We start from the raw sequence: 72,089 nt of genomic DNA, 5'->3' as shown, positions 1-72,089 counted from the left end.
TTTCGTCGTTCCATTCGTCTCCAAGATCAGATAATAATAAATCACCATACCTATTTTTTCCAATACCGGGAATTCAATGGGGGATTTTCCAAAAATATTAGGCTTATATTAAATAGATGACAAACACCGCGAGTACCTGCTCCCGAACCATTACTACTTGTTATTACTTACCTGGTCAGTTACAAAACGTAATAACTTCGTAATTTCTGGAAATTGTCAGGGTAGGCGCTCAAGGTATAGTACTTTCGAATGAGCATTTAAAAAATAGATTTTTTTACTTACTCGAGTGTATGTACAGGGTGGTTCAAATTCGATGTCCGAATAGGCTAACTCGGAAACTATAAGAGTTAGACAAAAAGTAGCTTACATGTCATGATCTCGTTTTTCGAGAAACTGCTAATGCCGAAAACCTCATAACGCTATCGTCTTTTGTTTTTCCCCTAGAGGCCAAAATTGGAAATATCGTAAAACCAGCAAGTGCAATTATCTTCGTTATTATTATAGGTGGAGTATTATAACTAAGACATTATATGGACACTTTTTTATAGAGAATTGGATGACGTAGTCAAAAAAATTTTTTCGGTTTTAGATTTTGAGATATTATCACAATTTTCGTTTTTTTAAATGGAAACAACCACTGATTATTCGCTTATTAAATTCGTTATTTTTTTCTGATTACAAAAATATAGGGTTCGACAGGTCTATTTCTTATTGTTTTAGAATAAAGCCAAAAATAAACATTTTTTATAAAATTTCCATCTAGTATCATCGGCGAAATTAAATTTACAGTTTCCTGTAAATTACGGGGCGGTAGGTAAAATCTAAAAAGTTAACAATTAAATAAGAAGATAACTTCTGGTATTTAAAAACAAATAATTATGTTTATTACACCAACTGTTAATACGGAAATATTTAATGACTTGCATTGCTTCACACTATTTTATTAGCAACTTGATAAATTATTAAGTGGCCGATTTTAGAAATTGTAGGTTTACTACATACCTACATTTCTTAATACTTTATGAATAACTTTTAAAAATTTTCACATCTATAAGATTGACATTATTTAATATATTATTTGTTTTTGTTAGATCAAATAGTATTTATAAATATTTTATTAACGCAAAAAAATAGTAATTTAACAACAAATACTAATAATTTTATTTTCCAAACATTATTAAAACAATGCTACAAAAAATGCTCAAATTGACCTCCTCTTTTTTCGATGCAAATTTCACAACGCTTTCTAACACTGTTTATTGCGTTAAATATACTTATATTTGGAATAGAATTGAGACAATGCTCAAAATTTATCTTTAATTCTCTTATATTTCCATTATCCATTAAATATAACTGGTTTTTGATGTAGCCCCAGAGAAAAAAATCCAGTGGCGTCAAATCCGGTGATCTTGGTGGCCACCGATGGTTTCCGCTGGAACCAATCCAGTTGTCTTCAAAATTAATATTTAAAAAATCAGTTATACGCCTAGCAGTATGCGCAGGAGCGCCATCATGTTGAAAATATAGTTTTTCCGCATCACGTAAAGGTAAACCATCAACATATCTTTCAATGTGGTTTGTTAATATGTTTAAATACCGTTCCGCATTTAAATTTTCTTGGTATATTTGATATGCCAAAACTTCATTATTTAGCAATGCTACCCATACGTTAAAACCAAAGCGACCTTGAGTACGCCTTTCAATGGTATTTTGGGGATTAACGTTCGACCATATATGTTGGTTATTTCTGTTAAATATCCCCGCACTGCTAATGTGTGCTTCATCGGTCCAGATAATTGCTCTACTGAAAACTGGGTTTTCATTAGGTTTTGGTCTAGGCTTTTTAAAAGAACCGAATGTTTTTAAATTTTTTTCTAAACGACTAAATATTTTCGCATTTGGCTGCCTTCTTTCCGGGTATCTATTAAAATACAACTCTGCAGCCAATTCACTACTTTTATTTTGTAATATGTAACATTCTAACATGTCAAACTTTTCAAAGTTTTCGTAATTCATCTTTAAAACAGGATTTTTAAAGTGACACTTTTTGAATACAAACAAATGTTGCTATGTTTATTTGAATTCAAAAGAAAAATATATGAGCGCCATCTATCAATAATTTATTAAGTCATTTAATAATAATATTAAATATTAATAAAAAATGTGAAATAATGCAATCTATTCCAACTTTTGTGTAAAACATATATAAATTAAATAGTTCAACAAATTTATTTGTTTCAAACATCAGAAATTTGTTTTCTTAATTTTTAGTTATAGTACCATAATTTACAGGAAACTGTAAATTTAATTTCGTCGATGACACTAGATGGAAATTTAAAAAAAAAGTTTATTTTTGGCTTTATTCTAAAACAATAAGAAATAGACCTGTCGAACCCTATATTTTTGTAATCAGAAAAAAATAACGAATTTAATAAGCGAATAATCAGTGGTTGTTTCCATTTAAAAAAACGAAAATTGTGATGATATCTCAAAATCTAAAACCGAAAAATTTTTTTTGACTACGTCATCCAATTCTCTGTAAAAAAGTGTCCATATAATGTCTTAGTTATAATACTCCACCTATAATAATAACGAAGATAATTGCACTTGCTGGTTTTACGATATTTCCAATTTTGGCCTCTAGGGGAAAAACAAAAGACGATAGCGCTATGAGGTTTTCGGCATTAGCAGTTTCTCGAAAAACGAGATCATGACATGTAAGCTACTTTTTGTCTAACTCTTATAGTTTCCGAGTTAGCCTATTCGGACATCGAATTTGAACCACCCTGTACACCCTCATGGGATATTTGATTTTTTTTATGTATAATGATTTTTCAAGTTTGATCGGAAAAATTGCCCCTCTTTCGAAAACAATTATTTTAATAAAATGACATTACTAAATTTAATAATAAATTGATTTTTATTAAATTGAAAAATTTAAATATTCAAATATAATTGTCGAATTATATCTCAGGGTCAAAAGCAGGTTCTGGCAACATTATCCAGACAAACACTTGCAGAGTTTAAGGTGAAATGTTGTCGATAAAATTAACAGAATTTACTGAATATTAGGAACAAATTTCTAGGTTAGTTAATACGAAGTAATATTTGTCAACTCGGATATTGTTATGGTTTCAAACTCGTGAAATATTAAATTAATTAGGGAAATTGTAATCCTAACCTCAAAATTTTATAGTGAACTTATCAAGAAAACTTTTCGTATGAAGGTATGAAGAGTTTTTTAAAGTTTGAATCAACAAAACAATAAATTATAAAAAAAACAACTTAGCCAATTTGTTTTTATGAAAACTTTGGAGGTCAAACTCTGGATAATATTTACTTCGTGACAGGAACTGTTGGATTCCGAATTGGGAACCAATTTTTCTCTTCACCAGAAGAATGATTTATACCAGGAACGGATTCAATTGAGGACTCTGCTGCAAGAAAGAGGTATCTGGAATTTGTAAAATTTTACAGGAGACAATGAAATACGAATAAGAATGTTGTTAAGGGGGGACCGTACCTTGAGCGCTCTAAAAACAAGCAAAGTTTACGAATATTTTTCTCCCCCAAATATGAACGAAACTAAAACAATTTTTTTTGTACGTTGTAGAGCTATATTTAAACTATAAAAAAAGTAATTTTTTAATCATAAAATAATGGAATTACAATTAATAATCAGTGATTAAGCGGGGCATTGCGACGTTGTTACTCTTCGCTGGTAGACACCGCCGGGCAAAATTGAAACAAGATTAAACAATATAAGTTAAAGTGCCTTAATCTGTAGGCTTATAGGTACAAAGTAGCGTAGGATTTTTTTGAAATTCGAAAAATTCAGAAAATGACGGCATTACGAAAAAATTATTTCATTTTTTGCTATAAAAAGTTGATTTAAATTGAGCGCCAAAAATCGGGTAATCAAAATATCAAAAAAATCCTACGCTACCTTGTAGATACACTATTGTTACGTATAACAAAAAAAAAAAGTAAATTGGATGATTAGATTTAGCGATTTGGTGTCTACCAGGTGAAAAAATGTTGTTTTGAAAAAAACGACTTTAAAGTTTAAAGTTATGTTTAAAGTCGTATAATTGATAAATAATGATTAAATTCTTTACCATTTAATTAATCAGCTATCCCAGCACCATACAACTCTCCTTGGACTTCATGGAAGCTGTCTTCGTTAGCTTTTTTGGCTGCCAATAGCTTCTGTCGCGCTTCCTTAGTGCTGGCGTAATTTTTTATTTCAGCCTTTTCTCGTCCAAACTTTTGCACAGGTTGAAGCAGTTTGTCCCAATAACAAAATTCATGCATTGCATCATTAGAAGAATACTGTCGTATCCATCGTTAAACATACTGGTAGCTGTATTAGCAGCAAAATCAATCGTATGCTTACCACAGAACTTCGTCTTCGAAGCGATTGACCAAATGAGCGCGTTTAAACTTTCATTGCAGTTCTGGGTAAAGCCTCCTTCGCATCTTTTCAGCAAATCTTCGGCAGTAAGGTCAACATAAATTGGTTGAATTGCGTCTTGCACATTTTGAGGTAAAGGGTTTGGATGTTTGTAATTATTTAGTTCATTTTTCTCTTGCGCCTGTAACCAAGAACACCAAGACGAATCACAAAGATGATGTTGTGGATGTTCGTTCGTGGAAATTTTATGATAAAATGTAGCCCAAGTAGCGTCTTTCATTTTTTCCCAGCTGTTTGTGTTTCGTCTAATGGCCAATCCATAATAAATTGTCAACTCATTTATCAATTTGTCCGTCAATTTCCCTTTGCCCCCAAGACCTTTAGTTTTCTTTTTTAAATTTCGCAAACGGGTTCCCATTCGTTTTTGAATGTGACCAATGCAATCTTTTTTCATGACTGTAGCATTCTCATACGGATGACAATCTAATATAGCTTTAAAGGTCTTGCTATCACCGTCACCAATATAATTGTGATATTGTACGTCATATTTTTCCTCGGATCGTTGAAACATCTCTTGAATCGCACTAACCTCCATTTTTCCTGCCGAGCCTTCGGGATTGCTTTGACATCTGTCCATGTGATCTTCCTTCCAAAGCGCATACTTTGGGGTCGCAGAAACCTTTTCTCACGTTTCACACTGTTTGCAATATGATGATTTACTAGTATATCCACCACTTTTCCGGTATAGTATCCGATTAACGTTGATAGCCCAAAAAGTGATGAAAATCCACGTCGATGCCATGTCCCGTCTCCAGAAACTGTTAAACCACCTTTTTCTGTTGCCTCTTTTTCAAGTTTCACTGCGTTTTGCATGGATTTCTCTGCAATGGATTCAGCTACCACAAAAATGTGGGTGCTAATGTCATTATAGAATTTTTCAGTAAAACTCCTTTGTAAATCCATCAATCCGCAACATTTTTCTAACGCAGCATAACCCATTCCTAATAATCGAAATACAAATGTGATTCTGCGATTGATTTCATATGCCTTTGAATTTATTAACGGGCAGGAATCTATACCAGATGGCTCACAAGACTTGCATTTCACAATCAACTTAAATCCAAGACCTCGAATACTGCCTTCCAAAAATGTAACTTCACCGTCACATTTTTTACACTTCACTAAGTCACTGAGTGCATTAAAAACCGAAACAAAATTAATCAATCGGTATCCGAAACTCGCGTTTACTGCAATGTCAATTTTTTCATTCATTTTTAGTTTCTTTGCCGATTTACTCGTGCTCGCGGTCTCCTGTTCCATTTCATGTCGATTCAGCGGACGAGATTTACGTTTCATGCTAATCGGCCGCGGTTTATTATCTCTGTTGCCTTTTGAATCACGGCAGATTCTTCGAGGAGACATTTCGTACACAATTAATTATATAAACAACGAATTTAAAACGAAAAAACGCACGTGGATATTTCAACCATGTGACGGTTACTGTAACCATCAACCATGTTACAACACTGATGACAACGCCTACTTTTTATTTTATTTCCTTCTAAATAGGATAAAAAAGTACCCTACAAATATTTGGTTACCTACATTAAGAATCATAAGAAAGGAATTAGTTCCGCTCAAAGTCGGTTTAATGCTCTTTCTACATGCCTCGAACTGCCCGTCGATATCTCGCTGTAACATTGTAACGCGTTCGAATTTCATAAAACGGTTTCGGGGCAATATTCTAGACACTTTAACCTATCGAAAAATGCAATAAATTTTTTTTCCATTTTTTTAAAGTTTCAGAGTAGGGTCCCTCCTTAAGAAACAGAACTTAAGAAAATGTTGTAAGAGTGTTGTGCGGTAGTAATGGGTTGTTTTTGTGTAATGGGGGTTAAACAAACTTTGCAGGTTCGATTAATAGAGTAAAAACAAAGTTGCACATACCTCTTTGTTGCTAGTAGTGTCACAACAGAACTAAAAATAAACTCTGACAAAACTATTTTGGTTATATCTTAAGGATAACCGAATAGACTTACTCTTAAGTGGAAAATTCACCGTCATCGGTGACATCTGTTTCATGACCACCTGATGTTTGGTCTAAGACTAGAGAAGTGTAGTAGGCAATATCTGCTTTAGGGACGTATTTCTCAGCAAGTAGCATCACGTTTTCATATTTTAGATGTTTAAGAGCTAAAGGTTGAGCATATAATAAATCTTTTTGTGGAACAGGACACTCATTGGGGCGTTTCTGAATAACAAAATCATAGAATAAGAGAAAGCTACCTGTCAAACTGCAACTTATTTGTGTTTTGTGTTCAGCAGAATACTCGAAGACCTTATACTGGGAAATTTTAAATTTGTGCTTTTCTTTGCTGTATATAGTCTTTTTGAAAAATGTGTCAAGTGCAGCAACAAAATTAAAAATCATATTTTGTGTGACAGGAACCACAATAAATTTTTTTGGGCTACTATTTTTATAATGCTTAATGTATTCTGAGGGTAAAAAAATCCTCTCTATTTTACGAACATGTTTCTCAACTACTCCAAAACATCTGTCGCATGGCAGAAAACTGTGTCCAGGTTCTGGAAACCTGTGCACAATTTTCTCAAAGCGATCGTTTCTCACCAGAGTATACAAATATTGCATTAAACTCTTATTTTTGTTTTGAGCCCCACAGTTGTCTGAAAATATATACAAGGTCTTCACATCTTTATCTAAAGTATTTTCCAAATAATGGTCCAGAAAACTAATGGTCTCATTAGGAGTTTTTTTGCCAGTTACCTCATCGTACATGTAAAAATAGGCTTTGCCATGTTTTGAAGAATAAATACAAAAGTTATACATCCATATCTGCCTCAAGTAAAAGGCATCGCCTGCAGGCAGTTTTGGTAAAGGGGCATTTTGTTCATGATCAAAACAAAGAGTCTCAATGCTTGGATCATTTTTAGCCAACTTAGCCTTTTCTTGAAGGTCACCAAAAAATACTTTTGCTTTTGTTTGGTGAACATTTCTTTCCGTTCCTAGTGCTTTAATTTCTTCCTGGGAGAGATTATCTTTTCCCTTTAGCTGGTTCTCAATTCGGTTATATACTTGGCAAGTGTCTGACCTGGGATGTCCAAAAGTCATATTAAAGTTACTCTTGAAATAACGGAAGTAAAAATCATATGGGACTTTTGGTTTCTGGGCACTTTTATCATTGGTGAACCAGTATTTGTATACATCTTGTTCATATCTTTCTAAGTAAAGTTCATACATCTTTTTGATGTTGAGCTCAGGGGATAAGTAATGTTTCTTTATATTCTTAGATCTACTGTAATGGGACGTACAACGCGGAAAACTTTTAATGTGATTATGTACTTGCTGTGTGATTTCCGGGGAGATGCTGTTTGGCCTGTTGTGGTGTTTACCACGCATATCAGGGGGTGCTGTGGTTGCAGTATTAACGGCAATGTGTGAAGAAAGGCGCTCGACTCTCTTAGTTCAAATACCATGTATGGTGCAAAACCCCTTCTTGCACACTCTGTGTCGGAAAGAACCCAATCGAACCTGAAATAAAACACTCAGATCTAGAAATAATCCTATTCCTCATTTAGGTTCTATATACTGTTTCATTGTTGAACACACAATAAATATAGTTGAAAAAAAATAAAAATTCTTACCGTGAATTCACTAGCACTTTTTTTGCGTTTGCCCTCACTTTTTTTCAGATTTATCGGTTTTCGTATAATTAAGCCAGTAAGATAAATATCTTGTTTGTACTTGTCTCCCAACTCATTAAAGTTTTGTAGTATTGTGGCAGGCTGCTCCTCCGAAACTTTTTCAAAATACTTATATTTACAATGACAGTCATTTCCCGTGGTTCTTTTAGGGTTCAGTTTATTCCTTGAACTCATGTGTTCTTTTCCCTACGCCAGTAATCGTTTTCGAAGATTTCTGCTCCAGTTATACTCATTTCTTGTTTTTCGTTTTTTTACAACAGGGTCCTCATTTCTATCGCTGTTTTCACTTTCACTTGCAGAGGGCTCGTAATTAACGCTAGATCCTCCACTAAATGGTTCACTTTCACATTGTAAATCACTTAAATCGCTCATTGTTTATCAAAACTCTTCATACGTGTTCCCAAATATTTGTAGGTTAGGTGTAACTGTCTTTTTGATTAATACACGTCACCGGGGCGTTTGGTGCAACATCGATGTATCTGCTGCCCGTATACCCTTGTTGCGCCAAATAAAAGTAGGGGTATCTGTAAACTACTTCCTCCACTTAAAAATAAGCCCAAGTGAAACATCTATGTTGCACCAACCGATGGAGAGCTTCCACTTCCACAAGATAAGGTACGTAACTCATTTTGCCCACAAAAGTCAGATACCTCCTTGTTGCAGCAAACTCCTCAATTGTTGTCTTCGAAAATATTGGGCAGGAACGGATTCAATTGTTTTCTTCGATGATTGGACAGAAACGGATTTTTCAAATACGGGACCAAATTAGTTTTTTCGATAGGAACAGGATCGATTGTTTTCTTCAGTGGTTGGACAGGAAGGAATATTTTTTTTACACTCGTTAAAAGTTGATTTAATTTATTTTTTTGGAGAGCAAATAAAAATGCGTGCGTCTCTTCAGACAACAGAAACCACCATTCTTGTTGATAAATTCCGTTTTTCGAATGTTAAATTTTTAAATAACGTTTCCTGATTGGTTAAATTCATCGGTTTGAAATTTGTAATTTAGCAAAGATTAAGGCTGGATTTAGTGCTCGACCGACAATCTGCGCTGATGAGTCGGTCCTGACGAAACGCGCTCAGCGTCAGCTCGCTGTTTGTTCAGTGCTTCGCTACTTGACGAACGGAAGCAGCCAATGACAGTCCCAATAAAAATGAACGCGTTAAGGAATTGTATCATACTCGGATATTATATTCGAAAACGAAGTCGAAATAAAAATAGAAGACGGTATCATGTTCACCCAATAATTGCACAAAGACTGTTACAAGGAGAATTTAGCACGTTATATTCGAAACTACGAGAGCACGAGGACAAATTTTTCGACTACTTTAGAATGTCTATCAGATGTTTTGATGAATTAGTAGCAAAACTTGAAGAAAATATAAAACGTCAAAATATGTTTAGAGCTCCAGTATCACCAACGGAAAGAGTGGCCGTCACTTTAAGGTACGTATTGTATAAAGTTTCATATATATATATACACACAAATAACTTTTTTTTAAGTAGTGTTTATTTAAATATACAGAAGCATAAAAAAGTTATTTAAGGTTAAGATAATCTGATAAATCAGAATTTGAATTGACGCTTACGATTTGCATGTTGGAGTGTTCGTCTACTCTTATTTCGTGAGATTCACCTCCATCTGCAAAGATAGTTGCTTGTGATGCTGGTGATGTTAAAATGATAGAGGAAGTGGAAGATTCAGGGCGACCATAAGAATCAGTAGATGATCCAGGGTGACCATAACCAACATTTAAAGTAGAGTTATTAGTTATTTCCATTGCGATTTTAATTACTGCTGAGCGGAAATGTAATTTTTGCTGTATGGTAAAATTTTTAGTAATTGGCAAAAGAGAGGCAAAAAATGCCATATCGTCATTTTGCAACATGGCTGTGTTGTCCTTAAACATCTTTACCATTTCCCTCTCAAATTCGTCGTTTTCCGCATTATTTTTATTCCTTTTTAGACGGTTTCTCTTAGTTCCTGGGAAGTTGGGTGGAATAACAGAAGTGATTTGGGAAGTCCCCTCTGTACTAGAACTTATTGAATTTTGAGTATTACTTGCTGTACTCATTGTCGGTAGAGCCGTTGTGATAACATCATTGTCTTCTATGGTTTCGCTTCTTGGTGTCACATTAGTTATTGTGGATTGACTTTTTTGAAGTGAATCTTCGATGCCCACCGCATGATGTTTATCAAGAAATTCCATCAGGTCGAAGTATATATATTTTTTCAGCTTTCCACATCCTGCCCCAGACCTGGTGTTTTTTAATGTATTCCTGCATCTAACATACGCGTCACGTGCAGTTTTCCACCGTTGTTGTATGCTTCTGTCTACAAGAAAATAAAATGATTAGTGTGTATTTTGGTTTTAGGTTTCTTGCGACTGGACAAACATTCGCAGATCTTCATTTTAGTTACCGGCTTGGTATAGCAACCATCAGTGGTATTGTAAAAGAAGTATGTGCAAATATATGGAACGTACTTCAGGAAGAATGTCTTTCGATCCCTAGGTCAGAAGACGGATGGCTCACAATAGCAGCCGGCTTCGAACATAAGGCAAACTTCCCTAACTGTGTTGGATGTATTGATGGAAAGCATGTTAGAATTATTCGTCCCGAACATAGTGGAAGCTTGTTCGCTAATTACAAAAAACATTATTCTATTGTTTTATTGGCGATGTGCGATGCTGACTATCGCTTTACATAGATAAATGTAGGTTCATGTGGAACTGATTCCGATTCTTCAATATTCAAGAATACTACGTTGTATACCAAACTGCACAACGCCGAAATAATTTTACCACCTCCAACACCATTGCCTAACACAACCGCACCAGCACCATATATGATTATTGGTGATGGTGCGTTCGGTATATCGAATAAAATTTTGAGACCTTACGTACGTAGTAATATGACATATAAAAAGAAAGTATTTAACTATAGGTTAAGTCGTGCAAGAAGATATATCAAATCTACTTTTGGAATAATGACAAATAAATTTAGAATATTCCACAGACCTATGAACACTTCCGTGCCGAATACAATAAAAATAGTCAAAGCTTGTTGCGTTTTGCACAATTTCGTAAGAGAGCGAGATGGTTACAGAGAAGAGGATACGTATACCATTGATGGTTTGCAAGACCTTAATATCAATAGAAATTGCGTTACCAGGTCAGGTGATTCATTGAGGGATAAATTCGCCAACTATTTCACTTCCCCCAATGGTGCAGTGCCATGGCAAGACAATTGTATATTTTAATTACAAATTAAATAATAAAATGTTATAAAATTAGTTTTATTCAGTGAACGTATCATCTTTTTTATTTACCTATATCTTTTTTGGCACCATCCGATAGATCGCCCCAGTTAGGAAATAAAGTTTGACATACTTCGAGCCATCCTTTTAACCTAGCATCACGGTCTTTATATAAATTATGAGATAAGTCCCATAACTGTGGTTGAAGGCGCACTTCAGTAATTAATCGTTCAGTATCAATATTCATATTGTTGATGTGACTGTACATGCGCTGATGAATCAGTCAAGTAATGAATTGCATCATATACTTTACCGCCCGTCAGCTGACCGGCGTACGCCGGGCGGACGCGTTCGACCGACGGTCTTCGTCAGCACTGCGTAGCGGTACGCACGCTGTTGTTCATCAGCGCAGCAGTGAATGCCGGTGGACACGCAATGGTAAAAATTTTATCCTGCTTTCAGCGCCTCTGCTGGTGTGACATGTGAACTAATAAGGAGCGCGGCAAATCGGCGAGTTTAAATAAATTTAAAATCCAACTGCTGTAATAGCTTCTTGATAAAAAAAATATATGAAAATAATACAAGTGCGTAAAATATTTAAAAATATTTATTTAAGATAAAATAAGTGGTATAATTAAAGCATACTTAACACTATTGCAATAACTATTAAAATATATCAAAATAAAAATAATAATAAAATTAATAATACAAATCTGCAATAAAATATAATATTTTATCTTGAAAATTTATTAACAGAGCGTAAATAAAAAGGGTATATATAGCTATATTAATAAAAAAGTGCTTGACATTTAGGATGTCATGATTCAACAAGAAGTTGAAAGTAATAACCAGAGCCCGGACAGTTTAGGAAAAGTGCGCCCCTCTACACAAAACGAATTCCATGACAACGACGTAAGTACGTTGTTGTCACTTTTGACACCTTTTAAGTTACTCTTCAAAATTGAATTTCGAAGAGCGATGAGGGTACCTTAGCGAAGAACTTGCAGTGCAACATTAATTAATGAATTAATAAAAATAATATAAAAATACGCACTGAATTATTCATTTTTGGTTTTATTAAATTTATAATTAATAAATTAATTATAAATTATAATTTATTTTGTGACATAAGGTATGACGTATCCGACAGCTTCGCACACTTCGATTGAATATAGAGACTGGAGTGGGAGGCGTTTTAGGATAATTTTCCTAAACTGTCCGGGCTCTGGTAATAACAGAACATAATAATAACAGAGCAGTAATAGAAAGCGTTTAACATTTAGGATGTCATGTTGCCCCTTTTTTCAGAAACAAGGTTAAAGCTATAAGAAGGCTTATTTATAACAGAGTGTAAATAAAAAGCGTATATATAGCATTAATAAAAAAGTGCTTGACATTTAGGATGTCATGATCAGTCAACAAGAAGTTGAAAGTAATAACAGAACATAATAATAACAGAGCAGTAATAGAAAGCGTTTAGCATTTAGGATGTCATGTTGCCCCTTTTTTCAGAAACAAGGTTAAAGCTATAAGAAGGCTTATTTATAACAGAGCGTAAATAAAAAGCGTATATACAGCATTAATAAAAAAGTGCTTGACATTTAGGATGTCATGATCAGTCAACAAGAAGTTGAAAGTAATAACAGAACATAATAATAACAGAGCATTAATAAAAAGCGTTTAACATTTAGGATGTCATGTTGCCCATTTTTTCAGAAACAAGGTTAAAGCTATAAGAAGACTTATTTATAACAGACCGTAAATAAAAAGCGTATATAATAGCACTAATAAAAAGGCGCTTGACATTTAGGTTGTCATGATACAACTATCATCAACAAGAAGTTGAAAGTAGTAACAGAACATAATAATTAATTAAGTTTATTGCTACAAAATCAGCATTACATTCCACAAACAATTAAATTTTAACAATACTACAATTACATATATCACATTACAATACAATACATTTTATTTCCTATCCCACCCCTCCCCATCTCCTCCCCGCATCTCCCTACGCTGCCTTGTCGCCACCACCTCCCTCATCCATTCTCTTCCCTCTGCCCTCTCCCCCAGCACCTGCTTCCAGCCGATCACCTCCTCTCTTAGCTCGTCACACTCCCTCAGTAGGTGCTCCAACGACTCCCACTCCCCCCCACATAGCCTACAACCCCTCTCATCATCTCTCATCCAATACCTATTCGCTCTCTCCTCATTGCCGCATCTGAATCTTGCCACCATCCTCTTCCCCTCCTCATCCCCCTCCACCGACAGGTACTTCGGCAATCCCTCCGTTATTATTTCCTCGTACTTAGGGTTGTACCTGCTCTCCCTTATCTGCCCCCTTCTTTCTTGCCTCTGTACATCTCTATCCCTGCTCTCCAGCTCTTGCCACATCTCAATCCCTTCCCTCCTTCTATCATCTACCGCTTTCACTGAGTACCCCACCCTTCTGAAATATTCCTCCCTTCCTCGTTGCCCGTAACCCCCTTTCCCTGCCTTAATCTCTTTCCAGCACTCCCCCAAAATTTTACATTGAGACCTCCCTTCAACCCTCTCCTCAAAACGTACCGCCCTTTTACCCGCCTCCACTCTTAACTTATCAACCTTCACCTCTTCTCTGACTATGTACTCCGGCGTCTCTTTTGCCAACCCCAAAACCCATCTCCAATACCTAGCCTGTACGCCTTCCAACAGCCCTTGCTCTTTCCACCCCCAAAGCTCCGCCCCGTACATCATAACACTTCTAATCAAGCACTCGAATATCATCTTCCTTTTTCCTATATCCCTTCCAAATAATCTCTCTCCCCACCCCCAGACCTGCCCCATCACCTTATTCGCCTTCTTGGCCATTGTCCTCACATGCGCGCCTTCCTTGTTGTCCTCTCTAAATCTGTACCCCAAATATGAGTACTCCCTCACCTCCTCTATCTCCTTCCCTTCCCACCTCCAATCTTCGCTCTTCCTTCTACCCCCTTTACAGAACTTCATAACCTTTGTCTTTCCTACATTCACCTCCAGAGCCTTCCCCCTAAAGTAACTCTCCAAACTCCGCATCATCGCCTTCATCTCCTTCGCCTCTCTCGCCACTACCACCAAATCGTCCGCGTAAGCCAGTGAATGCACCTTCCTCCTCCCTACAACCACACCTCCCATCTGCCCACCGGTCAATCTGTCTTCCATGTCTGCGGTATACAAGGCAAACAGAGCGGGACTAAGTGGACATCCCTGCCTCAAACCCCTCGTTGTCCAGAACCTATCCGTTAACTCGTCCCCCACCTTTACCCTAGCTATCGTCTCTGCGTATATCTCCCTCACCCTGTTTATTGTCCCATCAGTAATCCCTCTCCTCCTCATCTCCTCCCATAACTTCCCTCTATTCACCTTATCAAAAGCTGCCTTTAGATCTATGAATAGGGCGTAAAGCTTCCCTCCCTTCCCTTCCAGCTCTTTATCCACCAAGTGCTTCAATATGTACACGTTATCTATCGCGCCCCTTCCCTTTCTAAATCCTGCCTGTCCGTTCGGTAAGATCCCTTTCTCTTCCATCTCTTCCTCCAACCTCTGCAGCAGCGCCTTCGCATATATCTTGTACGCCGAGTCCATTAAGCTAATTCCCCTATAACTTTCCACTACTCCCTTCACTCCCTTCTTGTACAAGGGGCTTATTATCGCCGTCCTCCATCCAATCGGAAACCCTTCCCCTTCCCAAACTTTGTTCAGCGCTTCCAACAACTTTCCCCTCACTTCTCCCGTTGCCTCCAGCCATGCCTCATTCTGGACACCGTCCTCCCCTGGAGCCTTCCCCCTCTTTAGTCCCCCCAACGCCGCCTCCATTTGTTCCCCGGCCATCTCCTCTCCTCTCCGTCCCCTGTATCTACCTCCTCTACCCGCCTCTCTTCTTCCCCCTCCAGCAGACCCTTGAAGTAATCTCTCCACTCCGTCATTTGTATTTCACTGGTAATTTCCTCTCGTACCTTCCTTATTTTGTTTATATATTTCCAAACTTCACCCTCTTGTCTCACCCTTCTAATCTCTTCCGCCTCCCTCTCCCTCAATTCTTTCTTTTTTCTTTTGCATATCTCTTTATATCCCCTCAATGCTTCCCTATATTCTTCCACCCCCGCCAGAACAACAGAACATAATAACAGAGCATTAATAACAAGCGTTTAACGTTTAGGATGTCATGTTGCCCCTTTTTCAGAAACAAGTCTAAAGTAATCAGACTTAGTTATAACAGAGCGTAAATAAGAAGCGTATATATACGTATATAGGTGTCACGTTAAAAAATTGACTACGATGACGTTTTAATAAAATTTTCGACTGTCTCATGAACGATATTTGAGGAATTCCGTAACTTTTTGTTACATAGGGTTACGAAATGGCGGAGGACTAGGAATGTCAGGTGTTTATGGATATTGTGAGATATATCAGGATGTAAAGGACAAATATGCTGAAGAGAATCACCATAGGATATCTGGGAAAGAATATTGGGATGACGGATAATGTTAGGAATGTTATGAAAAATATTATCCTTCATAACGGAAATAAGGTTGATGAAACGGGATGAAGGGTATTTCAAATAAAAATTGACATCTCTCGCGTCATCCTGTAATACTATTAATTCATGAACATCGGTAATGTCATCAGAACAAAAGAACTGATTACAATGCTGACATTCATAATTTATTAGCTTTTTAATAAAGTACCCTGCAACATAAGCTGACTTGTTAAGGTCAGCTTATGTTACTAACGATACGGTACTCTTAGTGTTGGTAGATGATTTCGTAGTGGTAACTGAAGAAAATTGATAGGAAGAAGATGAAGAAGTGGGATTGATAGGATCACTGGGAGTAGAGTTGGAAAGAAGAATATTATAAGAAAGAAGGAAGTCTTCGCCATCATCTTCACAATTCGTCCCAATGCCACAAGGACCAGTATTATTTAAAATTACTGTTTTGTAAGCATCGACGAACTGCGAAGGTGTAGGCTTTGTGTTACCACCACATAATCCTCTAGCAACACTAAAGAGATTCTCTAAAGGATCTTGATTTAAAGATCTCAAAGTGAGATGCTTGAAATCCTTACCCCTTAAAGAATACCATAAGTACCTTACATTACTAATTGTTGCTAACAGTAGTTTGATTGTTGCAGGATTTCCTACACACTTACCACTGGACAAAAATTTGATTTGTCAATTGTAAATACAGAATTCAGCGAGTCAAATAGGTCGTTCATAAACTTTACAAATATCGCTGTTCCCGTAGCATCCATAACGGCTGCTTTCGACAGAATGTGAAGGAGGGAAGCAGTGGAGTTACTGAAAACTTGCGCTGCAAGCTTTACTTTCATCTTCTGCCGATTGGTGGGGTTTACGTGAACATACGTAAACTTGGTAGCTTTGAATATGCCACTATCCCAATCCAACTCGTACAGCCGATGAATGTCACTCCACTTAGCCGTTTTCCCTTCGAATACAATATCTTTGGCCATCATATTATTCCTCATGCTTTTCAGCATATGAGGGACATCAAAAAAATGAATAATTTGATGACCATCAATATTATATACGAATTGATCACCCTCCTTACCACATTCTGCTGAAAGGCTACGCAAGGCAGCTACATTCCAGGAGCCACCATCGCATACAGATGCTACGATGCGAAAATCCGTATGTTTATGAACGGTTCGTATAACTTCTTTGATCAGTGATTTGAGTATATACTGATTCGCAGCCTTATGGGTAAAATAGAAAGCAACAGGTTGCTTCCATTTTCTCGCCAGACCACGAATCATAAATACCAAAACATGATCTGAAAGTTTTTGACCCCTTTCTGTTCCCACCTCTACAAACCCTTCAACATGCCAACTATTTTCAGTTACCTTCAAACATAAGTGTGCAGAAACGGTCACGGAGAGCCATTTTACTTGAAACACTCTTCAGATAGGTAAATAAATTTAGGTTGATTCCGCTGGTTAGTTGGAAAGTTGCAAGGGATCGTCTTAATGTTCTTGTAGACGGTAGGGAAAGGATCTTTTGCAGGTATCGGTAGGAGCGGGGACCGTGTTTGAAAATGGAGAGGAATAGGGCTTTCTCTTCTAAGGTATAACGGCGGTTTTTTTTGGATACATGGAAATTTCGAAGGAGGGAAAGAATAAAAACACGGAGAGGTTTAGGTAGGGTATGTATTTGTTGGATATTGGTTAAGCTAGATGGGGAAAAGGGATTTGGATAAACTTTTTGGGATTGAGACAAGTACTGGATACGCTTCTTCCGATAACGTAAAATGGTTTCAGCGTTCTTTAACCTGGCCAACAGCTTCCGCTCCTTCGGAGTAACTTGTGATGTTCGACCTGAAAATGACATTAATACGAAATTGTATTTAATTACTATGTTGTACTTAATTAAATATTTACCTTTGCACCTCCTCAACTTAGGAGTCTCAAATTTAGAAGACATGCAGGGAATGGATGTACCGGATGGAGTATTGGCAGGAGAATCGGGATTGTCTTCTAAATTTGCACGTCGAGGGATTTGGTGTGCAGTTAACTTCTTCCGGTCTGACGTCTGAAACTGATTGCCGTTGAAATGGCGCTCACAAACGCGCAGCCTTCTCCCATGTAATTGAGCATATGACAACTCCATGAGATCTGGCCTGCTCATTCTTTCCAACCATTGCCGCCGCAGATCTTCTGATCTTGGAAAGCAGAAGAGTTGTCGATCTCTGGGCGGCAATGAATTTGTCGGACACTGTTTGTCCACACAACTCTGTAGATTAGGATTTATTAGACATTTAAAATATAAATTTCTAAAATAATAAGCATTAAATAATACTTTTAGAACTTGTTAAGAACTTAACATCAAGATTTTTTTAGTTATTTAATTTACTTTACTTATTTAAATATAATTATTACTATGTGAGGATAACAACATAAAAAAAGTTATTATTAATTACTTATGTTGAATCTGGTTGAATTGTATGATTCTGGTCATGATTTATAAATTACAAGTTTAAGAATTTTATCAATTTATCGGGAACATAATTATTTATTTAATAGTTATTTGCTAATAAAAAAATTAATAAGATTTTAACTTTTCATTTATTTACAATCAAATAATATTTATTGTAACCCCATATTCTCTGGAGTAAATGAAGTGGCCTAACCAGTTCAAAATATTTTATTTATATAAGAATTAATTACTCGAATTAGCTAAAAGCATAATCACATAAATCAATCATAAATCAATAAATCATAATCGCTAAAATCACATAAATTAAATATCCACTAATCTTTCTAAGTTAATTTTTATTATATTATGACCTTGTGACGGGATTATAATTATATATTTGCTAGGATAATCTTATACTTACTGCGATTGCAGGCATAATTATTCACAGATTAAGTATCACTATTATAAAACACACTAACGAGATATACAAACGTAGTTTCACTTGAGCTAAAACGAAGTGAAGCGAACGCGTCAAGCAAGAACTATGACTAATTATTAGTCACTAATACCGCCATAACAGCTTGATTAGATAGGTTATAGGGAAATTAGGGCACGGATGATTTAACTGCACTCTGTTAAACATTAAATATAATTGACTACCTACTTTGGGAGTATTTACCAAATTTAAAATGTTTTCAAAAAATATCTTTTCTAAGGAGTATATATATGTGTATAAAATTTTCGTGTGGTGTCCTTAAAGCTCCAAATGGGTTGATGTCGTCTTTTTGATATGCTTTTAAGTGTACATATATATTACTAAGGTCTACTTCATATTTTTTATCTGCAAACTGATTGCATATGGGGCATGAATGAACTTTTAAACATTTATTAATTAAATTAAACAAATTTTGCACTTAAAGGTGAAATGTGTTTATTATCACTCTACCGGTTTCGCTCCTTTCGGAGCATCTTCAGGAGTTCGTCAACTTTTTATTATATTAAAAAAAAAAAAAAACATAATAAATAAAATATAATATAATAAAATATAATAAAAAGTTGTCAATGGTTGAAACACCATTGACAGTTTCAACATAACCTAAAATATAATAAAAAGTGATGTATGATAGCACATGTTTAGAGATTAACATTTTAATATTATATTAATTTATAATTAATTTATTATTAATTTACTTTTTTTTATTGTATTTTTTTTCCTTTTTTTTTGTTATTATTATCATAATTGTATCTAGTTTTTCATTTAATTTTTTTTGATGGTTACTGGTATCAAATTAGCTCATTTGAATGTCAGATCTCTAGTTCCTAAAATGAATCAAGTTATTAATATTATAAATGACTGACGCTATGACGTTTTTGCTTTGTCTGAGACTTGGTTGTCTGCTGATATTTCTGATGAGTTCATTCAGATTGATGGTTATAGTGTGGTGAGAGCTGATCGTGTTGGCAGGGTATGTTTTTATATCAGAAATAATTTAAAATTTAATTTAATTCAGACTTCTGCTAATATTGAGCAGTTATGGTTAACTCTGCAAATTAATAAACGTAAAAACTCATTTTGGGTGTGCTCTATCGACCTCCCAGCTTTCCCTGTCGGACATTTTTGGATGAGCTTGAGAGCGTTTTGGCTGCCTGCCTGCCGCAGAGTGATGAGATAATCTTTTGTGGGGATCTTAATATTGATTTTTTTGATTTAGATGGTGTTAATAGGAATGATTTTATGACTTTACTGTCTTCTTTTGATGCTATGCAGTTGATAAATGAACATACAAGAGTTACTGCATTGACTGCTAAAATGATTGATGTAATTGTTGCATTCAGTACAGTTCTTGTCCGGAATTCTGAGGTTAGAAGCTGTCAAGTGTCTGATCACGACATTGTCTTTTGTGACATCGACTTCTGTTCGCCGGTTTCCTCTCCGATTTGGAAACTATACAGAAACTTAAAAAGAATAAATATTTGTGAGTTTCACGACTTCTTGCGGCAAATTCCATTCAATTTTATCTTCTCCATGAATAACATTGATGATAAGCTTTATTTTTTTAATGAACAACTACTTAATGCATTTAATGTTTTTGCTCCACTCATTAAGGGTAAAGTTCATAAACGTCCTCCTCCATGGCTTACTGATAACCTGAAGCTAATGATTTCTTTAAGGGATAAAGCAAAGGATGACTATAGAAGGAATCGATCTGATGCTAAATGGGATTACTTTAAATCTCTTAGAAACTTAACGGCTTTTACTATTAAAGCGGAAAAAAGAGCATATTTTCGGTATATTGGTAGCATTCGAGACAAAAAAGTAATGTGGGGTAAGCTTGATTCGCTTAATTTAAGAAAGACGACGCAGTGTAATATTCCAGATGCTTTGTGTAATGTTGAAGATCTGAATGACTTCTTTTTGAGGAGTGTTTCGGACATCACTGACAACTTACCGCCCAATCCTGCTATTTTTGAGTATTATTCTAATTTAAATGTTAACAACGAGAAATATTTTAAATTCAAATCGGTATCAACTGATGTAGTGGACAAATTGATCTATAAATTGAAGTCTTGTTCTGAGGGCAGTGATGGGATTCGGGCGGATATGATTAAACTGGCTTGTCCTGTTATTTTACCTTATCTTACACATATTGTTAACTGTTGCATCGTTGAAGGACATTTCCCGAATTGCTGGAAACACGCTATAATCAAGCCTATTCCTAAAAATCAAAACCCATCAAGTTACACTGACCTTAGACCTATTAGTCTGCTTCCTACTTGTTCGAAGATCTTGGAAGGAATATTGAAGTATCAGTTGAATGATTACATTCAAACTTCTAATTTGCTGCCTGACTGTCAGTCAGGGTTTCGTAAAAATTATAGCACTATTACTACTATGACAGCACTTCTGGGTGATATTATTTCGGGGGTTGATAAGGGTCATATTACAATTCTAGTTTTGTTAGATTTTAGCCGGGCATTTGACACCGTTAACCACGATATCCTTCTTTGTATTCTTTCTTCGTTTGGTTTGGACCCTGTTTCACAGAGTATTATTGAGTGTTATCTTCATGACAGGTCTCAACGTGTAGCTATTGATGGTGTAGTATCTCAGAGCAGATTCATTTCTGATGGTGTTCCTCAGGGTTCTATTTTAGGCCCGATTTTGTTCTCGATCTACACTAGTAATTTACTTAAATGTATTCAACACTGTACACCATATGTTTATGCGGATGACACTCAGTTGGTGCTCTCCTTTCCTCCCTCCGAGTCTGGTCCTGCTATTGATAATATAAATAGAGATCTTAATAGTGTGTTTGTCGCAGCTTCGCAGCATTGTTTAAAAATCAATCCAGACAAGCCTGCGGTCATGTTTTTTGGGAAAAAAAAATTTGTGCTGAATTGTCTCAGGCTGCTAATATTGCTGTGAATGGCTCAAAACTACCTGTAGTTAAAAAATATAAAAGTCTTGGACTTGAAATTGATAATTCTTTTCGTTTTTCTGGTCAGATCTCTAAGTATATTAGGAACTCCTATTGTGCACTGAGACTGCTTTATCCACATAGAGAATACTTACCTTTTGATGTTAAACGAAACTTATGCGAGAATTTTGTACTATCTCAATTTAATTATATGGTTCCTGTTTACCATCCAGCGTTGACCGCTCTTGATGCGGGTAGAATTCAGAAAATTCAAAACAATTGTTTACGATTTGTGTATGGCATTAGAAAATTTGATCATGTCTCTCATAGGTTGGTGGACGCTGGATGGTTATCAATGAGGAACAGAAGAGAATTACATACCTTGATTTTTTACCATAGGTTGATGATCTCTCAAGCTCCGCATTATTTATTTAAAAAAATTAAATTTAGGAATAAGGATGTAATGCTCGTCAAATGAGAACGCGTTGTCTTATTGTACCACCTGCCCATAGAACTTCATTATTTCAAAGATCTTTCTCTTATCATATCTATAAGTCCTATAACCTCATTATGGAATCGGATTGGACGGCCAATGTCTCGGTTTTCAGGTCTCGCCTTTTTAGACGAATGTTTGATTCACAGACTGAGGCATTGAGACGAGGTGTTGCCTTATCTCAATGTGCTGCTCGATACGCGTCATAGCTTCCCTTGTTTTTTTTGCTTTTTCTTGTTTCATCCATTTCTTTTTTTTTATTTGGCTACAAGATTCATTTTATGCTTTTTTTATGATGCTTACTGTTTAGTTTTATTATATTATATATATATTTATTTTTGGTTATTTACTTTATTTATTTTATTTTTAGTTACATATTCTTAGATATTGGTGCCATAATCAGTACTTATAAATGCGAATTTATTGTTTCTGTTTTTTATGTTTCTTATTGTGCTCTTTATTCTCAAATTTACTTGGCTTTATTTTGTTGAGGTTCCAATGGAAGAACAGGAGCTTCGGCTTCCTGAATTGGCGCCTTGTGGTTTGTACCAAAAAAGAATTATTCATGTTTAATTTTCTTTTTTTTTCTGCAATTTGTATTTTGTTTTTGGTACAATAAAGTGTATTATTATTATTATTATTATTATTATTATTATTATTAATAGTGAATTAATTCAATAAAGTATCACATACATGTTTAGTTGTTCAAAAAATTGACGAACTCCTTAAATGCATTCTGTTCCAGTAGCGTAAGTGTGCGATAATCACTGTTTGTCAGTGAGAATTCAATTATTTCAATTCTTTGGGGTTGTAAATTACTTTCTTGACATGCTGTATGTTGAACGTTTTCAAAATTTTCCAGACAAAGAAGAAATGACTCCATGTCATCTGTACAATTCATGGTTGCTAAATGAAAAAAATTCATAAAAAACATTTTTTTGAAAGCTCGAATAAATTGAATTGGAGTGGGATTAATAGAATTTCCTCCTTGCTGTCTTACATAACCAAAAAAATTTTCAAGACAGTCCTGATTAATTCTTCTAGTGAAAATAGTTCCAAATCCTTTGGTTTTTAAATTATCATGTATACGCATTAACGACCGTATAGTAATTTTCCATGCATTTATAAATTTTACATAATTTTCAACATCTTTGCCGCTTTTATTGTATATTCTTAATTTATTTAAAAAAATTAACATGTCGTTTAAAAAATCTATTTGATATTGTTCTCGTTTGAACGGTCTTCTATATTTTTTATCAGAGTATTTGGAAGAATTAAAAATATCAAATAGTTTATCAAATTTTTCGATAAACAGTTTCGTTGCCATAGCGTCTTGTGGTAATGCATTTAATTTAATGTATGTTTCAAGACCAGCTGCTACAGTAGCGCTTATTACTTGAGTTGCATACTTCACACGCATCCTTTGAAAATTATTTGGATTAATGTGGATGTTTGTTAATTTAGGCGCAATTCGACTATTTAATAAACAATCTTTATTGTAAAAATTAACGAGATGGTCCCATGATGTCCTTTGATTTTCCCACCGGAAAACATTATTTAGTAAATTGTTTCTCGTTGCTTTTATTAAATGTGGTGGATCAAAATAGTATCCAATGATCACATCATTTACGCGAAAGTATGGATTTTCAGGAGTAACACACAATAGCTGTGAAAGTGATATAAAATTGGATCCCATATCGCTTACAACTGCTACTACATCTACACCAATAGCAGTCAATTTTGTGATATGCTGTATTAAAATATCTTTCATTTCCTTAGCAATAATTGGTTTTTCTGCGATTTTAACATTAACACTGTCACTCTATCTGCTGGGACTGCAGTTTTTCTGAGACCATTATCTTCCAGTCCAATTATTTCATCCTTCCCATAATCATAAAATAGGTGACTCTTTATAATGATATCGTCCATACAAATTAAACACTTTTTGTCATCAAACCGTTTAATTTTTAAGTTGAGCAATTCATATAAATTATCATTAAACCCAGCTGTTAATGTTAACTTTTTTACAAATCGTTGTAGAACTAGTGGAGATGGTAGAATGAACATTTTTTGCAAATGCCTGTAGCATTTTGGACCAAGAAAATAAAGGGATAACGCATTTTTTTTTAATTCACTGGTTTATCTATGTCCTGCTGGACTTCTCTTTGTCTGTTCTATTTGAATTTTCACAAAATTCGAAAATGATGGTGTTAAAAATTTATCACATAGTTTTTTAAAATCTTCTACATTAATGTCTTGGTTATTTTTTAACACTGTCGTTCTTTTTAGTAGATGTGAATTTTTAGTCCTAAGCTGTTTTATAATTTGTCTATATTTAATTTTACATGGCGTTGACCAAGATAATGACAATGGTGTTTGAACAGATTGATTGTCCATTGCAGGTGGAACAAGCCCATGATTTGTGTTGGATACAGCAGACGAAGGTGGTGCTGAAAAACGTTATATTATATAGATATAACCATATTATATTAAGGGCTGCATTCAGAGACGATTCTACATCATGTAGATTCTACAATTGTAGACCGAGAATCTGTTCGGACGAGCTCGGCATCCAGGCGATCGACGTCGTCTCGACTCACGCCAGGTGCATAGCAATGAATCTATCGCACTTTAAGAAAGTGTTTGTATGTTTGGTTTATTTTTCGTAATGAGCAAAAATTATAATTAAAAAAAATTGTTTTGGTTTTAAAACCATATTTTTTATTATGTTATTAATATTAACGGCAGAATATTTTTATTATACTTTTCGTTTAAAATTTTACATTTCATGGGTATTAGAATAATATGTAGGAACACATATTTAATAAAACAGATAAGAAACCGAAGATTCTATCCTTCACAATTTATTTATTTACATATTTGTTTTAATTCTGTATATCGGGTATCAATATTATTGATGTAAGAATACTCCTCAAAATTACAGGTAAGTACTCAAACAACACAAAAATAATGTTATTAAAAAAAAAGTTGGAAAAAATAGTTATTTAACCAACAAGTCTATTAATGAAGGCGATTAATTATCGAGATATTTTAACGCGTGAGCGAGCGAAGCGAAGCGAACGCGTTAATTATTGAGATAATTAATCGCATTTTAATATACGAGTTAGTTACAATATTTTTCCGTTGACCGTCTTTTCAACAAAATAGAGAAAATCCATCGTTGAAAAATCTCCCAATTCTGTCACTGGCAAAATAACCTCACTTTTAATGTGTCATAATTTATTTTTGTAGTCTTACCGAATAGATATAGTGGTCGGTTGTGTCGGTATTACAAATTTCATTGGAGAATATTTATTAAATTGACTACTATTTAGTTCGGTCGGACTTTCTTAAAATCGTTTATTAATAGAAAATCGTTTATTAATAGGTGTCATTAATGAATGATTTTGTATACATTTATAAATCTTATAAATACACGGTCGACGGAAAATATATTAAAAGTTGATCTTTATACAGGTGTCTCAGCGAGACCGGTCATTAGACGTTTCTGGGGTTCTGGCCAAACAAAAAATTTGAGAATGCAGACTTAAGTATTATCAATTACGTTCTCTTCATCTAAAATATTTTCAGATTTCTAGCGCTTCCGGTTGATAATACTTAAGTCTGAATTCTCAAATTTTTATTTTCGCCAGAACCCAGAAACGTCTAATGACCGGTCTCGCTGAGACACCCTGTATATGTGTTCGATGAACTCGTTAAAATCGTCGTCTTAATAATAAAAAAAACTCAAAAAATATAAATAGCACCTGCACTACAAAAACAAAAAATTATTAAAAGTAATAGTAAACACCTAAAAATAAATAAAAGAAATCCAATATGAAAAATACCTACATACAAAACAGTAAAAATTAATATTAATTACTTTACAAAGTAGAAATAAAACAAAGAAATAACAATAGGCTACACTACGAAAATACAAAAATAATTAAAATTGCACTAAACTTAAAAAAAAAAAAAATATACCGAATATAATAATAAAAACAAAGTACCTACTCTACAAATAGAAACAATAACGCTAATACTGAACACTTATTACAACAAAACCACAAACATTATCGAAAAACTACAAGATATACAGAATTAAAACAAATATGTAAATAAATAAATTGTGAAGGATAGAATCTTCGGTTTCTTATCTGTTTTATTAAATATGTGTTCCCACATATTATTCTAATACCCATGGAGTGTTAAATTTAAACAAAAAGTATAATAAAAATTAAAATATTCTGCTGGTAATACTAATAACATAATAAAAAATATAGTTTTAAAAGTAAAATGTTTTTTTTTAATTATAATTTTTTTCTCATTTCGAAAAATGAACGAAACATACGAACGCTTTCTTTAAAGTGTGATAGATTCATTGCTATCAATTGCTGTACGCCTCGCGTGAGTCGAGACGACGTCGATCGCCCAGATGCCGAGCTCGTCCGAACTGATTCTTGGTCTACAATTGTAGAATCTACATGATGTAGAATCGTCTCTGAATGCGGCCCTAAATAATTTAAGTATATACCAATAGTAATGTCGGATAGTATTTGGATACTTTTTAATTTTGATTTTTCAATATCAACTGAACTGTTTGTAGGTTTACCTAAAATTAATTATTGTTACATATCAACATGTTTCATACGATTCAAAGTCTTACATGTAACCATTAGCATATCATTATCACTATGCTCCATCCTATCTATCCACTGCATAGGAGTAGCTAGTGGTAGTAACCGTTTTTTTTCATTATTCATAAACATGTCATCTGTGAAATGTATGCTACAAACACGATGTTTTAAATTTAACTCTATAGGATCTTTTTTTAATAATAAATCATTTCCACAAGCTACACACCAACACTTGCTCCTATAAAACATTTACTTAAATCAGTTCTTTCAATGTTATTATTAGGTAGAAAAACTTACATTTCCACATTCTTTGGAAACTTAAAAAAACTAACACTTTTTGCGTTATAAAATGAATTTTTACACTCTTTGTATGAGCAAATGTGTCCCCATTTGCTACAGTCTTTTTGCCCCGTCTTTGCGAATAATTCTCCATCTTCAATAATTCTTCGTTTACTCTTTAATCTTTGGTAATACACGTAACACATACAGTAAAAATCACAAATGAATAGAGTTACACTTGGTTATACGATAGAACAGCGTTCCGCAAACTTTTTTAAATAGCGACCCAAAAATATCAATAAAATGCTAATGGGACCCATAAGAAATTAAATCTATTATTAAATATAATACTTGTGATGATAATAGATATTTACGCAACCCATTTTTCGACCCTTCCCGACCCAAAATTGGGTTGCGACCCAGTGATTGCGATTCGTCACATTTGTAGGTGTGGCTTGTTATAGTCAGGGCATTTAAATTGGAATGTCTTCCTATCTCTTTTCAAAACTAAAGTTTCTCACTCTAGCGTCGCATCTTGTTTACTCTTTAATCTTTGACTTTAGTTTTTTCAATGTTACCAACTTTGACATTTGAAATATCTCTAATTCTATTTGTCAAACGATTATTTAAAAATATTTTTAATTATGCACGATATTTCGTAATTTTGATGCTATTTTAAATAAATTTTCTAATATCTATTCATTTTCTTCTGATTTCAACGATAAATTTTCCAATATGTTCTATCTCCGTCCCAGACACCAAACACATCATCGACATACCTGATCCAACTGTGGATATTTTCTTTGAAAGGGTTATTATTATTTTTGATGTAATCGAGAAAATATCAGCTAGTACACCTGATAAAGGCATTCCCATAGGGAGTTCTTCTTTGATTTTATAGAACTCATTGTTAAAAGTGTAAAAGTTTTGAGTTATTATATGTTTGAGTATGGTATTTAACTGATGAATTGTATCGTATTTGTTTTTAAAAAAAGAAGAAAATAGTTGGTTGGTTAGATTTAAGGTCATGTCTATGGGAACATTGGAGTATAGATTGGTGACATCAAATGAAATTAATATTTTATTGTTGCAATTGATGTGTTTAGTTTTTTCTATGAATTTAAACAAAATTTTGAACTGAGTATTTAGGTTTGTAATTGATTATTTTAAATATATTAAACATTAAACTAGCTAGTTTTTGTGTGGGGGATTTTAGAAAAGATGTAATTGGACGCAAATACCAATAATACCAAAACGATATAATTAAATTGATCAGTTGACTTCGATGGTCATATAGTAAGGAAGTATCGCAAGGAAATGCATCATGAAAAACAGAAGTATTTATATAATTCTTAATGTAATAGGTAAGGGAACTTTTTATATTTTTATTTAAAATCCTGTGTTGATTCTGGCGAATGACTCGTTCCGTAATTAAAATAATTTTTTCCATATCATCTAATGCAGAGGCGTCCAAACTTTTTGCTGCGAGGGCCAGTTTGGTATTTAAATTCATTAGCTGGGGCCAAGCATTGTAAATATGTGAATTAAAAAACCTTATTACGAGTAAAGCAGCATTGAATTTTATTTTTTATAGTAAATTACAGATATAACAATTCTAAACAAACATGTCTAAATTACACTGTTGGAAATAATTCACGAGCACACTCACCCTATATAATCTGAACGCGTGAAGATAAATCCATAATATTTGCGGAGCACAAAGGTTTACTGTAGACGAGTTTAATCAGGGAGTTTCGAGTTGTTCCGTCGCGACATTGTTGACTGAGCCGCCCTTGCAAGTGGAACATTCCGTCGCTATGGAGACCGAAGTGGATGGAAAATACCGGTCGTTTTTAGTGTGGTGTGAGGGACCAAATTGTTATCGTACTCTGTGCGCAATGGATGGGCGATCGCATTACTTAAGCGAGTTTGAGCGAGGAATGTTTGTGGGTATGCACATTGAGGGTGTATCGTTCTGTGAAATTGCGTGTCGTCTGGAGCGGTCGTTATCGGCAGTGCAACGGTCATGGCGAGAATGGTCTGAGGTAGGACATAGGTATCTCCAGCCGCGGCCGGGACGGCCCTGCGCGTCCCCAGCACACGAGGATCGCGCTCTTGTGCTCAGTGCTTTAGCGTCGTATGTGTCCTCCTCAAAGCAACTTGAAGCTGTTTGGGCACCGGCAGGGGAAGGCGCACTCACTACACGAACTGTACGGCGGCGTTTGGTAGTTAGTGGACTGCGCGCGCGTCGTGCGATTCAGCGGATTCCAGTAACACCCGAGCACCGCAGCATACGTCACGAGTGGGTCGCATAGAAAAATATATATTTGTAAATAGAAGCTTAACTCCCCACTATTTTTCGATCCCATTGAATTCAGCGCACCCAAGCGGATAGTGTGGCAACTAGTTGTCTTAAAGCGCGAAATTTAAACATAGGTATTTATATACTGGTTTATACCAATAATTTATTTTGAAGATGACAAGTCCATTTTCCAAATAAATTGAAAAAATGTGAATTTCAACTTTATCCAAGATAAAATTCACAATTTCTTTTATTTAGAAAATAGATTTATCAGTTGCAAAATAACGGTATAAAATAAAATGTATATTATTAGCAGTTGTTAATTAAATCGATAAATAAAAGTAATTAGTACATAAAACAAATTTATTTCTTTCTTTTTAAATACATAATTTCTGCTTGTTGAAACAAACTGTTTTTAAAATTTATGTTTGTGATTTTGCCTTTTACAATGTTGTTAATTTTTTTGCAAAAATTAAATAAAATGAGTTTAATGAACAGATTTAAAATAAAGTCGACTATCTCCGTATGGTGACATATAAACGTAAATGTAACATTTTTTTTAATAATTTGTTTAATATATTTTAAAATGTGATTTCGTTTAAAATCATTATCTAATACATAATAAATTATATTGTAACAGTCTTTCATGTTACTTAAAAATGTTTCTGTACAAAATATTAATTTTGCATTATCATATTCTTTATTTACAATAAATGCATGTTCTGTCTTCCTCCTATCTGGATTTTTATTAATTATATGGGTGGCGCAGAATTGACAGCGAAATTTTTGTGTGGTTTTCCGCGCCACGTAGCCAACAACGTAAGTAAAAACGCTACTTTGTACCGGGTTATTAATTTGATTCCTTACTTGAGGAAGTTGGCATTCTTCTTCTTCAAAAATGTCTTCTTCTCTGCAGGAGTTTAAAAAAACGACAGGTTTCAGTAACATCGAACTTCCGTCCTCTTCACAGTTGCTTCCAACCAAATGTGGAGATAACATTTTTCTTACTAGAACAGATTTAAAGGAGTCGCTAAACCCCTGGCACGTTGGGTTAATATTTCGACCCCTCATTTGTCGGATTTGCCCAAACAAATTCTCCAGGGGGTCCTGATTGAATTGTCGAGGGACGAAAAACATTATTTTTCTTCTTTCAATTAGTTTACTAATCAGCAGCATCCCTCGTAACGTGACGAGCCAATTTTTTAAAGAAGGAGGCGTCGACTCCCTTTTTGTCACACGATCTTCATATTTCATATTGGAAATTTGTTTTATGGCGTCTAAAAAATTATAAAATTTATAATGGTATTTTACATTTTCTTTACCATACCCCTCCAAAACTCCCGGTGTTCGCTGGTTTTCGTCACAACCATTTTCAGCGGTTTTCCTTCAACATTCCTCATAAGAGTCCCATTCACTGAGTCAAATAATGAATCAAAAAATTTTAGCAAACGAGCTGTTTGCTTCGCCTCTTTTGGTATATTGATTTTGCCATCACTGCTCACTTCATCTGTAAATGAATATAGAAAGAGTTTAATACAATGATTTTTTATTTGTAGTACAGTTACTATTAACTTACTATTTCGTGCCATCATCGACATGGTAGCTGCCATTGTATGGCTAAAAATTTGAGCACAATGTGCTACCTTCATTTTTTTCATTTTTTGTTCATTAACATGCTCCTCTGTCACTTTTCTGATAGCACGAAGATCTCCACTCATCACATCTACATAGTAGGTCATCTTTATATGTTCCCAATTTGCAACAAGGACTTCATTACCTGTCCTCCATACAAGATTTTTTTTTAAAAGCTGGTTCCTTATTCCTTTTAGTAAATGAGGAGGGTCATAAATTACCACCACTGTTTGATTGTTAACAGAAAATGTGTTGGCCTCATCATTTTGTGTTTGATTAGATGATTTCACTAACATGTTTAATGCCCCCTGATTTGCCGCACCTTGGTCGCATATGGTTGCGACAACTTCAATACCACAACTTTGCAGCCGCTTTATTACATCTGTTATTAATGTCATGAGGGTGCTACTATTAACACCCCCACTCGAAAACATGTATGCGATTGGTTGTTTCCATTTTTTAATTATACCTTGGACCATAAAAACCAAAGCCCGATCAGCTATTTTCATAGCCTTTTTATGTCCCAGATCTTTAAATCCCATAAATACATCGAATTTCATATTGTAATTGGTGTGAACATCCAAAAACACCTCATCAAACATTAGAACACACATTCGTTCTTCATTGTTTTTTTTTGTATATTGTCCTAAATTATCAAAAATTACTTTATTTAATCCAGGTCGAATTTGAATTCTTTGGAGCAGGTTAGTAATTGTGCTGCGAGATGGTAGGGAGAAAAAAGTGCTTAAGAAGCGGTAGCTTCTACCGGATTGCTTGTATAAGGAGAGAGCAAACAGTTTATCCTGCACAGAATATCGTCGACCTCTTTTGTTGTATTTTGCCAAGTTTAATTGGCTTCTGCAGAAATTTAACAACACTGGGTTTAAATTATTATACCCACAAAGTGGGTTATTTAAAAACATCTGTTTTGCTTTACGAAACCGTTGTCTTAAAGTGAAGTTTCGTTTCCGCAGGACATAACTTTGTTTTTTCAATGTTCTCACAGTCTGCATTATATTTGCTTTATTACCACATTCTGTGTTAGATAATTGCCCTCTATAAGCTGCAAGCAAGAAGGAAATAGACGTAAAGATTTCAAAAACAAACATTTGTTTTATAATAAAATCGTTTTATTTTAATCATTTAATTCGATTGCGAACATAAATAGCAAACAAAATTGTTTTTAAATTGAAACATATAATTAATAAAATTTACAAAAAATAATTAGAAAAATTTACTTACTAATCTTTCGTCTTTTTATAAGCATGGGTTCAGCCACGTCCTTTTCTATCGACACTTCTATAATAAAATAAGTATAAGTAAATATAAATTTACAAATATATTTAATGAAAAATCAATTACCTGGATTATTTGCAGTTTGTGATGATGGACAAGGAAGTGAAATTAGCTTATCAAAATGACTGGCTGATGAAGCTAGATGAAAAAATCAAATAAAAAATAAAAGTTGTTAATTAAAGTAAAGTTAATTAAAAGTTGTTACATTAAAATGTTAATAATTTTACAAACTTTTTTTTTTTTTTGATAAAATAAACTGTAAACAAAACTAAACTCCAGAAGAAGTAAAGAATTGTTAAATTGTTCCATAAAGATTATAATAGGCAGACAGATGGAATCTTTCTACCTGCCTCTCAGAACCTTTTTAAAACTCTTTTTGAACAAGGATATGAACAAAGTGAAATCTACCTGCTTGGGTGAAAATCTTAAGCTTAAAACCTAAATTCTTTATTCATTACAAAAATATAAAATTACCTGGTTCAGAAACTCCTTTGTCCAATGTAGAAGATTCTGTTGGATCAATGTTTTCCTGTAGGGGTAATTCTAAAAATAACATAAATTTACAATTTATATTGCCATTACACTCAATATGTATGTTGTAATTAATTTAATTTGTATGTATGACATACCTAAAGGTTGTGGTAATCTTAACGATGGTATTGAATCTCTCGCAATGAATTGATTAGAAGTAATGTCGCTTTCCTGAAAGTGGACATGACAAACTCTCCGGTTAGAATACACCTTATCAGGATCCAATTCAAAAAGCATAGCATTGCCAGATACAATAATCCATTTCTTAAAACGCTCAGGCTGTTTATGTGGATTGGGGAAACGATGTCGGGAAGACTTTATATCCAAGCAACCATTAATTGCACATCCAACGTATTTCGACATTATTCTGCTATTTAACGCAAAACAAAACAAAACCTTATATATTTCAGCTTATTAATTTCATTATTCTATATTACCTTTCCACAGCAATAACGTAGTATTAAAAGGAAAATTAAAACTAGTAAAGTCAATAAAACACTAAACTAACCTATAGAAAACACTAAACTAACTTATACAGAACACTAAACTAACTTATCCAAACACTTAACTAAGATATATAAAACACTAAAGCGAGATAAAAGTCAGAAATAACAATGTTCCTAGTAGCCGAGATTATCACAACGAAAAACGAAACAGAAATGGACGATTGTTTTCACCTTTCAGTTTGACGTTACAAGCGCACAAACGCTTTGTTTCTGTAGATAATGCAGATTGCGTCTACAGCGCCATCTAGCGGTTTGTGAGGGTATTAAAATCCTGACTTCATTTTATTTTTAGTGACTTAACATACCGTGGTGGGTCGACGCTAGGCATTAGTAGGTTGTCGAGTAGAGGTACATTTTGTTGTCCGACGAATCAAGATTCGAATTGAGCACCGGTGATGCGCGAATTTTAGTTCGTCGGAGCCGTGGTGATCGTCTACTCGAGCAGTGTGTGCAAGAACGCCCTATCCACCGACAACCGAGCATTATGGTATGGGGCGCGATTACATATGGTGGACGTACACGTCTGCTGCGTGTATAACAGATCATGACGGGTCAACGATACGTAGATGAGGTGCTACGGTCTGTTGTGCTTCCCTACGTTCGGCGGCCCCCAGGTCTGCTATACATGCACGACAACGTACGACAGCACATCGGGCGTGTTGTACAGACCTCTGTGGAAGAGCACCGTATACGAATGCTTCCATGGCTAGCTCGGTTTCCGCATCTGAATCCGATCAAACATGTTTGGGAAATGACTGGTCGGAGACTTCTACGTTATCCGGCTTCCTCGGCTAACGTTGAGGAGCTATGGAGGCGAGTTGAGGAGGCATGGTTGGCCATCCCTCTCGCTGCAATACAGCGACTTATAGACTCCATGCCACGTCGTGTAGCGATGGTATGCGAAGCTCACGGGGGATACTCTCGCTATTGATGTTTCTTCTCCCAGCAGAGTGGTGCCGCTCTCCATGTGAGAGTAAGTTACACTACTTTAGTACTACTTCCATACCAAATTTTATTGCGTTAGACACACGCGTTCAGATTATACAGGGTGTACTCGTGAATTATTTCCAACAGTGTATATTATTATAAAATTATTTCATGCAATTTTTAATGGGAATGGTGGAACTGGGTTTTTTCCTGGAGAGTTTCTTCAAAGTTGGGATTCAAATCGGAAACACCAATTATAAGCAATGATTGCAAATGATCATCCGATAAATTTGCCCTATATTTAGATTTCAGATACTTCATCCTGGAAAAAGTTTGTTCGCACACATACATAGAAATAAATTTACCAGCCAATTGCTTTAAATTTGGAAACTCTTTTGCGTCTAAAAATTTGTAAAAATTGATCAAGTTTCCTTCCTTGTATTTGTTCTTGATTTGATCGCTAGCTTGAAGATCAATTATTTCCATTTGAAACTGACTTGAAACGTCGCCATCGTTGCAGTCATATGGATTTTGAAACGCTTTTGAAATTCTAGTTTTAAATCCGGGATTACTTTTACTGCAAATATGGTGGGAAATCTTTCGTCAGTTTCTGTACTAAATTTTTCACAGCACGTGAAATGGGAAAAATTACATTCATTCATATGACTTTCGAGCAATATCAGCTTAGCTCTAAATGCGTTGATTTGCTCAAATAAATCACAAATTAAGTTGTTTTTACCTTGGAGCTTTAAATTCAAGTTATTTACGTGTGTCACGACATCTGCAAAAATTGCCAACTTCCAGAGCCACTCTGCATCCGATAAAAGCGTTTCAGGGTGATTCTTTTCCGCAAGAAAAATTTTAATTTCCTTTCTCAGCTTGAAGAACTGCAATAACACTTTTCCACACCTAAGCCATCGAACTGCTGTATAATACGACACGTCAACAGACTCAGATTCAATTTCTTCGAGGAAAGATCGAAATTGGCGATGATTGAGTGCACGTGATCGAAGAAAGTTTACGACAGAAACAACTGGTTTCAAAACGCAGCTAATGTCGACATGTTTTACACATAGGGCTTGTTGGTGGATGATACAGTGCAGAAAAATTGGTACTGTTGCTCCTGCGCTTTCAAAAGCTTTTCTTATTAGCCCAACAACCCCAATATTCGCACCAGACATGTTTCTTCCTCCGTCAATTGTCACACCTTGGAGTCGATTCCAGTCCAAGTTATATTTGGTCAACGTCTGTTGTAGTTCCTTAAAAATATCTGCTCCAGTTGTAGTGCCATGCATGCTGTTAACCGATGCTAATTCTTGGGTGACATTAAGATCGTCGTCAACTCCACGAACAAATACTAAAAGTTGTGAGGTGTAACTAACGTCGGTCGATTCATCCATCGCGATAGAATAGTGAGTGAAACGCTGTGTTTTCCCAGAAATCTGGTGGAGTATATTATTGCCAATATCGTCAATTCGACGAGCAACAGTATTGCGGGAAAGACTTATCGTTTTGAAAAGTTTCACCTTTTCCGGACATAATACCCCAACAGCTTCCATCATACACTCTTTAACGATGTTTCCATCCATAAAGGGTTTCCCTTTTTTCGCCAACAAATAAGCAACTTTCATGCTAACTAAAGTCAATGATTCATTTTCCGAGTTTGCCTTCCTAAATAAATTTTGCTGAGAAGACAAACTACGACTCAATGTTTCAAATTTTTCAGTACGCTGCTTGTCCTTAAATTGTGAGTAAGCTGAAGCATGTTTTGTTTCATAATGTCGACGTAAATTGTATTCCTTCATTACAGCAACAGTGTCATTGCAAATTACACATATAGCTTTGCCATTCTTTGACTGCGATTGCACAAAGAAATATTTGAATCCCCATTCTTCTTTAAAAACGCGGCACTCGTCATCTACTTTTCTTCTTTTTGTTTCCATGTTCAACTTTAAAAAATAATATTAACATAATAATTAAATTATAATATATTAAATATAAATCTAAACATACCAATTTACAATATATCAAAGTAAAAAAATATATCAATGTAAAGAATGTAAATAAGCTCCGCGGCCGACGAATTTTTGGTTTGTCGTGGACAATCTCGTAGCTTTGCAGGCACTGCAGTTGAGTGCAGTCTGCCGCTCCGCGCCGCCTACGTACAGTCAGAGTACAAAATCATTCATGTTGTCGAGCTTCCGAGTCGCATCGCCGACTACCGAAAAAACTTGAATACCAGACTGTACTTTTTCGAGCGTGATACCGTGCTCATTCTAACCGAATGTGCTCTTCATCTGCGCGAGATCTAATACCGACGCGCCACGCTACATTTATATTTTACGAAATCTTTCAAAATCCTTGGCGGGCCGGATAAAATCGCCTGCCGGGCCGGGTTTGGCCCGCGGGCCGTAGTTTGGACACCTCTGATCTAATGGTTTATTAATTAATTTATTTTTCTTTTCTTCTTGAACAAAAGCACATGAATTGCAGTTAATTTTTTAATAATTTTCTTAATTACAAACCCTGATATGTAAACAGACACGTTCTCAACATATTTAGTTAATTCTAAAGAAGTATTTAAATAATCATGATCGATCATATTGGCTATTGGTACTACATCACTAACAATGTTCGAAATGTTGTCTATTGGATTGACATGTAATATGTGTAAACTATTTAATATAGAACAGTTGCCATATTCAGATCCAGACAGCTCATGATGAACGAGTACTCTTCTGTAGGCATTTTTAACTTGTTTTACTGTAGGATTGTTGTTACATCCTCCACGAGCACGAATTATACTAAATAATGTTTCTATATGGTCCTGCGATAATTTGTGTGTTAATAAAAATTGAATGTTACTAGCAAATAATATAATATAAATATAATCTGCCTACATTGAAAGGTGAAGTCAAGCCAATATTTTAGTTCTTCACTATCGAAACCAGATAAATTTTCGTGGACCCCCGCTTACGAATAGACCACCTAAGCCTTGACGTCATAGAGATGGGCTGAGCTTATACCGACTCCAAACATTTTCGTTGCTAACTGTATTGCTAACGGTTAATCACCATATGCAATTTTTCATTAGTGTTAAAATAAAATAAACTGTGATGTTTTACTTGTGTGTTTTTACACAAGTTATTAAACTATAAATTTGGGTTTCTTTAATTTTAAGAGACTCTTATTAAACTCATGGTTTCGGGCAAGTTCAGGTTCAAAAAGAAAATTAATCAGGTTCGACAAAAATTCATTTAATTAAACACAAAATCAAATTAACTCGTTTTATGAGTAACAAAAAAAAATTGTTTTCCTAAATTTACTTTAATAACAATGCTTATTTACGAGAGATAACTTTTAAATAAAATAGATAACTGCGGTTATCGACTGAAATATTGATATTAGAGAGAACCCGTTTATTATTTGAGAGAGAGAGAGTAGGATAAAACTCGTTAGAACCGTTCTTTGAAAATAACAAATGGCCGACGTCTTAAGTTGTCATCAAACTCGTTGAATAAAAATAGAGTTAAATAAATGAAGGTTATTCAAGAAAACTAATAAATCTTTACCCACAAGTAAGTATTGATCAAAATTATAGGAAACTCTTGTGAGTTGTTCTTTGAGTTTGATTCTTTGACTTTTCTTTTTGTAGGTTGTGTTAAATAAGAAAATAAAATTATCATCCGACTCACTGCGAAAAAGAAAGGATTGGAGTTCAATGTGGTATCTGGATTATGGATTGTCTCTTGTGTTCGGGGCACTAACTAATTTTCTGGATTGTCTACAGGATTCTTCTTACGGGAAATTGAACTGCTTGTTCTTCGGAAATAGGGTCTTGGATGATCTCGAAGAAGTATCAGTAGTTCTCGGAATAGGTTGTAGGATGATTCTCTTTTTATTATTTTTTAATATCGTAAGTTGATTTGACTTTAAAAAATTATCTTAAATTTTTGAGGTTATCTCTTGAGATTCAAAATTTCTTCTATCTGACGACGTGGATTCGACGCTGGTCAGACGACGACTCTTTCACCAGCCGGTGGACACGCAATCAGTGTTACCAATCCAAGCAACGAGAATTACCCAAACTCAGATGTAATATTACTCGACATTACCCGAATTTCAAAAAGACAATGGGTGGTATGAATAAAGGAGAGTAAAACCTTATACTCGCAAAATTTCGAGCATTTGCTACATATTTTATGAATAAAAATGTAAGTAAAAGCTTTTACTCAACACTTTCCTCTGAGCATGAGCATCTACTTACTTTTAAGCATATGCTCCGATTGATATGAATAAAACGGAGGTTTTGCTTCACATTTTGAGCATATGCTCGATAAAATGTGCATCTAGTTCAGTACTAGATGCACCCTTTCAGTGGTCGGTAATAATAGCAGAGTTTATTAATTTACGGGCAGAAAAACATTACAAAGTACGAAGAGGAGCTGATAACCGAGATTTTAAATCACTTTACCGGTTTGAGGAAGAAAATTTGCATTACATTGCAACACACTTTATGGGCGAGAACAACGAAAGAAGAGGAGGTGCTCTTTCGTCGGACCTTAAAATTAAGATATTTTTACGGTATATGGCCAATCCTGGTTTCCAAACTGGTGTTGCTGAAGAATTGGGAATTCATCAGTCGACAGTATCAAAAACAATTACGTTCGTGATTAACAAAATACTCGAAAAAGCTCCTTTATGGATCAAATTTCCGTCAACGTTGAACCAAGTAAACGAAGCACAGGAGAGGTGGCAGGAGACATTTCAATTTCCATGTGCGATAGGCGTAATTGATTGCACACACGTTCAAATATTGAAACCTATCCATCACGGTGATGAATACATCAACAGAAAGGGGTTGGCGACTTTAAATGTGCAAGCAACGTGCAACTCCAAAGAAATCTTTACTAGTGTTGATGCAAGTTGGCCGGGTTCTGTGCATGACGCTAGAATTTGGAGAAATTCTGAAACACGTTTGATTATGCAACAATTCCCTGGTGCAATATTATTAGGAGATGACGGTTATGGTTTGGAACCGTGGCTAATGACACCATTTCGGAACCCAAATAACGAATCTGAAAGAACTTACAACAGATTGTTTAAGAAAGAAAGGGTGATTATCGAAAGATGTTTCGGCCAACTTAAGCGAAGATTTCCAATTCTAAAATATATGTGCCGTGTTAAATTGGAAAGAGGCCCTTCCGTTATTGTTTGTTGCATTGTACTACACAACATCGCCAAATATTTAGGAGATGCAGATTTTCCAGATGATGATGATGAAGAAAATCTCAATAACGGCGAAGAATATAAATTAGAAGAAGATCGTCTTCTTCAGCGTGCAAGAGAGCGAAGACTTGAAATAGCTGATGTTATCTTTACACAGAATTTGAGGTAGAAGTTTGTGTATTATAAGAGTTTGAAATAATTAAAATAAAAAACATATATATTGATATTTTTATTAAATACTTATGCTTTACAAATTTAAATATACAAAAAAATATTTTTATGCGCCGTACAACAATAACAAAAATAAAATGCTTCTGGTACAAATTATAACCCTTAAGAATGTAACGTTTTATTTATGTTAAATAAAGAGAAAATTCTTAGTATGAAATGTTTTTTTTAATTCCTACAATAACTCAGAAAAAAAACGTGTTATATGAAATAAAGATAAAATTCTTGTATGGCAAGTCTTTTTCCTACAATAGCCCTTAAGAAAAATCATTTTATAAAAATAACAAATATCCCTTAACAAAAAACATGTTTTGTAAATGTAATCTTTGCATGGAATCATATCATATTGTTAGTACCAAAGTATCTATCTAAACCAAATTTATTATTTCTTTAAAGCACTGCGTACCTAGGTACATCATTATCGTTTTCGTTTCCATCAGGCTCATAATAAGAGCGACCGGTATTGGATTTTTGCATCATTTCTCGATAATACTGCCTTTGAACACGAGCGGTCTCCAATTGTTCGATAAGTACCAATCGTTGCAATTCCTGAGTAGTGAGTTTGGAAGTTTCTTCTGTTTCATATGTTTCTAAATTCTTCTTCGTTTGATGTTTTGTAGGTCGAGGTGGCACAAGGGAAGCTATTTGGGGCCTAAATCCATCCGTCTGCTCAGACTCAAGCAATATAGAAGATGATAAATCTTCGTTGTTTTTGTTTATTTTGGTGGTAGGAGGTCCAATACTTTTTGCTCCTATAATAAAAACGGAACATATTTAGCCATTAGTTTAAAATTATGAATGAAAATAACTACCTATTTCATATTTCGTACAAATTTTTAGTGTTTCAAAGAGCCATTTTTTATACATCTAGTTAGGTAAGTTATGTAAAGAATTAACTTTAACAAAGTTTTATGAATATATACGCGATACATATATTTGTATAATATAAACAGGTTAAATAAAATACATACTTACCAGGAATTTTGCTTATAGTCGGATTATCCTCTCCATCCATTAATTCGTGCAAAATTTTTTCCCACTGGCATAAAACGATTTTTTTATTCCCGGTTTTGTTTTTGTCCACTTTGCTTTTTAGCCTCGTTTTCATATTGTTTACTTTTTTCATCAATTGAGAAGAGGTTAATGGTTTTCCCAATTGACGTTCTAGCTCAAGAACTGATTGCCTCAAGGCTTCATCTTTCAATGTTTTTTTCTGCGGAATTTGTGTTTTCCATAGAATTTCCGGCCTTTTTTGCAACTGCAATGCTACTAGCAAATTGTTGCTTGATACATCGTCACCATTTTCTTCTGCCGACATTGTTGTCTTACAAATTACTGGTTTATACAAAGCATTAAACTTCTAAGGGTATAATTCAGTATGTTAGGTTAGGTAAATAAACACAAACATCAAATACTAAGAGCGTAAGTATAACAACTGCGGCACCGATTTATACAAGTCACGACGAGTTAGACGAGCAAATCCTTATTTGATCTAAGCAGATGCTCGTAAGTAAAAGCAAATCATTATTCATACAAATCGGAGCAAATGCTTATACTCGGACCTTTTACTTTCAGCATAAGCTTATAGCTGTTGCTTATACTTAAGAGCATTTGCTCGCTTTTTATTCATACCACCAAATAAAACAATATGAAAAAAATCAAAATAATTTTTTTTTGAGTTGTCACATTCTTTAAACACAACATAAAAAAAAACAATTTTTAAACTATAAAAACACAAAAAAAATGAATAATAAACAGCAATAACAATAAACAGCAATACAACTAATAAAAATGTTTGTTATAAAATATGAACACAAAAATAAAACATATTCTTAAAAATAAAAACACAAAAAAAAACATATTCTCAAAAATAAATAAGAAAAAACAACATAGGTACTAAAAATAAAAACAGCAAACACAATAACAATAGCTATAAATAAAAATAAATAAATCTAACACTCTTAAAATACTCTGTATATATTTTATTCTTTTGATGACTTTTGATGCCAGATGGGGGCATTGAGCATTTCTTTTGATGGTTTAAATTGTATAATACCTCCACTATTTTCAATCCCATCTTTTGTGGCAAAAATTGCTTTTAATGTGTTTGTATTTAACAAATTGCGTTTGTCTGTTTTAACATTAAATAAATCACTAAATACTCGCTCTACTGAAGCATTTGAAAATGGTAAAATCAGTAGGAGTGAGATTACTTTTTTTATGTTTGGAAATCTTTCCATGCCAACAGAATTTTTTGAATTAAAAATGTCTCTCCAAAATGTTACTTCATCGTTCATATTAATTGTTGCAGAATTTAATAATGCAAGATCCTTCCATTCATTGTCAAGTGTTTGTTCGCTTGTTATGACATTTTTCAATACTGGAAATCTGTCTGTTATTTGTTTTAGTGTTTTAATTTCGTATGCTTCAACAACTGTAGGGTCAATAACATTTAATATGGTATAAATAGGATTTTCAAAATTAAAACGTTGTTTTATTTGACCTACCAATTCTACATAAAAATTGGAAATAGTATCATACAAATTTTTAATATCTTCTTCATTTGCATGTCTCTTCAATAACGTCAAACTTTGGGTTGCTTGTACTCCTAAATAAATATGATCAGCCTGTACAAAGCAGGACTGATCCTTATGATTGAAAGTCAAAATATCAACTTCTTTAATGCACGTTACCCTAATGTAATTACTGCACAATATTTTCAGTAATTTTGTTGTTTCTCCCTTAACTTTGTATAGTAACGGTTTTTCGGATTGAAACAATAGATTGAATTCTGTTAAAAGACCAAGCACATAAGCCATAAATTCTAAATAAACCCTTGTAAAATGGTTTTCCATTGTGCTTAGCATTTGCTCGGTGGTAATAGACGGGTCTTCAAAAGCCAACACTTGAAGATATCCTTTTAAGGGTTCATATTGTTCTAGCACTCTGTCAACACATTGCTTTAGTGAGAGCCAACGCGTTGCTGCTGGACTTAATATTTTATGAATTTTAATTCGAAAAAATTCTTGAAACTCTTTAATTTTTTTTTGCCTTGAAGAACTTCTAGAAAAATGGCTTCCTAGGTTTCGCAATAAGTCTTCAACAGACCGTGGCAATAACAAACAAGCCTTTGAAGCTGCCAAGTGAATCATATGGCATGAGCATTTAACGCACACAATATTTGGAATCGCTAATTTTAATAAAGTAAAGACTGAACTATGAACACCTGTCATTACATTTGGAGTATCGGAAGAAAAGCCAACTAAGTTTGAAAATGGAATCCCTTTTGATTCAATGGCATTTCTAAGTGTTGCAAAGAGTTCCTTTGCTGTACTGCCTTCTGCATCAATGATGTCAAAAATTTTTGTTATCACAGAACTAGTTTCAGACTCAAAATATATCACAGTGAATGCAACTTTTTTGTTTACAGAAATGTCTGTAGTTTCATCCATGACTAGAGAAAAAAATGAACCAGGCTTTTTAAAACCTCATAAACATTGTTCAAAAATATTTTTCCTAAACTTTCGTTCATAATTGCAGTAGCCTTAGTTCTTTTAACAGACAGTCTCGTTGCAGTTTGAGAATCAGGAAATATATTTGATAATAAAGGAGATAGAGTATCCAATAAAATGAAAGGTAAATTGTTGGTGGCTAACAGGGCGCATAGTTTAATTTCTGCATTTCTAATATTTTCATCGAGCGGAGTAGTTTTGTAAAGATCGGATATTTTAGTATTGGTGCAAATTTGTTTCAAATTATTTAAATGTTTCTCACTCGCAGCGTGCCTATTTATTACGCTTTTGTGGGCAGTTATATCTGTTTTACATAATTTACAAAAAGCATATTCGTTTCCCTTTTTTACTTTTGTCGTACTTCTTGCTAACCAATTTTCAAATTTGGGTTCCGTAAGCCATGAGTTTGAAAATTTTGATACTTTTTGTCTAGTCTTTTTTTCTTCTTCATCTGAATCTTCAGATACATGTTCAATACGGCGTCGTTTTGCCTAAAAAAACAAATAAGTATAACAAAGTTTCAATTTAATTGCATCATTTTTCTAAATGAAATTCAAATAATAATAAGAGTTAAACATAAAATCATCTGTAGTACCCAATTATCCATTAAAACGATGAATTAAAACAAGAGAAAACAACCATATAAATATCTCACATTTCATATGTAGCGACAAAATAAACCTTTTAAACGTATCAGCTGACCAGATGTGTTATTCGTTATTCTCTACCAACGCTACTAATACAAAAAAAAGTTACTAAAATCTTACTAAATAAAAAATCAATACCTAATGGATTAGCTAATACTTATGTTGTTTTGTCGAATTACCCGACATTACCCGGTGGGTAACGTTAGTACGTATAGATCCACTGATATTTAAAATTACCCGGCATTCGGGTAATTATCCGCCGTAATTATTAATGGTAAAAATTTTATCCTGCTTTCAGCGCCTCTGCTGGTGTGACATGTGAACTAATAAGGAGCGCTGCAAATCGGCGAGTTTAAATAAATTTAAAATCCTACTGCTGTAATAGCTTCTTGATGAAAAAAATATATGAAAATAATACAAGTGCGTAAAATATTTAAAAATATTTATTTAAGATAAAATAAGTGGTATAATTAAAGCATACTTAACACTATTGCAATAACTATTAAAATATATCAAAATAAAAATAATAATAAAATTAATAATACAAATCTGCAATAAAATATAATATTTTATCTTGAAAATTTATTAACAGAGCGTAAATAAAAAGGGTATATATAGCATTAATAAAAAAGTGCTTGACATTTAGGATGTCATGATTCAACAAGAAGTTGAAAGTAATAACAGAACATAATAATAACAGAGCAGTAATAGAAAGCGTTTAACATTTAGGATGTCATGTTGCCCCTTTTTTCAGAAACAAGGTTAAAGCTATAAGAAGGCTTATTTATAACAGAGTGTAAATAAAAAGCGTATATAATAGCATTAATAAAAAAGTGCTTGACATTTAGGATGTCATGATCAGTCAACAAGAAGTTGAAAGTAATAACAGAACATAATAATAACAGAGCAGTAATAGAAAGCGTTTAACATTTAGGATGTCATGTTGCCCCTTTTTTCAGAAACAAGGTTAAAGCTATAAGAAGGCTTATTTATAACAGAGTGTAAATAAAAAGCGTATATAATAGCATTAATAAAAAAGTGCTTGACATTTAGGATGTCATGATCAGTCAACAAGAAGTTGAAAGTAATAACAGAACATAATAATAACAGAGCAGTAATAGAAAGCGTTTAACATTTAGGATGTCATGTTGCCCTTTTTTTCAGAAACAAGGTTAAAGCTATAAGAAGGCTTATTTATAACAGAGTGTAAATAAAAAGCGTATATTTAGCATTAATAAAAAAGTGCTTGACATTTAGGATGTCATGATCAGTCAACAAGAAGTTGAAAGTAATAACAGAACATAATAATAACAGAGCATTAATAAAAAGCGTTTAACATTTAGGATGTCATGTTGCCCCTTTTTTCAGAAACAAGGTTAAAGCTATAGGAAGACTTATTTATAACAGAGCGTAAATAAAAAGCGTATATAATAGCACTAATAAAAAGGCGCTTGACATTTAGGTTGTCATGATACAACTATCATCAACAAGAAGTTGAAAGTAGTAACAGAACATAATAATAACAGAGCATTAATAACAAGCGTTTAACGTTTAGGATGTCATGTTGCCCCTTTTTCAGAAACAAGTCTAAAGTAATCAGACTTAGTTATAACAGAGCGTAAATAAGAAGCGTATATATACGTATATAGGTGTCACGTTAAAAAATTGATTACGATGACGTTTTAATAAAATTTTCGACCGTCTCATGAACGATATTTGAGGAATTCCGTAACTTTTTGTTACAAGATTACAAGTTTAAGAATTTTATCAATTTACCGGGACATAATTATTTATTTAATAGTTATTTGCTAATAAAAAAATTAATAAGATTTTAACTTTTCATTTATTTACAATCAATTAATATTTATTGTAACCCTATATTCTCTGGAGTAAATGAAGTGGCCTAACCAGTTCAAAATATTTTATTTATATAACAATTAATTACTCGAATTAGCTAAAAGCATAATCACACAAATCAATCATAAATCAATAAATCATAATCGCTAAAATCACATAAATTAAATATCCACTAATCTTTCTAAGTTAATTTTTATTATATTATGATCTTGTGACGGGATTATAATTATACAGGGTGATTCATAAGTAATGGGCCAAATTGTAAATGTACGTTCAGGAGGCCAAAATAATAATATTTTCATTAACAATAATGGGTCTTAGTCTGCTCCTTACTGGGATACAGGATGTTAAAGCGAAAAAAATAAAATAGATTTTTGTTAATAGATCAGCTACTTTTCTACATAATGACTCATAGTTGACTTATAGTTTTTGTAAGGGTAAACAATAATGTGTGAGAGGATTTGAGTTAACTCGTAGATGTCGCCACATGCGCCATATGAATTATGAAACGTCAATGAGCTTTTACGTTTAATGAATAGTTTAAAACATTTTATTGTTAAGTAAACTGATTCATTCTTGTCCTAACATAAATCAAAATGCCGAGACATAATCACTTTTCAAACGAAGAAATGAGAGACATGTTATGCGTTTACGCACAAGAACGTTTTTCTGGGCAAGCAGCATCCAGAAAATATCGTGAAATGTACCCTTACAGAAGGCAGCCAAACCGGAAGATATTTCAAAATATTTATAATCGATTGGGTGAAACAGGTTCATTTCGTCCAAAATATCATACAGGACGTCCTAAGATTATCACTCCGCAGCAAGAAGATGAAATTTTGGTAAGAATTGCGCAAAATTCTGAAATAAGCACTCGTCGATTGTCTGCAGCAACTGGAATAAGCCAACCATCCGTGACTAGAATTTTACACAAGGAAAATTTATATCCCTATCATTTTATACCTGTGCAAAATTTACTTGCAACAGATTATCGAATCAGAGTTCAATTTTGTCAGTGGCTAAAAGGAAAATTGAATAATAATCCAACATTCCTAAATAACATTCTTTTCACGGATGAAGCAACATTTACCAGACGCGGAGTTTTTAATTGGCGAAATAGTCATGCCTGGGAAACCGAAAACCCTCGTTTAAAAAAAGATAGACATTTCCAGCACGAGTTTAAAATAAATGTGTGGTGCGGTGTAATATGCAAAACATTACTGGGCCCAGTAGAATTACCTCCTAATTTAAATGGAGAGTCATATTTAATTTTTTTAAATAATGACTTAGTCGACCTCTTGGGAGATCTTCCATTACAACTAAGAAGAAATATGTGGTTCATGCAAGACGGTGCTCCTCCACATTTTTCACGTGCTGTGCGCGAACATCTGAATGAAACATTCCCTCACCGTTGGATTGGACGTGGTAGTGAATTTCAGTGGCCACCTCGCAGTCCCGATTTTAATCCACTTGATTTTTATGTGTGGGGTTACATGAAATCAATGGTCTATGCTGAACCTACTATAAATACACGAGACGAGTTATGGAATAGAATTCAAGATGCAGCCAATTCAATACGAAATAATCCTGCTACATTTTTTAAAGTCAGACAATCCTTAACCAAACGGTTAAATGCGTGTATAAATGCTGGTGGTGGTCATGTTGAAAACCTTTTGCAGTAGCTCATAATTAAGCTTAAATTTAATTTAACTTCGCACAACATTAACATGTAGGTTTTGATAACAGTTGTCGTAAGTGGTCTTAGTTCAAGTCTGTTCTAATGTTGTATTTCGTTTTATTAACTGGCGTACAATAAATTGTTTTATTACGTAATTTTTTTATGGTTTCAGTTTAATATTGTTATCAATTATCAATTACGGTTAGGTAAATGTCAACATTCCATGCCATGCTTGTGTCTTAACAGATTAATGCTACGTCGACCACCGTGAAATGTAGTGTAGTGAATTAGTAAAATTCAAATATCTCGAAAATCGTTAATATTTTCAAGATCAAAGAAGTATAGCTTTTTTCTACAGAAATGATGGGGCTATCCAAATTAAACAAGTATGTTGTAAAATAATGAGCGATAAAAAATTTGTAGCTGATTTCATCTAATTCATATGGCGCATGTGGCGACATCTACGAGTTAACTCAAATCCTCTCACACATTATTGTTTACCCTTACAAAAACTATAAGTCAACTATGAGTCATTATGTAGAAAAGTAGCTGATCTATTAACAAAAATCTATTTTATTTTTTCGCTTTAACATCCTGTATCTCAGTAAGGAGCAGACTAAGACCCATTATTGTTAATGAAAATATTATTATTTTGGCCTCCTGAACGTACATTTACAATTTGGCCCATTACTTATGAATCACCCTGTATATTTGCTAGGATAATCTTATACTTACTGCGATTGCAGGCATAATTATTCACAGATTAAGTATCACTATTATAAAACACAATAACGAGATATACAAACGTAGTTTCACTTGAGCTAAAACGAAGTGAAGCGAACGCGTCAAGCAAGAACTATGACTAATTATTAGTCACTAATACCGCCATGACGATTCTACGATTTCTTTTTCTTGATATTTATTCTCAAAAAGTCATACAAATACAGGATAATTACATATATAATTTTTTTCTCATATATACATTACTTATGCCCGTTTGCACCGCAATAGTTAAGCGTCGCTTTACGCTAAGCTTCCTTAAATTTTTAAATCGGTTTGCACCGTTGTTTAAGCTACGCTTATTCTCAGCTTAATTTAAGCGTTCAATGTTCGGAGTTTACCGGTTAAGCGTAGCTTTAAATTACGTGAAAAAATTTATTTGTCATTGTGTGACGTGAAAATTGTGAAAACATGGATATTTTTGACGACGATGAAGATATGTTTGGAAATGATGCAGAAATATTAGAGATTGTTGATTATGGATTTCCTAAACGGATATATCTACGGCGCAATCATTTTGAAGATTTGGATAACCTTACATTTTTTCAACGACTTCGTTTAACAAAGAATACTGTTTTACACATTTTACCACTAATTGAAGAAAAGCTTGAATATCCTACAGACATGTACGTAAAATATTATGTAAATAATAAATATGTAATTAATTATTGATTCTTTTTGTAGAAATAACAGCTTAAGCCCTATGGACCAATTATTAACATGTCTACGTTTTTATGCTACAGGTGGACATTTGTCAACCATATCAGATTTTATGGGGACTCATGTTTCTACATCATCAAGAATTATTAAAAATGTTTCAATTGCATTAGCTAGTCTATCTCATGCTTACATAAAAATGCCAACAGAAAATAATATTCAAAAAATACAAAGAGATTTTTATAATATTGCATTATTTCCAAGTATTGTAGGATGCATTGATGGCACCCACATAAAGATCCGTCTGTTGTGTATATGTGTTTTCTTTCTTCTGCTACTTTTTTTCTTAATATTTTTTTTTGATTTTCATAATACGTTTTCAACGAACCAACGCTTCTATAACATGAATTTGGCGACTGACTGTTAAATTCGTCAGCAATAACTTTCCAAATACTTAATTTTTGTTCCGCAGACACACAGTCTGTTTTTCTGTTTTCGACAATGTTTTTGTAACTGGAAACTATTGATAATAGTACTTCCTTTTCTGCGGCAACTATAATTAAGAGAACGCATTCTCTTTTTCTTTTCCACATCCATTCTTATTCGGAGTTGTAAAAAGTACAAATTTCGCACACTAACTTTGAAATGTCAAAACCAATTATTAAAAAAAGATTATCGGTAGTACAGTTTCCCATTTTCACCGATTTAGTGCGTTGTTGCCGAGTTTATTTTTGCTTTACTAAACTTTCTTAAATATATTGTGGTGCAACGGATTACATTTAAAGCTTGGCTTAAAAATTAAGGGACGCTTAGTTAAGCGAAGCTTAACTCAAAAACGGTGCAAACGGGCATTAGGCAACATATTATAAACCTCGGGAAGGACGAACAATGCCGAACATTGCCGAACGCCGACGGTAGCGCCATCCAGCGATGTGACATGGAACTACATACTTAGATAAATTTATTCCTATGTCGTGTCACCCCCCTGTCTTTCACTCCCTGTTCGCAATCTCCTTATATACCCCGGCACTCCAACTGTTTTTTCCTCGTTTCTGATTGGCTCTTAGCTTCGCGCCCTTTTCAAAGCGTCATCTCTTGATTTTTCTCGGAATTAACATTCAAAATTAAATTCTTTTTTCGTTGATTTCTCCCTTATTCCTTTATGAAACTTAATAAAACTTCGTATTCAACGTTGTCTTTTCTTGTTTTCAGACATACATTGCAGTACACGCCAAATTTCAACAATGAGTAAAGTTAGAAAAATTCAAATTTAAATCAAGGATTTCTTCCTCAAAATAACGTTAAAACCTCAAAAGATGGATGAAAAATGTGCTTAGGAGCTGAACTATAATAATTGATACTTTTGGAAGCAAACAAAACAGTTTAAGATAAGATTTTCACCAACAAAAAATCTCTATATCACAATTTCTAGGTTATGTTCTCTCGGTGAACTAAGAGAATGTTAAAATTATCACATTACCTCTCGTTTTTAAAATTGAAAAAATTTCGAACGGACGTGACAAACAAGTTTTTCAATTTTCAGATGTAAAACTAACTTAACTAACGACATTACAAAATTTAACGCACTTAAACTAACTTATTACTAATTTAACGAAATTCTTTAATTTAATTCACAAAAAAAATGGCACTAACAATGATACATGATATTTCCCTTTATTTATATTTTCTATATGATCGAAAATTTCATAAGTATTTCCGAATTTATTAATTATTTTATACGGGCCTTGGAATGGTTTCACTAATTTAGCTACCTGCTTTCTCTTTAAATCTGTAACTTTTCTAGCTTTTATTAAAACAAGATCATCAATATCAAATTCTCTAACTTTTCGTTTTCTTTTCTCTTGTTGTATTTTCCGATAAGCTGCTTTCTTAATCAATTTTTCTCTAATGTTCCTTAGTCTTTCTTCTATCTGGTCATCTTCTTCACTTTTCCAGAAACGGTGTGGGTTTAAACCTGTCATAAGAGTAATTGGTGCTTCTAAATGTGTCGTATTTGGTGTATGATTTAAAATTTTTTCAATGATTTTTAGCTTGGTTGACCATATATTGTGATTTTCGTTTAGGATAATTCTTAAATACTTTACAACTTCTTTTATTACCCTTTCGCTTGGATTTCCTTGTGGATGTCTTATGCTACAATAAATTATTTTGATTCCGGAGTCATTAAAATATTTTCTAAATCTTTCGTTATTGAAGTATGTGGCATTGTCAGCAAGAATTTTTTTATGTTTACCATATTCATCTATAAATCGTTGTATTCCTTCAATTGACGTTTCCGTATCACACTTTTGAGTAGGTATAAGTTTTGTGAATTTTGTAAGGATGTCGTAAATGACGAAAACGTTCTTATATCCTTTACTCGTTCTTGGTAAATTACTGAGATAATCAATGGCGATAATTTCTAATTTTTCTGACGGAATTATGTTTTGAAAATCTGGTTCATAGTGAAAATTTCTTTCTTTTGAAAGTTGACATTCTTTACAATTCTTGATTAAACTCTTTATTATTTTATCATCGTTTTTACTGTAAAATCCTTCTTTAATTATTAACCATGTTTTTCTCCCTCCTATATGTTTAAATTCTTGATGTATCCTTAGACAAATTTCAGAAAGGTATTCTTTCGTTATGACAAATTACTTCTTATTCCCTACTAACTTCTTTAAAAAATTGTCTTCTAAAAAATATCCCTTAAATGTTCCTTGTTCTTTAATTCTTTTAATGATTGAGTCTATTTTTTCACTTGATTGTATCTCTTTAATTTTTCTTTCGGACCAAAAACCACTATTATTTAAAATTATGTTTGAAATTATGATTTCTGAAGATGATTTATGAACAAATTTTCGGCTTAGAATATCTGGTATTATCATTTCTTTTCCAGGGCGATAATAATAAACTCCATCGATAGACACGGTTATTGTCTATTCTTCCCTGTAAAATACTGATGAGCGCTATATGGTCTGTTTCTATAGTGAATTTTTTTCCTAGTAAAAAGTGTCTAAGTTTAGTAATTGAATATATTATAGCTAACATTTCTTTTGACGTTATGGAGTATTTAATTTCGCAGGGTTTTAAAATTCTTGCTACAAATTGTATAAGAACTTCTTTCTCTTCTATGACTTGTAACAGTTCTCCGGCGATAGCAAAATTTGAAGCATCACACTTTAAAACTGTAAAATCGGGTTTAAATAAGAGCAATTGATTAATGAAATTTTTCTTGATATTTTGGAAAGCTTCTTCTTCTTCTTTCTTCCATCTCCAAACTACATTTTTCTTCAATAAACGAACTAGAGGTAAAATTTTCTCGGCATATTTAGGAATAAATCGATGATAGTAATTTAAAAGTCCTAAGAAACCTCTCATGTCTCTTATCTTTTTTGGTCTCGGAAAATTTTGGATTTGTTTTACTCTTTCTGGGTCTAATTTTATTCCTTGTTCGTTGATTAAATGGCCTAAATATTTGACTTCTTTTTGAAAAAATTTTGATTTCTGGATATTCACTTTCATACCGTTTTCAGCTAAGGTAGACAATATAATTTGTAAATGTATCATATGTTCCTCAATGGTCTCGGAAAATATCAATATGTCATCGAAATAATGTATACAAAAACTCTCAAATTCGTTTAAAATTCTATGTAGGAACCTTATTAATGCCGATGGACGACATTTTAACCCAAAAGGTGCGACTTTAAATTTATAAATGTTTCCATTTATGTTGAAAGCACAAAATTTCTTAGATTCTTCTTCTAGTTTGATTAACCAAAAAGCTGATTTTAAGTCGATTTTTGTATAAATTTTGCTTTTTCCACATTTAGCAGTCAGGATGTCTATAGTTTGTGGTGTTTCAAACCCTGGTTTTATACGCTTGTTAATTTCTCTGGCATCAAGACAAATTCGAAGGCCATTGTCTGATTTCTTTACTATAACGATAGGACTTATAAAATATGATGTTGATCTTTCGATAATCTGTTGGTCGATTAATTTGTTTATTTCGTAAGTTACTTGTTCACGATAATGGAATGGTATGGGATAACTATTACTTTTCAAAGGTGTTTCATCTTCTATCAAAATCTTGTGTTCATAATCTTTGGCAAACGTTATTTCTTCATTGTAGATTATAGAATATCTTAGTAGCATTTCTTTCAAATTCTCTTTACATTCATCTTCCAATTCTAACTCTTTTATTAACTTTTCTATGTGCTCAACTTTATTTTCTTCAGTAATAATTTCACTTTTTATTTAATTTTTATCTTTTACTTCATTTTCCTCATAATACTCATTTTTAATATCATAATAATCATTTTCATCGAATTCATTTTCATATAATTCACTTTTATTTATATAATTAATCCTTTTATTATCACTTACTAACTCATATTTCTTTTCTTTCTCGAAACCTCGTTCTATTTCCTTTTTTTCTTCTTTCAACTTTTCCTCTATTACTAAAATTTCTGTTGCTACGATTGAATCAAATTCCATTTTATTCCCTTTTATTTCTAAATAATTTTCTTCAAAATCCCTATTAAACAATCGTGTGTCATTCCTTCAAATATGTAAAATTCCATTAAATAAGCTTTATCTTTGATGATTAGATTAACAAAAATTTTCTCTCCTATCTGTCCCATTTTCTTCTTATTTGCCGTTATTAAATCGATCTTCTTAATTTTTTCTAAAATGTTTTCTAAATTTTCTATTTTCGATGCCATGTCTTTATTTATTAGTGAAATTTCTGCTGCTGTGTCGATAATTGCTTTTATGGTTAAATTTCGAATTCGTATTTCAATTTTTGGAATTAAATTATATAACATTTCCTCTTCATCAGGAAAATTTAAAAAATTATGTGGATTATCGTAAAATTTCTTAGGGTTGTTTAAATTAAATTGGTTAATACATTGAATCTTATTTTCGGGTTCTTTTAAAATTGTTTGTAGTTCATTAGTTAATTTGACGTTTTTTTTTTCATTTTGACCGTGGTCATGTATCTCTGCAATGGTCACCTCTTCTTTATTCCAGCGATCATATTCTTGTCTGCGAGTGTTTATCACGTTTATATTAGTATTATTTGGAGTACGTTCATCTGGTCCAAATGAATTCCTTCCCTGATTAAAATTTGTCTGTCCTCGTGGTTGAAATCCAACTCGTGGATAATTTTGTGGTCTATATGTATTTGGTTGATAATTACGGTTATAATGTTCATTATCTCTGTTTCCTCTGGAAAAATTATTTCCATTTCCATTATGATTTTCATTTTTATAGTTATAGTTATAATTATTTTCGTTATTGTGATTTCTGTAATTATTCTTGTTGTAATTGTTGTAGTTATGGTAATTGTTTTTGTTGTTGTTATTTAGGTTAGTAGTTTTATTATTGTTGTTTCCATTTCCGTGTTGATTAGAATAGTGGTTTTCGTTTCTTAAGTTAGGTTTATTGTAAATATTATTTTTCCTTCTTTGCTGTTTACTAAAGTCATCCAATCGTCTTAAAATTTCGATGAGTTGTGTCATTTCCGTTATGTTCTGACATACGAGTAATTGGTTATCTGATAGTACAAAATGGTTTAATAAATCTTTGGTGATTGTCGATTCGTCTAATCCTTCTACAAATTTACAGCGATTAAACATGTCACATGCTTAGTTTTCCCTACTTCCATAATTTTCTTGGTATTTCCCAATACAAGTACGACTGTTGGTACTTTAACTCTATCCTGCTGACTTCAACTCCAATATTGATTAACAAATTCTCTCTGGAAATCTTCTAAACTGTTACATTTTTCTTGAACCATTTCAAACCATTCTAAAGCTCTTTCTTCCAACGTCAATCGGATCAAGTTTAGTATAATTTTGGGATCAGAAATTTCTTCAGTCAGTCTAATAATGTTGTTGAACTACCTTTAAATCGGGGCCACATTTCAGGTTTTAAGTAAGGAATGATTTTATTGTGGTCAATATTATTGATATTTATTCCCACTCTTTTTAATTTTTTAAGTTCATTTTCCAGTAATTCCAATTTAAGTTTTTCTTCTCCTTTATAATTTTCAAGTGAGCTTTTTAAATTAGTGGTTTCATTGTCAATTTTTCCCTCTAAACTGGTCGTATAATATTCTATTTTATGAATTTTATCTTGATGTAAACTAGTTTGTTCTTTTATCTCGACTAATTCCTTACTTATATTCTCTTGTTGTATGTCTACTTTTTGGACTTTGGTTTGTATTTCATTAATGTCTCTATTTAATTTGAAATTTAGTTCGTTGAGACTTTCAATCTTTGCCTCGGTACAATTTTGGTTTTGTTCTATCTTTTTGACCTTTTCGTCAATTCCAACTTGATTTTCATATAAGCTCTTTAAACTGTTCTGTAATTCTAGTTTAGTTTCTTCAATTTTATGATTTACTTCACCTTTATATTCGTTTAATTTCTCGTCTGTTAGTTGTTGGTTGTTTTTTAATAATTCTATTATTTCTCTTTTATTTTGCTCTGTTCTTTGTTCTGCTCTTTCTTCAGCTATACGTTGTCTTTCATCTGCTTTTTGTTCTGCTCTTTCTTCAGCTATACGTTGTCTTTCCTCTGCTTTTTCATTAAAATTATCCATCATTTCTTTTTTATCCTGAGCAGCTCTTTCTTCATTTTTTCTTTGATTTTCATTAACATTTTCTTGCATTTGTTTAAGAAATTCCATTAAGGTTCGGTCTTCACTTTTTCCTTTTCTATCCCCCGAAGAAGTGGTGGCTACTATTATCGAGGTTTCCTCGCTTGTACCTCTATCTCTGGTCTTTTCCTTCGCTAAAGTTCTTCCTCGTGTTACTCTTTCTTCAGACATGATGCTTTTGTTTATTAAAATAAATAATTTCGTACGAGAATTGTTCTTTTATAAAACTCTTTTATTGATCTGTTTTATGTTTTTGCTTAAATTAGTTACCAAAATAAGAACCGTATTATAATTTTCTTAATAATAAAAATTTTCGCTAAGTTTTCTCTCTCTCTCTTTATCTTTCTACCTCTCGTTTTTACTCTCTCTTTTCTTTTTTGAACTGCTCCACGTTTTGGTCGCCAAATAATTGTGATGTTTTACTTGTGTGTTTTTACACAAGTTATTAAACTATAAATTTGGGTTTCTTTAATTTTAAGAGACTCTTATTAAACTCAGGGTTTCGGGCAAGTTCAGGTTCAAAAAGAAAATTAGTCAGGTTCGACAAAAATTCATTTAATTAAACACAAAATCAAATTAACTTGTTTTATGAGTAACAAAAAAAATTGTTTTCCTAAATTTACTTTAATAACAATGCTTATTTACTAGATATAACTTTAAAATAAAATAGATAACTGCGGTTATCGACTGAAATATCGATATTAGAGAGAACCCGTTTATTATTTGAGAGAGAGAGAGTAGGATAAAAACTCGTTAGAACCGTTCTTTGAAAATAACAAATGGCCGACGTCTTAAGTTGTCATCAAACTCGTTGAAGAAAAATAGAGTTAAATAAATGAACGTTATTCAAGAAAACTAATAAATCTTTACCCACAAGTAAGTATTGATCAAAATTATAGGAAACTCTTGTGTGTTGTTCTTTGAGTTTGATTCTTTGATTTTTCTTTTTGTAGGTTATGTTAAATAAGAAAATAAAATTATCATCCGACTCGCTGCGAAAAAGAAAGGATTGGAGTTCAATGTGGTATCTGGATTATGGATTGTCTCTTGTGTTCGGGCACTAACTAATTTTCTGGATTGTCTACAGGATTCTTCTTACGGGAAATTGAACTGCTTGTTCTTCGGAAATGGGGTCTTGGATGATCTCGAAGAAGTATCAGTAGTTCTCGGAATAGGTTGTAGGATGATTCTCTTTTTATTTTAATATCGTAAGTTGATTTGACTTTAAAAAATTATCTTAAATTTTTGAGGTTATCTCTTGAGATTCAAAATTTCTTCTATCTGACGACGTGGATTCGACGCTGGTCAGACGACGACTCTTTCACTGAACGGTGAACATGACGGGCCTCTTGAGGTACCTGGAATTTCTTCCCTAACCCTCTTCATCGGACCTAAAACAAACGGAAAATATATTACAAAATTTTCACTAATTAATAGTGACATCGGAAGTGGAATTGGGAAGGACAGTCGGACTCCTGGATCGTCAGACGAGAAGCAGCCTTGGCCGTTTATGGCGAAGGTGTTCAACGTCGTAATCCGTTAATCCCGCTAGGAGGGGATTGGGGTGGTTTTCGAGCCGCGTAAACTCGGTACTGGCCTTGTTCCAAATGAATTCCACGAATTCCTTTATTGAGCGTGGTAACTCAATGAACTAGTCTGACATCTTTCATTACAACCGTGTTCAAAACGTCAGATCGTTGCCTTTCTTTCGACGGGTAATACGTATGGATGGCGGGGGCATCGGTGACAATGCCCGTCTCGTCGGTAAAACTCCGCAGTATTTTACCGTTCGCGTTTGCGATCCGACTGTTCCACGATGGGTGCTTGGCGTTTAGGTCGCCGGCGATAACCACGCCTTTGTCCGTATCTAAGACACCCGTTAGATCGTCTTCCAACAACCGCCGATTCGGCGGATTGTAGGCGACGATCAAGCGGACGCACCCCGATAGTGTTCGTACCACAATCGTAGTAGCTTCGAGATGTTGAAGAGGGGGAGTCAGATCCTCGTAATGATCCAAACTGGTCCTTACAAAGATGGCTGTCCCGCCGCCTCTTGCTCCAACTCTATCGTTACGATAGAAGCGATAATTAGGCAGCCGCGGCCTGTCGCCCGCTCGCAGATGGGTTTCGCAGATGAGTCGAAAGGTACGACCTTGACGCGATCAAGGTCGTACCTTTCGACGAACTCGCGAAGCTCATTCTGTTTACAGACAAGGCCGTTGGCGTTCCAATAAGCCAACTCAAGCGAATGAGGTACTCTCGGTCTTCGATGAGTCATCATAAGAGTTTCATCATCTCGGACATGATTTGGAGGCACAACTTTACTCGTGCGTCCCTATCGGATTTGTCGATCCGGATGACCTCACTCATCATCGCCAGTATGTTGACGAGGGGGTCGGTTGGGGGTTCAACCGCCGCCTGTTCCGCAACATTGACCGGTGATGGTGTTTCAGCCACCGCGATCGACTCGCTTTTACGAAGCCTCCTATTGCGACGCCTCCTCTGCGACCTCGACAGCTTCGGAGGGTCGTCGGTCGCCTTTTTGCTTCGGCTCGTTGAGCTTAGTTTTGGGCGCCGCGACCTCTTTCCGAACTACCTTGGTAGTTGGGGCGTTCGCTTTGGGGGCAACGTTAGCGTTGCCTTTGGGCTTTTTCGCCTGACTACTAACCGCTTTCACGGGTTTCGCCGCGACTACTGGAGCCTTTTTATCCCCTTTTTGCGCCTGAATAGGTGCTTTCGAGGGAACGGTCGCTTTGACCTTTGGGGCTGCCGCCGGCGCCCTCGTTTCCGCCGCCTTCAGGTGTTTTGGGCACCCTTTGTAGTTGGCGGTATGAGGGCCACCGCAAAGGACGCACTTGGCAGGCGCATCCTTTGCTTTGGAGCAGGAAGCCGTCGGGTGGTCACCGGCGCACTTAACGCAACGAGGTGTACCATTGCACATTCGTTGGGAGTGGCCGTAACGCTGACAGCGATGACACTGACCGACTTCCGTCTTCTTCTTGGCGCTCTCGACCGTTATGGTTAAACCCATGACCGTCTTGAGGTCGAAGATCCGCTTGGCGTCTGCGGTCTTTTTCAAGACGCACAGGACTAACGGGATCGGCCTCCTTTCAGAGCCCTGGCGCATACGTTTTACCGTATCGGGCCAGAATCCCTGTTTTCTCAGGTCGGCAGCAATGCTGTCCTCCCCGATACTGGTAGGGACGCCTCGAAAAACCACCTTTAACGGCTTTTCCTCCGGTAGAGAAAATGTGTGGTACTGGTGTTTACCAGCCATCAACATCTTCACCAGGGCGCGATAGGCTTCCGCGGTGGGGAGCTCAATCTTGATTCCTTGCGGAACCGCTCTGGCTTTCGTAAAGGCGATCCGAAGTCTCGCCATCTCTGCCGAAATGGAATCCCAGTTTTCCTTCGCATGAAGGATTACCGGGCCCGCTTGGAAACGTGTTCCAATCGAGGACGCACGGCCTCCGAGTACTCGTCCTCCAGGTCGCTGCTGGCCTTCCTTTTCCCGTTGGATGAGCCGACTGCCACGTCGACATCCATTTTACCCGCCGGGATGGAAGTCAACGCCTCGGCGAATGACCTCGAAGTGGAGGTGGTCGCCGCCTCCTCGAGGGAGGCGGTGCGGCCTGCCACGCTGGTCGTCGCATCCTCGAGGGAAGCAGTCTTGCCAGGAACGGGGATGACGTTGGTCGCCGCCTCCACGCGGGAGGCGGTGCGGCCTGATGGTTTGGCTGCCGCCTCCACTTTGGAGGCAGTTCTGCCGGGGGTGGTGTTGGTTGCCGCCTTCACGGGGATGGCGGATCTAACCTTACGTTTAGTCGTCGCCTTCAACGGGGAAGGCGGACGGCTCGGTGGAACGGGTCTCAATGTCCCGTTGTTATTGATGGTGTGGGTGTCGACCACGCTTGTTAACAAGCGAAAATCTCCACACGACGTGGATAAGCCTTTTCCATTTTTAAACGACATTTCTGCCGATTAAAATGGAGGCAAAAACTCTGATGAAACACTGATTGTGTCCCTTACGGGAACCAGACCCTAAAAAGGGCGTTTTAGTTTCGAAAGAAACTTACCTACTCAGGATTACTCTTGTCGAGGTCACCCAGGCAGAACTCGAATCTTCCTCCTTCCTTCGCTCACGCTGCAGGTGGTGGATTCTTCAAACTTCTCTCCAGGCGATGTTGCACTCCTCAAGGCACTACACGGACTCAATTCTTTCACTCCCTGTTCGCGATCTCCTTATATACCCCGGCAATCCAACTGTTTTTTCCTCGTTTCTGATTGGCTCTTAGCTTAGCGCCCTTTTCAAAATTCAAAATTCTTGCTTCGAAACTAGCGTCATCTCTTGATTTTTCTCGGAATTAACCTTCAAAATTAAATTCTTTTTTCGTTGATTTCTCCCTTATTCCTTTATGAAACGGAATAAAACTTCATATTCAACGTTGTCTTTTCTTGTTTTCAGACATACATTGGAGTACACGCGAAAATTTCAACAATGAGTAAAGTTAGAAAAATTCAAATTTAAATCAAGGATTTCTTCCTCAAAATAACGTTAAAACCTCAAAAGATGGATGAAAAATGTGCTTTAGGAGCTGAACTATAATAATTGATACTTTTGGAAGCAAACAAAACGGTTTAAGATAAGATTTTCACCAACAAAAAAATCTCTCTGTCACAATCTCTAGGTTATGTTCTCTCGGTGAACTAAGAGAATGTTAAAATTATCACAAAACTAAGTAATGACATTTCAAATGACATTTTTTGGCGATTTTTCGTTAGCAATTGTGGCTAGCAACGAAATTGTTTGGAGTCAGTATAAGCTCCGACCATCTCTGTGACGTCAGACTTAGGCAGTCTATTGTGAACCCCCATTTTTTTTTGTCACGCCAACGTAGACCCTTATCGAGTCTCTCGTGGTCCCCTGGACCACTTTGGGAATCAATGCTTTAAAAGCTTTCACTTTTTTTAATTCTTTCCTGTAGTTAATCCTCAAAACCGTAGATGCTATCTACCTTGCCATTGTGATCGAGGTGAGTATTTAATATATTTAATATACCGTTTTGCACGGTATATTAAATAACTTACTCAAGTATCGATAACTTCGTCCAGATTGCTTGTAAATGCTAAGACAAAGCAATTTTTCGCCGTCACTAAAATGGCGACCCTTTGCGCGATTTCTTGAAATTCGTAGTTGCATCTCGCAAAATAGAACTACGTTGTTGTTCAGGTATGCCATCTTTCTTAATGGAAAATTTTTCAATGCCAGTTGAGCTTGTCGCAAACGTGATTTAAAGTTACGATTACGAAATTGCGATATAGCAAGATTTCGTCGTAGTTGTTTCGTGGAATAACGTAAAATCTTCTCTTGCGCCGTCTTGATCATCCGTCGTAATTTCTTCGCGCTAACAGTGACAGGATTATTGTGTGGGATTGGGATAGGACCTGTATATAAAAATTGACATATATATCATTAATAATATTAAATAATTACTTACGTGATTCTTTGGATAATTGATCTTTTAATAAATTGGAGTTGAAAGTCGCATCATTTTAGGTGGTGTTACACCATTGAGAGCATCCAACGATGCAGATGTGGCTTCATCAGGCTGTGGCGCAGGTGATAAAACAGGAACAGATACCCTGAGACCTAAATTAATATTTAAATACATGCATTTTTTGATACTTAAAATTTCAGCCTTTAGTTGTATCATAAACATATTAACATAAAAAAAATTAACCTGACAAAAACAACGAAGACACGCAATGTCAGTTTCTGAGGGGCGCAGACGACGGACGTTCGGAAGCAACGAGGCGGAGTTTATTTTCTACTGGGCCCGACCCCTTATAAATTAAAAAACATCCTGTTTATTTTATTACGATTCTTTTTCTCGTCAATGTTGTTAATGAACAAATTAAACGACTTTTTCTAAATATTATTGTTTATTAACAATTTTGCGTAATTATAAATCACCAGCAGTCTTTTTATTAACTTTTCAATTTATTTATTATTTATCTTGTTATTTTGAATATTAATTTTTTAATAGAGAAATTAGAAAAAGAGGTTGAGAACATCTAAAATTGTGGGTTTATAATTCAATTGAATAAATAAATAAATAATTTTGCGAGACATAAAACATTTATAACATTTTAAAACGAAAATAACATTTATAACTTCATTTTATATTAAAATAGATATATTCGCAATATACGGAATGAATGTGAAAAGTTCGGTACAAAATTTATAAATTATATCTTTGTTGTATTATTATGCGCTCTTTTGGTATACAGGTGACTCAGAGTAACCGTTTAAATAATTTTATTTGAAAACAGAGGTAGTTACAAAAATTAAAGAAAAAATGTAATAGCTGAATAAATGTAATCTTACGTAGACGTGTTTTGGTTTCTTGGCTGTGCAAAGCATATCCATTTTATGAATATTATTACTTTTCATCCTAACTTTTTGATTATTTCCGTTTAAAAAAATGGACTGCATGGATGGTCTGCATCACCTTGTAAATATAAGTAAATGAAATAATATGTAATGCCTAATTAATAATAATAATAAATAATGATTCAAGTATACTATTATATATGACTAATACTGTAATAAATAAAACAGCCCTGAATAGAAAAATCTTTAGGAAATTTTAATTTGCCATCTATTGGAAAATAGAGCGTATAGAATAGAAGGGAAACAATATCAAAAGACATTACTTACATGCTTGTGTGTCATTTTCATTAGAAATGTTGAGAATGGCACTAATATCTTGGCGAATATCCCTACGCAATGTATTAGTATTTAACCTGTCCCTCATCCACGGTTCTGCAAGACGATGGCTTTATTCTAACATATATTGGTACCTGGATAAGGGTTTTTTGTTCATATTTAGTGTGTTTGTAGAATAAATGACGTATGAATTGATGCTTCCAATATTTATCATATCATAAAAGATAACCATCGGCCATCTTCGCGTTTTGCGGCAGGAGTTCATATTTGAACACATTTGATCAAATGTGTCCACTCTTCCTTTAGTTTGATTATAATTTTGTATTATCGCTGGCTTGCCTGTTGCTGTTATCTCAGCCCCTTCGTGAAGAGTGGAAAGAAGCAAAACTATTTTTTGTCTTTTTGGCATATATGATAATAAGGTTTTCTGTCGATCGTAGCAAAACATAGATGTGTTTGGGTTTTTACCTTTTACATTTAACAATTCCGTAGGGATTTCCTTTTTGTTTTTGCGAAGAGTTTCTAAAATGTTAAGTTTATAGGGATCTTTTAGTAACTCATCAGCTAAAGGGACTGACGTAAACCAGTTATCCATGGTAACGTTTCTTTTACTACCATAGACTGATTTAGTCAGTTCCTTGACGTAGTATGAAGCCAGTGGCAAACCATTTCTCTTTGTTAATTTTCCCAGATAAGGATCAGCATCGATCATGTACTTGGAAGAAGAATCGCATAGCATGACAATCTTTATACCGTACTTGGACGGCTTATTTGGAATATAAATTTTAAATGGACAACGTCCACGAAATCCAACCAATTGTTCATCGATAGTCAGGTATGACGAAGGTGTATATGAAGTCCTGCATGTTGTTATAAAAATATCCCATATTTCACGAATGTATGCCAACGGATCTTTCAGCACCCTCTCTTGCCTCGTTTCTTTATTATCGAATCTAAGACAATTTAGTAGGAAAGAAAAACGTTCACCATTCATATAAGCTCTGTAAAATTTTCCGGATATGTTAGTATTAAACATGTGTTTCATCGACAAATGATTATCTTTGTTCGCTGCAGACATTATCAAAATTGCAAAGAGGGCTTTTAATTCGTTTTTTGTAATTTCAGATATATTGGCATGACTCTGATACTTTTGCGCTCGTCTAGCAATTTCTGCATTTGTATGCTGAAGTATAATTTCCAATATGTCATGTGAGAAGAAATGCAGGAAATATTCATCAAACATGGAATAATTGTTGGTATTTCCTTTAGGGCCAGGTATAAAATGAATAATGTTTCTTGCTGCAGTTCTTTTACACTTCGCAGGTACTGTCGCTGACCATTTATGGCCATTCTTTCCTGTCAAAGAAGTTTTATTTGGTTTTATAAGGTACTGATGTAAGGAAGAGCAAACTTCGAGAATGTTGGTTTCGGATTCTCCGCCTTCTGCAGGTGTTTGTTCTCGAGCTGCAGTTGGAGGATCTTGAAATAAATTACGCTGAGGGATGCAGACTGGAGTTTCTGGTGCAATAACAATATTATCATCATCGCTTTCATCATCTGAATCTTCTGGTTCCGGTTCAAGGTTGTCCTCCTCCCAATCGCTCCCACTGTCTTCGAAAGGGTCAGGTTCACTGTCTTCGAAAGGGTCAGGTTCGCTGTCTTCTCCGCACATTATACGCCGTATTTCTTCTTCTATTTCTAAAAATAAAGCACAAACCTTACTGAAACATTTTAACGTGTCAAATAAAGTAATTTACCTGTCAAACTGTACGCACTAACCCTCTATTTGAATGCAGAACGTTATTAAGAAACTATACGTAGATACTGGAGTTTCGTAAAATTTACGACGCGATTACAAAATACCCTATTTAGCTACAAACTATACAGCAACTGCAGCCAGCACTGACCAGTTCACAACTAAATGAAAAGGTACCTAGAAGCGCGCGACGGTGTGTGAGCCGGAAGTATCCGAATCTTAACGAAGTTTGATGAGCGTCGTAAAATTTACGAATGTCCAGTATTCTAGGGTTAATAACTTTAATGCGAGTTTTGTTGCAGTTGAATGGATTATTCTCCACCATCAGTATTTGGTTTTGCATCATTTGTATTATTTATCTTATGGTATCGCTTCAAATAATGTATCGTTTTAATTTTTACTGTGATGGTTTATTCTTTTTAAATAAGTACTTTTCATGTGTGCCACAGTTTATACAATAAAATTAATAAAATTGAACTTACCTTTCGGAATGAATACATTTTTCAATTGGACCTCGGACTATAAAATATGAAATTTTAGATTTTATAAAGATTTATATCGTAAATTATTACCGTCTATTATTCCTTTTTCGAGAACATCTTCAAATACTAAGGGGTAGTTTTTTAGATGAACATACTTACCCATTGTTTATAAAAACTTTACACAAACTAAATTAAACTAACACTATAGTACACAATAAAATAACAACTATTGACTATAAACTCAAATATTTAGTTAAATTACACAATCATTAGTAGAAAATCACAGAAAATAAAGTTTAAAACGTACTTTTGGAAATGATTATTTTCTCTACCACATTAAAAAAGTAATAGATAAAACAAGGAGCTTCGATGAAGAGAGTCGATGGCAGCGCCGCTCAAGGTTTATATATTAAAGGTTGTCTAAGTACCTATGCTGCAATACTTTGATTTAGTTTGTGGGCGAGGGGCAAGAGCAGGAGTGTTTCGTGACGTAAGCGATCACGGATTGCGCACGCAACCTCATGGCCATATGGTGCTCCGTGCATTTGTTTAATTTGAATTGCTTGGCGGTATTATTTTCCACATGTGACGTAATGTGCAGTATGGTTGCGTACGAATCTAGACAACCTTTCATATATAAACCTTGAGTGCCGCTCAGTCGGCAGGAGGCGGGACTAACGCGGTGGTAATACTTTGTGGGAATCTTGACGGAAAATATTCATTTTTACGCTACCTTTTTACAATTTTAGCAAATTACAAAAATAACATCGAGTGTAAAATATTCATGCGCTACTAGATTAAAATGTGTGCTTTTTGATGGGGAAAGAAATGAATTTAAAAAAAAAAAACAAAATACTATCGTATAAAGAATGTTTTTAGGATCTCAAAAATAAAAAAAAATTTTGGCATTCCATTTAAAAAAAAAAAGTTGACAGTCGCCATTTTGAAATTCGTCCAATTGAAAATGTGGTATCACCATCGTGTAGAGAATGTCCTAAAATATATTACTGCCAAATATTTTGAAAGTAGTACCCATAGTGTGGCTAAAAAAAATAAGGCACTTACTCTGAATCAGGCTGTATATTCTTTATAAGTAAATAATTTGTAGAAACGAAACGTAAACTCAACTCAAGACCACACTTGACAAAACTGTTGTATGCGATTTGAAATTTGAATTAGATTTGTGCCTAACTTCGTTCTACATATTACAAAATGAACGTTTAGCGCCATCTATTGAAATGGACTAATACTAATAACTGATTTCACTTGTAATGTATTGAGTTGAACCCATGGACGTATAAGAGAGGAGACGAGACATACAAGACTTCGATGCGTGACCGAAAGTAAGAGAGAGACAGGTTTATGGGCATATTGTTTGTTCTATCTGCCTGAGGTGTTCGGTTCAACCGATTCGTCTCTCTCGAAAAACTGTTTAAATTAATGCAATATTGTATTCCTTAGTACGTAAACTATATATAATCTTAGTGTTGATATTATATTAAAATATATATTATCAATTGTTAACATTTCTAATGGAAAACATTTTGAGAGCTGCTCCCACACAATGTGCACTTTAAATGACAAATTATTCCTGCATTTTCTTTTAAAAATGTTATAATTAAAAAACAACATTACTTATGAGGAGCACATGAGAATATTAACATACTGCAAGATAATAAATGCATACTGTAATATTTGAATGAACTTAACTTTGAATTTGTAAAATATTTTGTGGGACAGAGAAAACACAAAAGAATATTTAATATACAAATTTATTTATTTACAATAAATCTCAAAACATACATATACGAATTACTCGTTGCGAAACAAAATTAATTTTGTATATTTCTGTCGTCTGCTCAACTTATTAATAGTTTTACATTTAGCAATAAAATGCAATCTTACATCTAAATAAAACGATATAATTAAATCGGAAGTATCGCAAGGAAATGCATCATGAAAAACAGAAGTATTTATATAATTCTTAATGTAATAGGTAAGGGAACTTTTTATATTTTTATTAAAAATCCTATGTTGATTCTGGCGAATGACTCGTTCCGTAATTAAAATAATTTTTTTCACATCATCTGATGGTTTTTTAAGACCACCACGGTTTTTAATATTAATTAATTTATTTTTCGTTTCTTCTTGAACGAAAGGACATGAAGAGCAGTTAATTTTTTAATAATTTTCTTAATTACAAACCCTGATATGTAAACAGACACGTTCTCAACATATTTAGTTAATTCTAAAGAAGTATTTAAAGAATCATGATCGATCATATTGTTGGATACCTCGTAGGTTTTCGAAGTAAAACTCAAAGTCTTGACTAATTCTTTTTATTTTACTAACTCTACAGAATCTTATAATTAATTATTAGAGATTCTCGCTTATTTTCTTGCCTTTGTTTCTTATTCGTTGATTTAGTAGGAATACGAGCAGAGTAAGGATGATTTAGAATTTATTCTGACGACTGACTTTTGAATAAAGTCAGAGAGGTTAAATAGGGTTTCGGAACCCTGGAATTCATCCCTCGAGTGGGGATAACGGCGTCTGGCGCCTGAAGGGCGCGCGTCTTTTACTTATCAAAATCATATAATAATTCATATAATGCCACTTGGTTCGCAGGACTGTGATATTCGGTGCTAAGATCTGGTCCGAATGAACAGTTCACAAAATTCTTTATCATGGGGGGCATTAAAGCTCCATTTCGTGGATTTCTCGTGAAACAGCAAAACCTTTTCATAAGGTTGAAGAATCCAATCCATTTGCAAAGATTGAATCCTACTATCATTAATAACATTGAACCGATTACGGTGATGATCAACGTGAACCAATTAGTGTGTTGAACAATGAATGGTTTGTTCAGTTGGTTCGTCAGGATTTCGTCGAATTCGTTAAGCTTCTTATCGGCGTACTTGAGTTCCGATAGGTCGATATTGGTTAGTTTGATTGGATCTAGACGAATGGGTGCACTAAGATTTATCTTAGTTTCGTAGCAACAATCGTCAGCGAGGATGTCAATCGTCGGGACATAGTGTTCTGAATTGCTTTTCTTTATCTCGTTTGTGGTTTCGAGGAGATAGAGGTCGGTGTAACCTCTACACGCTTTGTTGAGTTCTAAGGTTCCCGTTTTTTGTAAGATGACGTCTTCCATGTGATCTCCGCACATGATAGTTAGCGTCGTGGGGTTTTGTAAAACATATATCCATTGGTTTTGGCCAACTGGTTTCCACGTTTGAATTTCGGCTTTCACATTTCGAACTGGGCAGTCTGTCGGAATTTCCTTGATGTGGGCTGAGGCTAATTGGACCTCACAGCACGGGATCTCAGTTCTCTTACTGACCGAGATTTTCTCGCAGATGAATGAACCACTAAGATATTCCTTACACTTTGTCATGTCTTGCATTAGGTAGTAATACATTTTTGGTTTTGACAATAAAAGGTAAGGGTGAATTGGTTGAATGTATGAATAGATTGACAGATTTTTGTGTTGCATTGGTAAAGGAATGAGGTGATATAAATTATACGACATTTTGTTTAGTAATGGGACCTTTAAGGCAAAAATGATTAGTTGTCTGTCATCAATAATGACATCTAAAGTGATGAGTTTATAATACAAAAGAGAATTCTGATAATCGGGCTTGTAGGGAAGTTCATATTCTCCTTTATAATTGCTTAATTCATCGTGAAGGATTTTAGGGGTTATGAGTTCTGGAGATAGAATTCCGTGTTTCGCGAGATTTAGGGAGTTCATTTTATTATCAATCTCAGAGTTAAGCTTGCTTAGGAAAGCAGATAAAGTTGTGGTATGCTGAAGAATTACAGATTCTAGTTGCAGATTATTTGTTTTGGAAATAGTATCTTTAGAAAGAGTATTAATTTTCTCTATATTTTCATTGAGTTTATTTTCGCTGTCTTTGAGCGATTGAAATGAACTGTTAAAGTTTCTTATGGTACTGGAAATAATTTGAATTTGTGACTTTAGAAGGGTTTGCGTTTGCTTAGTGTCGTCAAAAAGAGCATGAATACTATCTGAATAATATTGTGCGTCTTCGGCATCGGGGGTACCGATTAACCAATTTAGGGCGGTGGATACACCGTTTATTAGACCGCGGCGTTTGCGGTTACTGATTGGTTGACCTAAATACTGGTGAAGGATTTCTCTCTTCCTGTGGAGGTCCTTCAATTGTGAATTAAATTTGTACAGGGTTTGGTCGCAGAAAGAAGTAACTTGGACGTGATCTTTCCGGTTTTTAAGGACTAGGCTACAGGTGGTTCTGGACTTCTCATACATGCGTATGGCAGAAATAAAGGCTTCGTCGAGGAAGGTAATATTGAAATGAGATAATAAGGTTAGTTTCGTGTTGGATACCCTAGCAACACCTTGGTTGGCGTAGAAAATGCCGCTAGTGGTATTTAATGGCGCGTTGCTATAGAGTGCACTACTTGCCAGATGTAGAAGGAATGGCAGCGTCAAAATGGTCTGCATCTGAAAAGAAGGGTTACAATAGATTCAGATGATATCTGACCTTCTTTTTCCCTGTTTCGACTTCGACGGTTTGATTGGAAAAGACATTTGTAATTTTATATGGTCCCTTAAAATTGGGGGACAATTTCTTTGAAAGCTTTGGGTTTATACTTTTGTTTGTAACGTAGCACATGTCGCCTATTTTGAAATTAATTTTATTTGTTTTTCTGTCGTATCGTTCTTTGCTGATAGTTTTAGAATTTATAATATTCTCCCGAGCTATTTTGAATGAATTGCTCAACCTGCATTGCAAGGACTTGACATAATCATCGTATGTATAAGAGGGTTTCGGTTCCTGCAGGAGCGACGATGGGAGATAGGGTTTGCTTCCGAATAGTAATTCGTATGGGCGATAACTTGTGGACTTATGTACGGAGGTATTATAACTGAACATCGCAAAGTGGAAGTACTCATCCCAATCATTTTGAGATGGTTTGATGTAGTGTTTAAGGTAATCCTTGAGCGTTAGGTGAGAACGTTCAAGGGCTCCATTGGTCTGAGGGTGATAGGGAGTAGTAGATAAGTGTTTAGTCTTGAACAACTGGGTCAAGTCTTTTATTAGTTGAGACATAAAGTCAGGACCTTGATCGGTCAGGATAGTTTTGGGGATTCCGAAATATGTAATTAATTTGGTAAAAGTTTTTGCTATTGTTAGCGATTCATGATTTGGGATCGGTTCGGCAAAGCTAAACTTTGTAAGGTCATCCTGGGCTGTGAGAATTAATCGATTTCCGTTTTCCGTTATTGGTAATGGACCTACGATATCCAGTGCCAATTTTTCGAAGGGTTTGTCGGATGTACTGGTAATTTCCATCGGCTTGTGGGTTTAAAATTGGTTTTGTTCATTTGACATGATTTACAATGTTTGACATAGTGGCGTATGTCCTTTTTCATAGAGGGCCAATAGAAATTTTCCTTGATTTTAGAATATGTTTTATTAAAACCGTAATGACCAGAGAGCTTGCTATCGTGATTATCTATGAGAATTTGGTCGATTTCCGTTTTATTTTTGGGAGTAGCGCGTGTATTGTCGAAAATGGTAATTGTATTCTTTTTGAATACAAATTTAAGCATCTCATAGAGGTTTTGTCGCTTGATGTGTTTATGATTGTCGGGGGGAATGAGAACGAATTCTTTTTCGCGGATAATTCTTTTAAAATTTTGAAGACATTGGAACAGGTCTTTGCATTCGAGTTTGTCGAAGTGATGTGTAGTACTGAATGCGATATAGAAGGTTTGGTTCGGATTCGAGATCTTTATAACACTGTTCATGGAAGGTTTGAGATTGTTGATGTCGAAATTAGAAGTTATGTAATCTGTGTAAGGGTTGGCTTCGTCCAGGTCTTGTGACCAAAAGATTAATGCTGGGTCGCGGAGTTTTGCTAGCTGACGGTTGTCTTTATTGAAAATGATTACATCTTGGTTGGTATAATGGAATTTAATAAACTCACGGTATCCGGGTTCTTGGGGAATAGTAAGACCTATCAAATTTTGATCAGGGAGAAGACGGGATAGACCGTCGGCGTTGGAATTGACTCGACCAGGTTTATATTTTATGTCGTACTCGTATTCATTCATTCGTAGTCGCCAACCTACGAGCCGAGAAGAAGGATTCTGACAATTAAAAAGCCATTGGAGGGGTCTATGGTCGATATAGATAGTGAATTTTCGACCGTACAAATAGGGTCTAAAATGTTCCATCGATCTTAGGATGGCCAATAATTTTTTTTCGGTGGTTGAATAATTTGCTTCGGCGGGATTCAGTGTTCTTGAATAGTAAGAAATGGGTAGATCTTCGTTATTGTGGATCTGCGAAAGGACTCCTCCAACGCCGATATTGGAGGCGTCAGTGGTTAAAACGAATTCACGTGTGAAGTCGGGGTATTGAAGGATTGGTTTTTCGGTCAATTTAGTTTTAAGTGTCTGAAACGCGTGTTCTTGGTCATTAGACCAGGTCAAATCAACATCCTTTTTAAGGAGTTTGGTGAGTGGCTTTGCGATACTAGAAAATTCTTTTATGAATTTCCGATAGTAACCGACCATACCAAGAAAGGTGCGGATTTCCTTAACGTTACGCGGTTTCTGAATTGATTTGATCGCGTCGACTTTCGCGGGATTTGGTTGTAAACCTTTATCTGAAATTACGTGACCAAGGTATTGACATGATTTATTTAAGAATTCACACTTGTCCGGTTGTAGTTTAAGATTATTCGATCTTAGGCGTGAAAATACGTTTTTAAGTTTGTTGTTGAGGTCAGAAAGGCAACTACCGTAAATCACGACGTCGTCCAGGTAAACGAAACACTGATTATGTGTTAAACCAGTGAGGACATTGTTCATCAACCTTTGAAAGCTGCCGGGTGCGTTCTTTAACCCGAAAGGCATTCGCAGGTACTCGTAATGACCGTTGGGAGTTGTAAACGCGGTCTTGGAACTATCTTTTGGGTCCATTGGGATTTGGTGGAACCCGCTCGCCAAGTCCAGGGTCGTGAAATATTGCGCGTGACCCAATTGGTCTAAAATATCCTCGATATTCGGCAAGGGGTAAGCGTCTCCGATAGTTTTCTCATTTAGTTTGCGATAATCTATTACGATCCGCCACTTGCGTTCGCCGGATGCATCGAGTTTTTTCGGGACGACCCAAAGGGGGCTAGACCAAGGACTGGTCGAGGGCTTGATTATACGTTGCTTAAGCATTTTGTCAATTTGCTTGTTAACTTCGTTCTTATGAATTTCAGGGTATCGATAAGTTTTAGCATGGATAGGGACTTCGTCCGAAGTAGGGATACTGTGGGAAACAGCGTTGGTAGAAGTGAGTTGGTCATTTGGTAAATGAAATATGTCGTTATACTCGTGACAAATAGAACGAATGGAAGTTTTTTCTTCGGAATTGAGATGTTCGAGTCGGAGATTTTTTTCTAAAATTTGTACGCGTTGAGTCTTTGAAATGGTAGAATCAGAGGATATTGAA

The 72,089-nt window shown here is 34.7% G+C and overlaps 4 protein-coding genes and 1 long non-coding RNA gene across 5 annotated transcripts; 1 reads left to right on the top strand and 4 right to left on the bottom strand.

The window, feature by feature from the left end:
* Positions 1 to 34,844: 34,844 nt before the first annotated feature.
* Positions 34,845 to 36,311, bottom strand: LOC139431823 (general transcription factor II-I repeat domain-containing protein 2-like). Its single transcript, XM_071200018.1, has one exon. The coding sequence runs from the start codon at positions 36,309 to 36,311 to the stop codon at positions 34,845 to 34,847; it is 1,467 nt and encodes a 488-aa protein (XP_071056119.1).
* A 3,904-nt stretch (positions 36,312 to 40,215) lies between these two features.
* On the bottom strand, positions 40,216 to 41,143 carry LOC139431817 (uncharacterized). Its single transcript, XM_071200006.1, has 2 exons — positions 40,801 to 41,143; positions 40,216 to 40,577 (listed from the first exon to the last, which is right to left on the bottom strand). Exons 1-2 carry the CDS (start codon positions 41,141 to 41,143, stop codon positions 40,216 to 40,218), a joined length of 705 nt encoding a protein of 234 aa, XP_071056107.1.
* A 12,327-nt stretch (positions 41,144 to 53,470) lies between these two features.
* On the bottom strand, positions 53,471 to 54,595 carry LOC139431822 (GATA zinc finger domain-containing protein 14-like). Its single transcript, XM_071200016.1, has one exon. It carries the CDS (start codon positions 54,593 to 54,595, stop codon positions 53,471 to 53,473), a length of 1,125 nt encoding a protein of 374 aa, XP_071056117.1.
* A 241-nt stretch (positions 54,596 to 54,836) lies between these two features.
* On the bottom strand, positions 54,837 to 55,790 carry LOC139431821 (uncharacterized protein PF3D7_1120000-like). Its single transcript, XM_071200015.1, has one exon. It carries the CDS (start codon positions 55,788 to 55,790, stop codon positions 54,837 to 54,839), a length of 954 nt encoding a protein of 317 aa, XP_071056116.1.
* Positions 55,791 to 56,256: 466 nt separating this feature from the next.
* Positions 56,257 to 60,353, top strand: LOC139431952 (uncharacterized). Its single transcript, XR_011641982.1, has 3 exons — positions 56,257 to 56,495; positions 56,573 to 56,827; positions 60,085 to 60,353. It is a non-coding gene; the product is annotated as an uncharacterized lncRNA (long non-coding RNA).
* The last annotated feature ends 11,736 nt before the right edge of the window (positions 60,354 to 72,089 follow it).

Source organism: Onthophagus taurus, chromosome 11 (assembly GCF_036711975.1).
Source record: "Onthophagus taurus isolate NC chromosome 11, IU_Otau_3.0, whole genome shotgun sequence".
Classification (NCBI taxonomy): Eukaryota; Metazoa; Arthropoda; class Insecta; order Coleoptera; family Scarabaeidae; genus Onthophagus; species Onthophagus taurus.
This window is presented reverse-complemented; position numbering and strand designations above follow the sequence as displayed.

Excerpts from the sequence above, each read along its gene's own strand:
- LOC139431821 (XM_071200015.1), bottom strand. The coding sequence starts at position 55,790 with ATGTCTGAAGAAAGAGTAACACGAGGAAGAACTTTAGCGAAGGAAAAG.
- LOC139431823 (XM_071200018.1), bottom strand. The coding sequence starts at position 36,311 with ATGGAAACAAAAAGAAGAAAAGTAGATGACGAGTGCCGCGTTTTTAAA.
- LOC139431822 (XM_071200016.1), bottom strand. The coding sequence starts at position 54,595 with ATGTTTAATCGCTGTAAATTTGTAGAAGGATTAGACGAATCGACAATC.
- LOC139431817 (XM_071200006.1), bottom strand. The coding sequence starts at position 41,143 with ATGTCGGCAGAAGAAAATGGTGACGATGTATCAAGCAACAATTTGCTA. Across the intron at positions 40,578-40,800 it reads GACTATAAGCAAAATTCCTG|GAGCAAAAAGTATTGGACCT; the intron begins GTAAGTATGTAT and ends TTTTTATTATAG.